The sequence below is a fragment of the Pelodiscus sinensis genome, chromosome 18 (genome assembly GCF_049634645.1).
Source record: "Pelodiscus sinensis isolate JC-2024 chromosome 18, ASM4963464v1, whole genome shotgun sequence".
Taxonomy (NCBI): Eukaryota; Metazoa; Chordata; order Testudines; family Trionychidae; genus Pelodiscus; species Pelodiscus sinensis.
Genome location: NC_134728.1, coordinates 27661915 through 27734003, shown reverse-complemented (window position 1 = coordinate 27734003; position 72089 = coordinate 27661915). Strand labels below are relative to the sequence as shown.

Genomic DNA, 72089 nt, shown 5'->3' with positions numbered 1-72089 from the left:
TTTTAGTTGCAACTCATTGTCAAAAGGCTTTTACTAAAACAGCTGATGGGCTTTTACATCCCATGGCAGTTCCGGATGCTGAAGTCCTCTGATTAGGGATAGAATGATTTTCATATCTGTAGATGAGACTTTCTCTTGAATATTTGATCCTCCTCATCAGCCCAAGCACTCCTTTGTGCCTTTGTTCATCACATAGGAAGAATTCATCCTGTCCCTTTTCTGGTTCTCCTGCCACTGCACCTGTGAGGTGATGGATGGGCAGCACAATGCCATTTGCTCCTGGGAATGCTCAGGAAACAATCATATCTGGATCCTTCTCAGTCAATTGCTGTATCAGGCATCCTAAGGAGAAATAATATCTCCATGCTTCACTGCCTGATCAGCTGCTCCCAAAGGCTTAGTCCAGCCTAGACACAATCCTCAAGACTATGTGGGCTGTTAACAGCTTCTCCATCAGCCACAAACTCTTAAAAACCTGCACTCCCTTCTAAGCCATGCTTGACATTTCTGGACATGAACTATCACAACATTCCCCAGACAGTGGAACAATTGGGAGAAATAGCTGTTCTCAAAACTGCTGCAGACTGCAGCTGCTCAATAGAATGTTGTGAGCCTAAAAGTAATTTTGACTGCCTAAAATTATTGAGATGAATAGTTTGTGTAGAACAGAGACTGCGCACTGATATCCAACAATGCCACAGCATATCACAGAAACATCAGTCACTCAGCATGAGCTGGTTCAGTACAAAATTATGCCACCTTCTCCTAGTGCTAACAGACACATCACAGGAGTTTCGGTGGCCCCATTTGTGCAGCTGAAGAAGACAAGCCCATAGGTAGATGGCAGCCATATGGGGATGTTAACCTGGGACTTAAAAGACCAAGTTAAGGTTGTCTGACTGACTTACAGCTAGCCAGTGAGGCTCACATCCTCAATAGTATTTAGGCTCCTCACTTCCTGATCTGGTTCTTAATCTCTGTGCCTCGGTTTCCCAGCTGTAAAATTGGAATGGAATTCCCTCCTTCAGAGACTGGTTGTGAGAATTATTATGTTAATGAAGGTGATGCACTCAGATACTATAGTGAAGGAGGCCATATGGACCCCAAACAGGAAAGAGCTGCTCAACTTGGCAGGAGCTGGCTGAACATGGGAAGACAATAGAACCCGGTGCACCAGCCTTTTCTAGGATGAATCCTCCCTGCCTGGTGCCAGCTACACAGTAGCACAGAGCTAATTGCTTGTACTCTATTACACCAACAGAGCGTACCTAAAGTCCTCATTCCTACAAGCCAAGTAATATTACTAGGAGCACATCAGAACATGTTCGCAGAAGTTTACCAGGAAGCAGGAGAAATAGAGGAATTGTCAGGCCACATCCTGCTACATGGAATCTCACTGTGAATTCTATGTCATTGGGGATTTTTCACCTTAGCCTTCTTTTTATGCTCTGTGGCAAAAGAGACTTAAGAATGTTGGTAATTTTAATCCTAATTACTGTGGTTGAAGATGATATTCACATTCATAGAAGGCTAGGAAAGACAAAAGCATTGAGGTTTGCAGCTAACTGTGAACAATGATTTTATTTGTCACTCTCTGAGCTCACACACCTAACTTCCAGACAAGGTATCTGGATGGAATAGTTCACACAATTCCAGTTCTGATAAGAATTGAAACTACCAGTTGGTGGTATTCAAGATAAACTGTAATATCTGCACTTTGTAGATTACAATGTGTTAACATTCACAAGTTACCACGGTCACAAAAATCGAGGATTACTAGAACAGTTCAGAGAAGCAGCAGACTTTGGAGGCTCTCCTGAATCTTACCCTAAAACTGTCCAATCCCCTTGCAAGTTTTTAAGATAATTTTTTTTTCAGATAGAAGAGCAAGTTCTCTCCCAGTTTCCAGACAATCTGGAAAGACCATGTAAACAAGTTCTCAGCATTTTGGTGCTACTGCTTTTGGATCCGTCTGGAAGGAAGAAAGGCAGTAGGAAACTGGAAGCCTCAGAATATTTCAGTTAGTTAAATAAAAATAAATAAATCAAAACCTTCCAATCCTAAAATATTTTTGTTCAAATTAATTCTGAAGGTCCATGTCAGCTTCTGGTTTATTGGAAGTGATTCACCTATTTCTAAAACATGCCATATGCTTTAATATTTGGGGCTCAAGATAAGGAAGACATAAGTCTTGCAAGGAAATGCAAGTCTTTTCTGCTGTACAGTATGCTATCCATCAACCCCAGAATGACAATTTGCCAGTGAGTGACGAGACATTCAAGAGAGTGCAGGAGCATGTGGGAATGCTTGTAAAGGACTTGCATGAACTAGGACCACTGATGGGAGAAGGGGGCAAAGGGGCAGCTCCTTGATTTGAAAGTTCCTGGAGCTTGGAGCCACTGCCCCTGCTAGCACCGCAGTGGCAGCAGCAGCAGCAGCTGGTGCCCTGGGCCTTGCCCTGCATGGTGCAGTCTGGGCAGTGCTGAGGGCTGGGTGGAGGAGACTAACCCTCTCACCCCAACCCTTCTTCCCAAGGCCCCACCCTTTCTGGTGACTCAGAGCCAATCCCCCCCATACCTTTCCCAGGACCCAGTGAAGTCTGTCGCAAGCTCTGGCAGGATCCCAGAAGATCCATTGGTAATGGAAGACTCCTGAAGCTCATTTAAATTTCCTTGTAGACTCTATTGTGAGAGGACATCATGGTATGAAATATTTAATTTCTTTTTCTTATTATGTATTAGTATAGGATCTTAAATGAGCACAGAACAGTCCACATTATTTGTAAATAAATGAAACAAAGAAATGCCTATCTCCCAATTCTCTTCCTAATTAGATACTGAAACAAAAAACAGGACTATGTAAATTTAAATGAAGTGAAGGGAGGGATTAATAACTGGCTGGGCTACCTCTGATGTCACAGTGGTCCTCTGCCTGCAGAAATCTTCGGTTTTCCAGTTACCACCAAAATCAGTCATGCACTAATGCACACACCGTGCTTTGAATAATATAAGCCTTTGGCTGGAAGAGTCCTCAGGAGGCCATCGAGTTCAGCCCCCTGCCCAAAGCAGGACCAACCCCATCTAAATCATCCCAATTTGCAAATGATTGGATAGTTTTCAAATGTTATTGCATTAGTGACAGAGAAAAGCCACTGAATTTCGTGCAGAAAGATAATTTGTATGCTTTTCACTTGGCCAATAAATGTTTATAAAACATACGTGGTTTAGGGCTGACTCCACAAATCTATTAAAAAGGAGTTTGCTCATATGAGGTAGGAATTGTGCAGTAAGTGATTTGGGATTTACAGTTTCCTAAATAAGCAAACAAAAAGTATTGTTTGGAAGTTTTGTAAAGCAATCCAGAACTGACATAATAATCAAATGTTTCTTTAGTGGCAATTATGATCCTTTTAAAAAACCCAAACTCCTTTTACCTGAATTAATTTTCTGTTTGCAAGCCAGTCTTGCTAGTTATTAGCTATTCTCCTTGCTACCACTCTCAATAAATTATTAAACAGCTGACCAGGCATTGTTTTAAAATGATTCCTTCATGATGCACACTGATATATTTACCAGGAATACTGAAAGCTTCTGAGGCCTCTAAGGACATATGAATGATTCCTAATCAGTACTTTTAGCAAAAAGCCTGTGTAATTAGCAGTCGAAATTTGATGTGAATTTCAGGTATTGGTTAAATTTCTAGATTATTTGCATAGGGTCATGTATTAAAAAATTAAGCACTTGGAAGCAGAGAGAAGTTACCAAGTAGTTGTGCATTCAAAGGGTGTGTGAAGAATCTGTCACCTATTGGGACCATATCCAAAAGCCATATCTTCATATCCAAAAGCAGCAGCCTTACCATTTAATAGAAAAAAATTATATGAGTTCTTTGTAGCAGCAGCTGATCTCTTCTCACAGGCCTCCTGCCATTACATGGTAAGACCATCACACTTTCCTCCTTTTAAACAAAGCACTCAAATTCCCTTTCAGTGCTGTTCCTTGCATATCTACCTATTCGTCCTTTTGCACCCATATAGCACCTTCCCTACTGGCCTAAAGATCTTGACATACATTAATGCCCTTATACTCATAGGCTACGTCTATACTGCACTGTTTTGAGCAATAAATATGCAAATGAGGCAAAACATAGAATATTGCAGTGCCTCATTTGCATAATTCATGAGCAGCTGCTTTTTGTGCAAGAGGCTTTTGCACAAAAAGGAGCCATCTACACAGCTCCTTTTTGCACAAAAACCCCCTCTTGTGCAAGAGCCATTCTTCCGCTTTTTTCAGCAAAAGCCTCTTGCACAAAAAGTGGCTGCTAATTAATTATGCAAATGAGGTGCGGCGATATTCCACATTGTGCCTCATTTGCATATTTATTGCACAAAACAGCACAATATAGAGGTAGCCATAGGGTACATTTACACTGTGCGGCTATTTTGGGATACCAGAAATATCCCAAAATATCTACCCTGCATCTTAACAAGTCACCCCTTATTTCAAACTATTTTTTGAAATAATGGGGACGCTATTTTGGCATCTTTGTAACCCTCATTTTACGATGGTACGTCTGCACTTGCTCCCTAGTTCGAGCTAAGGATGCAAATGTTGCTGACGGAAATTGAGGAGTAACATTAGTTTGAACCAAGGAGTTCGATTCGAACTAACACATCCTGGTTCCTGGTTCAAATCAGCTGTTGAGTGGAATAACACGTGGGTGAGCTTATGCTAATGAAGTGTGGGATATTTAAATCGCCGCTTCATTAGCAATTTTGGTTGGCTACATTTGCATCCCTAGCTCAAACTAGGGAACAAGTGTAGATGTGCCCTGACAGTTATGGGATGTCTTGAAATAGCATGTGATTTTGAAATTTGGTGCTGTGTAGATATGCCAAATTTCAAAATAGAATCAAAATAAGATAGGCAATTTGCATAGCACGAATTGTGTATCTTAGTTCGAGTTTAGGGTGCTGTGTAGACACACCCATAATGACCCTGCCAGGCAGAGAAAAGAACTTTTATCGCCTTCTCTAAGATGAGGGAACAGAGAGAGGTTATGTGACTTGGGCTTGCTAAGGAAGTCTGTGGTAGAGCTGGAAATATTCCCAAGATCTCTCAGTGCCCCATTCCATGAGATAGCAGTTAGAATGAAAGCATGACAACTGCAGTTCTTACAGTTCTCTTAATTTTCCCCAATCCACAATCCCACACAAACCACTGACCACAGTTCCCTCTTCTCAAGCCACAAAGCCCAGCAGATTCATGTCAGTTTCAAATATCCTGCCTTTGTTGAATTGTCCACAAACTACTGACCAGTTTCATGATTTTGTTCTTTTAAATTATTCAGAGAGTGATTTCTGTCAATAACAGTTCTGCAGCTTTGAGAGCAGCTTGTTGTAAGTATTTGCTATCTGAAGTTCAACTCTGTTGGTAGTTCTAATTGCATATAGGTCACACATTGTGAGTTTTCCTGAATAGGACGTACATAACTTGAATCACACTGCAGGTATGAATACTCACTGCCAAATTCAAAATTTGGTTCCTGCAAATAAAAGTTGCTTAAAAAAGGCTGTTTCTCAGACAACTGCCAGTAAACTAGAATATTTTAATTAAATTATAAGCTAGAACAGCCACACACAGCAAATATAGTCTTCGTTTCATTTAAAAATGTCAGCAAATAAAGTTGGATGAATTCTCAAGACTTCAAATAAACATTTGCAATGTGTGTATTCCTGTGAGTAGCCTCAGGCTACTTTGCACTTCAAACCACAAAGGGCTTGAGCCTGCTCTAGAACAGTTAACAGGAGTATTGCCATTGACAACGGCAATGGAGTCCTAATGGGATACCAGGATACAGAATGTGACCCCACTTTGGATGTGACCACTGATACTTTGATCCAAAAAGTGGCAGCATTACCAATGCATCTCCAGAAGTAGCCATTAGAAGTAGAAAAAAAATGATGCATCCTTTCAGGCTTCCTGCTCGTAGTGGGTAAGAATGCTACACACAAAGGCTACGTCTACACTACAAGTTTTCTTGTAAAAAAATATGCTAATGAGGGACTCATTTGCATGAGTCACGATCTCATTTGCATATTTTCTGCCGATCCGTTTTTGTGCTAGGGGATTTTTCACAAAAACAAGCAGTATGGATGTTTTCTTTTTGCGCAGGAAACCCTTTTCCTGCAAGATGGGTATACCTTCTTTTTTGGGGCATAAAGATCTTGCAGAAAAAGGGTTGGGTTTTTTTGCGCAAAAAGAAAACGTCCACACTACACTGTTAGGTCAAAATATAATACGCAATTTGAGCTATGGAAATTGCATATCTTATTTTAATCTAATTTAGAAATAAAGCACTATTCTGAAAAGTCCCTTATCTCTTGTATAACAAGGGTTACAGGGATGGTAGAATAGTGTGCCCGTTATTTCAAAATCTAAAGATGTGGAATAGCTATTTCCAGATACTTCTGGTATCCCAAAATAGCACTGCTGTCTGGACATAGCACATAGATGAATGTGCCTACTTTAAGGTTTGCAGAAAAATGTGGCGCCCACCAATACTTTAAGGCAGTGGTTCCCAAACTTTTTGGCATCACGCCCCCTTTTTGATTTTTGAGAAACCCTCATGCCCAACCACCCAAAAAAATAACAGCAAAAGTTGGGGTGGGATTGATGGTGGGGTGTGCGGCTGGGTCGCCTAAGGCCTCCTCTTCCCCCCATTTGGGAACCCATGCTTTAGGGTAATAAAAGATGGGATTAAACAAAGTGTGTGTGTGTGTGTGTGTGTGTGTGTGTGGGAGGGGGAGGATGTACCTGCAATTAAAGGAAGTTTATGCCCTGAATATCCTAGATGGTCACTTGGGAAATGACTTTCTGTAGCAAATGCATGTAACTGCCTACCCTGCGCTAGCAAAGCATGTTTTAGATTAGTGGTCTCCAACCTTTTTACACACAAGATCACTTCTTAAATGTCAGGGCAAGCCAAGATCTACCCCCATCCTTCCCCCAAGACCCCACCTCTTCCCTCTCCATTCCCCTCCTCTCCATCATTTGCTGGCCCCAACCCTTACTCACTCTCACTGGGCTGAGACAGGAGGTGCGGGCTCTGGGGTGGGAAGGAGGGATTTGGGTGTAGGAAGGGGTGAGACGTGCACGCTCTGGGAGGGAATTTAGGTGCAGGAGGAGGTGGAGAAGGGGATGCTAGAGAGTGTTGGGCTCAGGTGGAGGGATGGGGCACTGAGCAAGCCGCAGGCTTGTGGATGTGAGGGTGCAGGAGTTTGGGTTGGAGTGTATGATGGGCCCAGGACACAGATTTGCGGTATGTGGATGGTGCAGAGTGTTGTGGCAGAAGACTGGGGATGTGAAGTTGCAAGAGTTTGGGGATGTGAGGGGCTCAGGGCAGGGGACTCCGGTGTATGATGGCTCAGGATTGGAGTCTGTGGGGGGTGCCGGGAGTATTATGATGCTGCAGCCAGACAGGAGCTTGACCTCTGGCTTGTTGGCCCAACTTCATTTTTAAATAAAATATTATGTCCAACACAAAATGCTTCAGTGTTGTCTTTATTTATGGGAGGGGTGGGGAACCTGTTTTGGGTTGGGAGCCACTGACCCATGGCAAAAATCAATCAGGGACCACACAAGTGAGATGCAAAAAACCAACCCCTCCAAGCCCCAAGCCTCACTGATGTGGCCCAAACTGAGACACCTCACTCCTCTGGCACTCCAGCCCCAGGGAGGGTAGATAGGGCTGAGGTTCAAGGCCTCAGGCCAGATTAACTCTTCTGAGTTCCAGGGTTAGTGGATTTTGTGGGTCCCTCTACACTCTGAGGTGGGGCCAAAAATGAGGGATCCAGTGTGCGGGACAGGACTGCCAGGGAGTGGGATGGGGGGGGGTGCAGAATCTGGGTGGGAAATAGGGTACAGGAGCAAGCTGGGGTAGGTGTTTGGCCAGGAGGGAAGGGCAGGGTTCTGGATAGTGTTTGGCCAGGGGATAAGGTACTGGATGGTGTCTGGGCAGGGTGCTGGTGGGGGTCTGCACAGGGGGCAAGAGCAGGGTGTTGGTGTGGGTCTGGCCAGGGGGCAGGAGTAGGGTGCTGGTGGGGGGCCTGGGCAGGAGGAGGGGACAGAGACAGCTTGGCCTGTACCTGGAGGGTCTCCAGGGATGAGGACCTCTGGGTAGCAATGGACAAAGCCACTCCAGATCCTGTGCCACCATCTTAACACCCCCCACCCCTTCCCTCTCACCCCCCACACACTTCTCCAGAGCATGGGGAAGGAAGGGAGGACGAGAAAGTGCACTCGCTGTTGTGGGCGGGGGAGGTGTGCGTGCTTTCTTGTCTTCCCTTCCTTCCCCATGCTGCCTGCCTTCCTTCCTGTGGCATGGGGGGAAGGTCCCGTGGCTGTGTGTCAGAGCTGGTGTCTCAGAAAGCACGCTTTGCTCCTCCCTGTCCCCCCCCCCCCCAACAGCAGGCATGCTTCCTCAGAAGCCACTCTGGCATGGAGTCACGGGAATCTCCCCTCCATGCTGCAGGAAGGAAGGCAGACAGCACAGGAAAGGGAGGACAAGAAAGCGCGTGCTTCCTTCCCCTTGCTGCCTGCCTTCCTTCCTGCAGCATGGAGAGTGGGGTGTCCTACGGCTGCACTCCAGAGCCAGCATCTCAGGAAACATGCCCACTGTTGTGGGGAGTGGAGGAGCAGTGCACACTTCCTGAGACACCATATTTGGCACGCAGCCACGGACTCCCCCCCCCCCCCCATGCCGCAGGAAGCTGTCGCTAGCTCCATTTTTGTGGGGGGCTGTAGTGCTAGCATGGGCTCCTTGTTGGGCAGTGGCGGAGCAAGAGGGCTGGGAACACCTCCCAGTCAATTGACCGTGCCCCCACAATTAACCAGTTGATAGCAATTGACTGGTTGATGACCACAACTTTAGATCAGGGCTGGGCAAAATATGGCCCGGGGCCCAGATCTGGCTTATGAAGCCACCTGATCTGGCCCATGGACCACCCTCCTGGGACCCTCAGGCACACTGCCTGGTTTAAAGCTCAGTCTCTTTGCTTGGCAGGGTGGGGAAAGCTTTGTGAGATCTCTCTGCCCCAGCCCAATCCTCAGCTCCTAGTGGCCAGAATCAACCGGCCAATAAGAACTGACCTCAGCCAATCTCTCAGCTCCTATTGGCAGGAAACAACCAACCAATAGGAGCTGAGAGATTGGCCTGGGGGATGGGAGCCCAGCCTGCTTTGGGGGTGCTGCAGGGCTGCTGGCTTAGGTAAGTCCTGCCAGTTAGAGCCTGTCTGTCACCCCTGCCCCTTCTGCACCCCAAATCCCTCCCAAGTCACCATCCAAATCCTCTGCACTCCCTGCCCCAAGTCACAACTCCCTCCCAGACCCTGTACCTCTTCCAACACCTTTCCCCCAGGCCAGAATCCTCTCCTGCACCCAAACACCCTCCCAGACCCTGCACCCCATTCCCCTGTCCCAAGTCACCACCCATACCCTCTGCAGTCTGCACGTCCTTTTCCCCTTCTCCCAGGTCACAGATCCCTCCCAGCCTAGTGCCCCTCTCCCAGGCCAGAATCCTCTCCTGCACCTGTGCCCCCTTCCTGATCCTACACTCCTATCTCCTGACCCAGATCACAAGCACTTACTTTGCCCAAACTTCCTCTCAGTCCTCACACTATCCCTGTGCCCCAGTCCTGTACCCCATGCACCCTTGTGTGCCCAGTCTCCATCCTTACCCCATGCACCCTTGTGTGCACCCCCTCCACAGAAAAGTGTGGCTCTTGACCATTTTCCAAAATCTTGGAGTGCCCCCTCTCAAAAAAAATTATTGCCCACCCCTGCTTTAGATAAAGAGCTAGATAAATTTGTGCAGGTTCGGTCCATCAATGGCTATTAGCCAGGAGGGGTAGGAATGGTGTCCCCAGCCTCTGTTTGTCAAAAGCTGGAATGGATCTCTTGATGATCCCCTGTTCTATTCATCCCCCCTGGGCAGCTGGCACTGGCCACTGTTAGAAGACAGGATAATGCACAAAATGGATCTTTGGTCTGACCCTGTATGGCAGTTCTTCTGTTCTTATGCCTGTATCCCGGATGACTAAGGAAAAAGAAAGGGGCATGAACACATGCTGGATATGCTTCTCATCCATTTATTTCACGAGCAAACTGTCAGTAGCACACCAGAAAAGAATGCAAACGCTATATTGCTAGCTATACTGCGAAAAGCTACAGAAGGTAATTTTAGTACCCAAGGCCCACAACACTTGTTGACTTTCCACTGAGGGCCAGCTGGTCACATGGTGCTGGCTCTCATCCCTGATTCCAAACAGCTAGATTTCATTAAGATAGCTAAAAATACATAACAAGTGTTCCCCATGTAAGCCCCTGCTGTAGTTGCCACAAATCATGGAGTACTATGAATAAGTTGCTAATGGGAGAAATGTCTCTAAGACCATTTCTTTTTGAAGAGTTTGCCCCACACTCTAAAGATATTTAAGAATCTTTGGGACACAGAATTGAAAATGTTCAATAATCATTAATTGGACATTGACCTTGTTGTTGAGATGGCTTTTTGTATGAATATATTGGGTTAGTTTGACAGGAGTTAAGGAAAAACAAGGAGGGAGGAAAGAGAATCTCTCTGGAGAGGCTAGTTCTCTGTAAAGAGATGAATAGAAAGACAGGAAAAGATCTGGGAAAACAGGATGAAAAGCACAACATCAGGGTAAAATAGGTCTCTGTCATTGTTCAGGGCCCCCAACTACACACACAACAACCCACTGGAAAGCTCTGAAGAGCTTAGGGCTGTCTCCAGGACCATTTAGGCAAACAAGACATGCATGTGTACTGTTTTAAAATTCTTCTCTTTCTAACTATTTTGTTCCTACTGTTAACAAAAATGACACACTGGTTGGGAAGACTATTTTGTATGCCAGCGTGCCCTCTATTTTTTCATCCATGTGCAGAATAAATTTTGTTATATGCACTGTGGCATGTGCAGATGTGCACCACCAGGGGTGGTTTCCCTAGTGCTCATTGCACAGGGAACAGTGCTGTATACCACTGCTCACAAAAAGGAAGAACCACAAGTGCCAGAACTCAACTGGATCTGCTGGGTAAGCAAGTTTGATATTTGAGCTACAGTAACCCAGGGCTTGGTCCAAGAGTGGGAGAACTGCAGAATTCCATCTCCTAATGAAGCCCAGGGTATATTCAGAAACAGCAGGGAGAGGACAGAGGCAGGAGGATCTGTGACTGTGACAGTTGCTGGAATCTCCAGAAAATCAGCATGAGCTGCAATGCACACTCGAGCGGAACAACAGCCCATCCTTCTCACAAACGCAGGTGCCACGCATTCACCGTACGCTGTCAAACTCACCCATGGTGTAACTCCACTGACTGAAACTACACCAAGGATTAATTCAGCCCGCAAATGCTGAAGCAGAATGTTTGAATTCAGTGCTCAGTGTTTTGGTACCTGCAGTAATTGCTTTTAGTTAAAGCCAAAAATAAACCTGTTGTTACGTCTCTGCGGTAAAAATCGATAGCTCAGTAAGTGAAGTTGTAAAAGCACAACATCCAAAAGCTGTATAATCACGGCTCTCCCAGCTGGGAACATTGTAAAGTTATGGTAATAGGTGTGAGTGGCTTCCAGCTGAGGAATATTCCACACAGTTTCTACCACCTCTGTCAGCGGGAGAGATTCCTTCCCTCTAGTCCATTTACCGAGCTGCTGCCAAAAGGCAAAAACCCTAGGGCTGCGTCTAGACTGACAAGTTTTTCCGCAAAAGCAGACTTCCTACTGTCTGAAATCAGTGCTTCTTGCGGAAATACTATGCTGCTCCCGTTCAGGCAAAAGTCCCTTTTGCGCAAAAGGGCCAGTGTAGACAGCTCAGATTTGTTTTGCGCAAAAAAGCCCCGATCGCAAAAATAGCGATCAGGGCTTTTTTTTTGCGGAAAAGCGCATCTAGATTGGCATGGCCGCTTTTCCGTAAAAAGTGCTTTTGCGGAAAAGCGTCCGTGCCAATCTAGACGCTCTTTTCTGCAAATGCTTTTAACGGAAAACTTTTCCATTAAAAGCATTTGTGGAAAATCATGCCAGTCTAGACGTAGCCTAGTTGTCTAGGTTAAGACTGTAGTTTTGTAGCATCACAAATTCAAGGATCTCAACACACTTTAGGAATGTTAATGAAACAAGCTGCACAACCTCCTTGTAGGGTATGTACAATGTACATGCTTCACAGTGGGGAGAGTCAGACATTAAGTTCCTTGTCCCAGATTACATCAGCCGTCAGCCACAGAACTGAGACTAGAACTCAGGAATTCAGACTTCTTGTCTTCCCTGGTCACTAGACAAACCTCGCTGCAAACTTCAGGGCGGCAAGCCTGTCATTCACAATGAATTCAGTCATGAAAGGGATGGTTCTGTTAATTGACTATGTCTGTTCAGTTTGATTACTGGTTGGCAGATGTGAAAAGCTGATCAGAAATGTGAGCAACTTCTGAGTTCCTTGCAGTATTCAAGGGGGGCTATTCCCCCCTCCTTGCCCTGATCTCAGTTATACAGGAAATGGGAACGCCATAGTGCCAGATGTTTAACTGACCCAAAAATTATCCTGTTCCATCCTGCTCTCTGAAAGTCTATGTGGGCTTGGGGTTGGTTTGGTGGACAAGTGCTGTAAACTGCTAGTGAAGAGTAACACCAACAGCAAAAAATTGCAAAAATAGATAAATACAGTTTTCAAAACTACCTGAGGGTACATGTAGACTGCGGCGCTTTTGAAGTACCAGAAGTACCCCAAAATACCAGATACCAGAAGTACCCTGAAATAGCAAAGTCTTTAAAAGTGCTCGCTATTTCCCAAAATAGCGGGCGCGCTAGTCTGGCATCCCTGTAACTCTCGTTCTATAGGGGTTAAAGGATTTGTTGGAATAGTGCCTTACACAGCGCCTCTACACAGCTCCAAATTTAAAAATAAGATCTTTCAGTCTAGACTTGGAATATTGCAAATTGCGTAGCTTATTCCAACAGAAGGGTGCTGTCTAGAGACACCCAAAGGGTGTGTCTACACAGCAAAGTTATTTTGGAATAACAGCCATTATGATGAAATAACTATGCGAGCATCTACACAGCAATTCCAGTACTTTGAAATAATTTTGAAATAATGGATGGCTTATTCCAACTTCCATAAATAGCTATTTCGAAATAAGCCGTGTGTAGACACTCCACTGCTGCTATTTCGAAATAACCCCACACCAGGGACTCTAAATCAAGATAGCATGTCTACATTAGGGAAGCCTGCCTCAGACTAATTTTGATGCTTCCCTGCAATGTAGACATGCTATTTCAAAAAAAGCTTTCCCTCCCTTATAAGTGGCTTCATTGGCTTCTTTCACATGGCTACACCTTAAATTAATCAAGAAAGAGGAGAACTTTACATAAAAGTACCTCTTGCTTCAGTGGAGACAGAAATTAGAAATAAAAAAGCAATGGAAGAAGAGAAAAAATGTGAAAAACTAGCAAGCAATATAAGGTAGATATTAATAAGTACTGAAAATTGATAAGGGAAGCAAGAGACACCAGGGAATAACTTTTTGCTGGCAGGACTAAAGATGTTTTTAAAAAGGTACAGCTAGTCCCCGAGTTATGAATGCATCGACTTACAACCGTTCATATTTATGACCAACCTCCTAAACAGCCAGAAACTGAGTTACGAACGAAATCCGCACTTATGAACAGCACAGCGGTAATGTAAGTGAATGTAATCCGACTTACAAACAGATCGAGTTACGACCTAGTGTTTGGTATGTAACTCGTTCGTAAGTCAGGAACCAGCTGTATTAGGAAATAAATCCTAGCATGGTTCAAGCCCACTACAAGATGGAAATGGTAGAATTGTTAATAATGATGTAAAAGGGCAGCATTGTTCAATACTTATTTCTTCTTTGTATTTGGAAAGAAGCAGAATGATGTACTCTTATAATATGAGGACAATGAAGTATTTTCCAGTCCATTAATAACCAAAAGGGATGCTTGAAACAGAGTCTGCAATGGGCTCTCATGAGTGCTTCCTACCCCCCACCCTTTGACTCTGGCCCTCCTTTAGCTTTTGTCTCCCCTGCTGTGGATTGTCAGCAACTTTTCCTGGAACTTAGTCCTGCCTGGAGTGAGCTTTCCACATTGAGGCTAAGGGTGTGTCTAGACTACAGGGTTTTGTCGACAAAAGTGGACTTTTGTCGACAAAACTATACCTGCGTCTACACTACCGCTGAGTTCTGTCGACATAACGTCGACAGAACCCAGCAGTATTGTTGACCTGGTAAACCTAATTTTACGAGGCATAACGTCTTTTGTCGACAGAGTTCTGTCGACAGAAGGTGTTATTGCATCTAGGGGTGTGTCTAGATTACAGGATTTTGTCGACAAAGCAGCTTGCTTTGTCGACAGAACTGAATGTAGTCTAGACGCTCTTTGTCGACAGAAGCTTTGTCGACAGTATCTGTCGACAAAACTTCTGTCGACAAAAGCCTGTAGTCTAGACATACCCTAAGTCTAGACTTCATAGGTGCATGGAGGCCACATTTTGCAAACACAGTCCTTAACGCCACAAGTGTCAACGCTTGTATTTTATCAGCTTCACAAAAAGATGAAAAGTGATAAATTAGCGGCAGCACAATCTGTTGATGGCATAAGACTGAAACAATTGCTTGTCTACAAGCTGAGAACAAACCTTATGTACTATCACAGCTGAAGAGAGAGAGGACAAGTTGTAGATCTGAGGCAAAATTCCATTGGGGCACACTTTATCCTACCTAAATCTACTCCTGTTATGATGGCCCTTTTCCTCAATCCCATTTGGAAAGGGTAGGCATTTAGGGAGTGAAGGAACATGAATGGACATCTCTGGAATAATCCTTTTGAAAAATTAATTAGTGTTTGTAATTCATTTGAAGCTGCTCTCAGATGAAAGGTGCCATACAAGAGTAAAATATTATTGTAGGAAATACCCTGCATAGAAAATATTGTGTATATAAATGACTGATTTACATTAATTTACATATCATTTGTTCCTTGTTTATTTTTTTAAAGGCTGTGCAAACCAAGATTTAAAAATCACTTGACATAATGTATAAATTAGAGATGGCCAAACTATGTGCTGAGAATAATTTATCCCCTTAATGAAGTCATCCACCCCCCTAGTTCATGAGTTATCTGTGAATGGATGTTGAACTTTATAAATGTATCCAGTCTTCATAATTAGTTGAACACTTTGGGATAGATCCCTGAGTTACTATTAAGTGTGTGTGGTTCCAGTGGAGTCACCAGAGCTACATAATTAATAATAGTTCAGGATAAATTTCCACCTCTGGAACTGAAAACTCTTACTTTAGTGTCTTAGTCACTGGTTATTTAGGAAGTGTGATTAGTTATCAAAGTCATGTGGTACCCTTTGGGTTCACAGAGCTTAGCCAATGGCTAGAGCTGTTTTCTGAAATGGTTGAGGGGATCAGATGAGGACTGTGGAAAGGCTGGGGTCAAGAGTCAGGTGCTGCCCAGATTGAACCTCAACAGGTGGCGTGAGCTTTTGATTTTGGATCTCTCATTACTGCCCCATTACTTCTGGTGAGTCACCCCCCCAGTTTACCCAGGATTAGTTATCTATTTGTGGCAGAGGAACAAATTTACATAATGGCCATACAGGGTCAGACCAAAAGTCCATCTAGCCCAGTGTCCTGTCTGCTGAAAGTGGCCAATGCCAGATGCCCCAGAGGAAGTGAACAGAACAGGTAATCATCCAGCGATCCCACCCCTGTCACCCATTCCCCAGAGGCTAGGGACACCATTCCTGTCTGTTCTGGCTAATAGCCATTGAAGGACCTGTCCTCCATTAATTTATCTAGTTCTTTTTTGACCCCTGTTAAAGTCCTGGCCTTTACAACATCCTCTGGCAAGGAGTGCCACAGGTTGCCTGTCCTTTGCAAGAAGAAATACTTCCTTTTGTTTGTTTTAAACCTGCTACCTATTAATGTCATTTGGTGATCCCTAATTCTTATGTTAATGGAACAAGTAAATTACTTTATTCACGTTCTCCACACTGATCATGATTTTATAAACCTATATCATGTTCTACCTTAGTCACCTCTTTTCTAAGCTGAAGTGTCCCAATATTTTTAACCTCTCTTCATATGGCAGCTGTTCAAAAATGGCTGTCACTATGGAGCAGCAACAATTGTATATAATTAAGATTGATGCTACATAATGCTAATTTCCAACCCCCACACTCAGCTTCCCTTAATAAACATTGCATATCTCATCCCAGAGCATGAAATAAAGTTTGGAAAATATCGGGAAAGTAATTTTAAGACCTCCTTTGGACCACTCCCCTGCTGCACTAGAAACATAGCTCCCCATAAGTTAGTTGCTTAAAACTGCAATTAATATAGTTCAAAATAACAAATTAACAAAGACTATTTAGACTCAAATAAACTTGCAGCACAATGTAATCATCACTTTCCCTAATACCAAACATATCAATCATTCCACTTCTGTTCATAAAAACACTCACCGCTAACACAAGCACGCTGAGAAATGTGTAAAACCAACACCTACCTCAGCTTCTCAGGGAATTTGTTCCTTTCAAAATCTTGAGCAGAAATGCAGAAAATGAACAGTGTACATCAAAAAGCCTATTTACCTTGCAGGTGACGATGATACACAGGTACCAGCTTTCTCTGGGTCCCGGAAATACTCAACCCCCTGCTCTGCCCCAAGCCCAACCCCTACTCATCTGCTTCCCCCAAGACCCACCCCATCCCACCTCTTCCTGTACCTGCTTTGCAACCTCTTCCCGTGCATCTCCACTCAAGCATGCCCTATCTTTGCTCCTCATCCCAATTGCCTCCTGCTAATTGCAGTGACTGGGGGTGGGTGTTGGGAAGGAGGGGAAGTTGAATGGTGGGTCCACTGATGCAGGGGAGATGCTGCGTGGAGGGGGTGGAGGAAGTTGGCTGTCACATCTGGGTAGTCTAAGGTTTATTAATAATTCAGATTGGCAAACCGGAGACCCCCTCAGCCAACTGATGATCACTAGTAGATGGTTAGCATTGTGGTATGGAAGACTAGGTCTAGTGGCCCCCTGCTGGAAGCCTCATGGTCTTGTGTCACTCTGCCCCAGAACAGAGTAGAGAGAAGTCCTCTAGGACAGTGTTTCTCAACCTTTTTTTACAAGGTACCCCTTTCTAATATATAATATAAGTACGATTAAATTTTTGGGTGTAAAAAGTACAAAAATAATAAACAGTTGTAAAACTTACAACAAAAATTCGCTTTTCTCCAAATTTCAGTAGTGGTGACATACGCCCTGGAGTTCTCTCTAGTACCCTTAAGGGTACTCATACCACTGGTTGAGAAACACTGCTCTAGACAGCCTAGAGTGGCTGCAGAGGAGCTACTAGTGAAAGGGACAGCTGGATTAACCAATAAGGGTCCAGAAGGGGCAGATACAAGGTAAACAGAAGAGCGCCATCTTCAGCTGCTGTGTGGTGCACAAGGAGTGAAGAATGGATGACAGGCTGGCTGGAAAAGCAACAGTACTATAGGAAGCTCAGGCTACATCTACACTACAAAGAAAAGTCAGAAAAAGATACGCAAATTGCAAACCGCAAGTTGTGTATCTTTTTCCAGTTTTCTGTCAGAAGAGGCTTTTCTGAAATTTGGCATGTCTACACGGTGCCAAGTTTCAGAAAAACCTGCTCTTTCTAGCTATCCCTTCTTCCTCATAAAACGAGGTTCGCAGGGATGGTGAAAGATCGCGTCCGCTTTTCTGAATGCGTCCACTTTTCACCCATGACATTGTGTGTTCAGACACAGATTTTGTCATTTGTGTGCTGGTCATTTTACATGCCTGAATAGCATTGACAGTAGCACTCAAGACCCATAAGACTTTTTCATACATTGTTCTTCAGCAGCAGAAATAAGTTTGATATTTTTTAGAAGCAGGTTTTGGCAGTTAAAGCGAGTTGGCATTCCTAGAAAAAATGGTTTTGGTTACATACAAATTAAAAGCCAGGACCTGCCTTTCCAACTGAAGGTGTAATAGGTGATGCTCCATCGTTTGTGTGACATGTTGCCACCTTTTAGGGGTGCAATCTGATGTACTGGGTTTCCAGTGAGCTCACCTCTTCCACCAGTCTGGGCTCCCTTACTCTGTTCGGCTGCATATGTGTTCACACACATGAAATCCAGCCAGATGCTGAATGACGTCGATACTGAAATCAATGCTTCATGGGAAGGCTTTCAGCTAACAGTTGCCCAGCACTCAAGCATACACACCCTCTGGAGTGTAAACTCAAAATTCTATTGTGCTGCAAGAAATCTATACAGCATACGTCAGTGATGGACAATCTGTGCCCCATCAGGGTTCTGTGTGGCCCATGAGACATTTTGTTTGCCATTGCCAGATTCCTCTGGTTTCTGTCCATGTTGTTTTTTCCCTACCAGTCTTACTAAAGTGACAAACATAAAGCAAAGCCACGTGAAGTGAGGTGTGTGCTGCTTACACACAACATTGACTGTGAAAGCCATGCACTTTCTCTGCATCCAGTCAAAGTGCTGCTACAGTTCACGCAGCACACCCTGCAAATTCTAAGTACGCAAGCACAATTAATAATACTACCCTATCCTAAGAGACCATCTTGGTCACAACAATCTTGCGGCTCACTGAGATGAAGGAGGGCCACTCATGCAGCTCACTCACTATCTTAGGTTGCCTAATACTAGTGTAAGCTCATCATGAAATCTGATCCCTTCCTCACACCCCTCCTCCAGATTACTGAGCAAATAAAACAAATGCGCAAACTAAGCTTAATACACTAAAGAAATTGGCTACAAATTATAATTTCTCACTTTAACCAGGATTACTTGAGGACAAACTGCTCTTACTTGCAGCTTAAACTTCTAGGCATTTCCTTCAAAGGCCAGATAAAATTCCTAGTCCAGGTTCACTTCTCCCCCCTCCCTTTTATCTTTGTTTCTTAGATGATGCCAGTAGTCATTGTATCAGGGAATTCTGTCCTTAAATAGAATTTCTATGATGGGAATCCTTTGTTTGACCTCCCCACTTCTTAATGGAAAATAGAAATCCAAGATATGATCATGTCACCTGGTACTGGACCCTATGACCTTGCCATGTCAAACAAGCATCCTAGGAAACTTGTCAGGAAGGTGGGAGATTAGCATTTTCAAGGTCCTATTGTTCTCTCCAATGATACCAATGATTCCAGGCTAATTGTGTTCTGTCTGGTGGGCATTCCCCAGGTGCAAACACAGTTGTAATTGTTGCGTAGTTCACATTCCTAAAATTATATACAACAATCATATATGCTTACAGATAGCGTAATCTTATTCAGTAAATCATAACCTTTCCAATGGTACCTTACATGACCCGTCATGCATAAACCACATCTTAGTTATGCCAAAAAATATTATAAACATATTTCTATGAAGAATATGAAGTGTAACATCACAATTTGCACCCATAAAATAAGTTATGCGAGTTAAAATGGTACCTGGCTGTATGTTCATACCGTGTGCATCACTGTGATAGAACCAGGGCCTGCTCAGAGGCAGAAACAGTTAAGCCAACAATTAGGGAGGCCACTTTGATTCCAAATTTATTTCTATAGGGTTTCTCTGTGGTCATAAAAGAAATTACCAAAGTCCATGGCTACGTCTACATTGGCCCCTTTTCCGGAAGGGGCATGGTAATTTTTGAAATCGCAATAGGGAAATGTGCGGGGGATTTAAATATCCCCCGCGGCATTTAAATAAAAATGTCCGCCACTTTTTTCCGGCTTTTAGAAAAGCCGGAAAAGAGCGTCTACACTGGCCCCGATCCTCCGGAAAAAGCGCCCTTTTCCGGAGGATCTTATTCCTACTTCAAAGTAGGACTTCAAAGTAGGAATAAGATCCTTCGGAAAAGGGCGCTTTTTCCGGAGGATCGGGGCCAGTGTAGACGCTCTTTTCCGGCTTTTCTAAAAGCCGGAAAAAAGCGGCGGACATTTTTATTTAAATGCCGCGGGGGATATTTAAATCCCCCGCGCATTTCCCTATTGCGATCTCTGAAATTAACATGCCCCTTCCGGAAAAGGGGCCAGTGTAGACGTAGCCCCCATCAGTCCTGTGGCATCTTTCCTTCATGGAGATGGTCTAGCAGTACAAACAGAACCAACTACAGTATAATAACTAAGGAGCAGAATTCTCTGCTCAGCAGCTTGGCCTTTTGTGGATCTGAACCTAATCAAGCTCGACTATACATGAGTCCATCCCCATTGCCTGTGATCCTGCACTCAGTTGAAAGCTGCACCACAAATTCACCATTCTGGCTTGCCAGAGCCTCTCTCAATAGGTACCCCAAGGTGCATCATAACTTTTGGACCCCTCCAAGGGCACACTCACATCCCTATACAGCTCTATAATTTATGTCTATTTGCATATCGGGGACTAAAGTGAACAAGTGGCAGGAGAAAAATTGCAGCTGCATAAAAGGAAGATCTGCCAGGACTGAACTGAAAATCTGTCCCACTGGCCCTACTATAGTATATCAGATTGACATCTCTCCTTTCTCACATGAATCACTCACTGAGCACACATGTACAGAGGCAGTACAAATAAGAATGCAATTAATGTTTTTATTTTCCTCACAAACCCTTCAAAATAAATAATCCTCTTTTATAGTCTGTGTGCTCTCATTGCGTCTGAGTAAGCAATACAAGGGGCCCATATTTCCTTTAAACAGCCTATCATGTCCTTAAGCTTGTAAGACACTCTCCTGTACACTGCTGAATTGGAGGAGAAGGATAATTATTCTTCAATAATCCTCCTGAATTCTAACTCGTGAGAATGTCTGAGCTTTTATATAAGATGAAACAATATATGTCCTCAAATGGGGGAGCAAGGGCTACAAATCCACCCTCCTGAAAGGGCAGGATATAAGGGCCTTTCACATTTCCACCATCATATCAAATGTTACCCTGTGTTATACCCAGCATTACACAGCACGCAGCAGAATTTCCTTCCCCTTGATCCCTAAAGTGAGTGAGATAACTCAGTGTACTGCAAATAGTAAGAAAAGAGAAATATGCTTTTGAGGATTGAATGGGGGAAAACGTGCCACTGCTGGCATTGATCCAAATAGTGAGGGGAAATTGCATGTGGACTCCATATTAGATGCTGTGGGTGCCCAGCAGAGCTACTGAAGATCACAGAACAATGAATTGCATTTGTGCTGTATTTTAATTAGTTCCTTGTCCATAAAAAAGTAGCAAGATATGACACTGGTTAAAGTAACAGTCCTTAAATCAGAATTAAAATTGAAATTAAAATACAAAACTTTAAAATATACAGTACATTCTGTGGAATCATGTTACAGCTCCTAAAAACTATCCACTTAAGCATTTAAAGAACAAGAAAGAGCTAGACCTGGGTAAAATTTATGCACAACAATAGGTTAGTAGTGCTCATAATCTCTAGGATGACAGTGACTGTAGGTTTTCTAGAATCCCCATTTGAATTGTTTGCATGAAGTAATGGGAGACTGTTTTTAACTGCAGATTTCTAGTGTATTTCCTCCTCCATTAGAAGCTAATACAATTGGAAAGGGTCTGGTAGTCAGGGTTATTCTCCAAAGAAGTATTTAATAAGTTATGTGAAACAGATCCAAAACTGAAGAAGTAAGACTCCATAAAAGGTTGTATGGAGACTAGGTTTGGTTTGAGGCTGATTATATTAAAAGATTAGATTTAGAAATGCAAGACACTAATTAAAGATGTTAAAAAGTAGAAACAAGAAAAACAGTTGGCAGTCATATACACTTTAGAGTGCCTTTAATCTTAGGTTCACATATATATATATATATATATATATATATATACACACACACACACACACACACACTTTACATACCAGCAAGCAGCTGGTGTTCTCTGGAATTGCCAAAATATACGTATCATGTACATGTTGATGATATTGCATATTCATACATCAGAGAATGGTTATGTTGGTTTACTTATACAGTCACGGGTGCATCTACACAGCACTAGCATTATTCCAAAATAACAATGTGAGCATCTACACAGCAATTCCGTTATTTCAAAATAACATTGAAATAATCGACATCTAATTCCGACTTCTGTAAACCTCATTAAACGAGAAATAACTCCTCTTTCAAAATAGCTATTTCATAATAGTGGTAGTATGGACGTTCCATGAAATAGCTCCTCACCAGGGCCTTCTAAGTAATTTCTCTCCAGTGCTTCCTGAGGCTTTAAATTGAGATAATGCATCCACATTAGGGGAACCTGCCTCAGACTCATTTTGAGGCTTCCCTGCAGTGTGGATGCTCTATTTTAAAATAAGCTATTTTGGAATATATCTTCTGGAATACCTTATTCCAAAATAAGAGTGCTGTGTAGACGTACCCTCAGATGTGTATAGTGTAGTAAGACTGATATGTATAGTGATGCCTATTAAAGGATGAATAATAGATATCTAAATGAGAAAGCTACAAAGCTACAACATGGATAACGGTAAATGATTTATATAAACATTTGTATTGTATATGGAATCACACATACATAGGTACAAATATGAGCATATAGATACAAATTGTTATTATATGTAAATGTCCCTCTATACCATGACTATATCAGATTTCCAGTGGCATTTGCAATATAAAGCATTAAAGGAGTACTTACATCTTCTGCTTTAATTTTTGCCTTGCCTGACTTCAGAAAATGCAAAGTAGAAAAATCCGGGAGCATAGCACAACCCAAATTAGTCAAGGTCTGGGCAATTAGCATCCTTAATAAAAATCGCTTGAGGATAAGGTATATTTGTAGACTTTTTAAAAAAAATTATCTAATTTTGATATGCTTGATATTCAGAGCAAAGCTTTCTGGTGTCTTCAAAACATCACTGAATGTCAGCAAGAGGAGAACATCAGTGTGCTCTTGTTATAACATACATTTATTACCATCTATACACTCATAAAATGTCAGTGTTATTTCACCCTCTCATTTCTCTCCCAACAAAAATGTGCTGTGTCTACTGAACTTGGGCTGTACAATCTCTGTATGATTCAAATAAGGTGCCTTCCTGCTCTACAGCAGCAAGGTCTATATGTAACAGAGCCTTTAATGGATGTCGGATTTATTCTTCTTATAGTATAAAAAGCAAAAATTGCATTTTATCCCTAACAGATATTACCACTTACACCTGGTATATGTAAATTGCAACAGCATGGAATGGCATTACAGAGCTACACAGGGTCACCTGCATTACACAACTGTCAATACTAACAGCCCTGGGAATCTAACAATAGATGAGTGTATAATGCGTTCTCAGCTGCAGAGCATGGAAAATGTACTGAACCTATTCCAGCTATTGACTTGTCATAAAGAACTTTCTCGGGCTGATGGGGTTCCATTAAACCAAAATGATCAAACAAATTCACACTCACTCATCCACCTCTTTTCCCTCTCACTCCAACAGAAACATTTATTGGTGTGTAGTACACATGTTCTTAGACATGTGACTCATCTCAACCATTCTGATCCCCCTGAATATTATGTGGTAGTATAGTAAAGAATAGTAATAAGAAAGCAAGTGAAGTTTGAATAGATCCCAGTCAAAAGGAAGGTATTGCCAATGTTTGGCTTGGACAAATACTTTGTTATCCATGTCTTGCTACCCCCCAGCCTAAGGGAGTGTTGTAGTTTTCAGAGATGCTCACCTGAACCAGTCCTGAGCGAGAAGCATACAAGGAAAAAAAAGTATTTATTACATGAAATATTCCCAGACTTCAAAAATATATTTAAGTGGGACTTTGGTATGAACAAGCTTGCTCTCCCAATACAGGCCACCTGGGAAGAGGGCTATTTAGTCAGTAAGGATAAGCTACAATGAGTTTGGACAGGCTAATACTAATATTCAGAAATCCCATGACAAATGGCACTGATGAAGAAATTATTGCCCGCCCACCACACTAGACAGATGGCAAATTCAAGGCATGGAGAGGGTAAGGGCTAAATTCACGAAAGAGCTTAGGTGCCAGTTTAGGCACCTGAACCCCAGAATCAGGTCCCTCTAGGATCCATGAAAGCCCTGCTCAGGCGCTTCTTGATGTTGTAGGTACCTAAACTCACCTGGCACCTATATAATTTCAGTAACAGTTCTCAAGGTGTTTATGTTTCTGATACTTCATGTGTGTCCTGCAGCTCCACTCCAGGGACACTGTCCTCTAAGGCCCAGGTTAATTTATGAATTGGGGAAAGGTTAGTGTTCCTCTGCCTGACTCACCACATCCTACCGGATGAGGCACCTATCTTACATAAAAGGCTACAGGAAGGAGAGGACCCTAATAACATTTAGCCTTAGGGAACTGTCTGAGACCTCCAGCTCAAGCCCTATCCCCATCTGAGGGGTGGGATTGGGATTTGAACAGGGATCTGCTCTTCTCAATGCTTCATCAGACCCCAGACTTAGGAACCTATCTTCAAGAGGGAGATGGAACTTAGCAGGACCCCCTCAAGTTGACACCTCTCATGGCTAGCTGAGGTTCTGATTCCCATCCTCCAATACCTTTCTCTCCCCATTCATTATATAGGAAGCCTAGGCACCAGCCTCAGGCTTTGTGAATAACTGTCATTTGCTAGGCACCATACTCAAATTTCTCTGTGAATCTAGTCCTAAGTGACTTGCTCATGGCCACCAAACAAGCCCACAACCTTGCAGTCCTGAGGCAAATGCCCTATTTCCAAAGCTACTCCAGAACCCAGCCCTCCTCCCTACCTTCCCAGCGTCCCTTATCCTGCCTTCCAAATGGGTGTGAGAGCTCCATTCCTGAGGTCAGAAAGGGCATGAATAGACTAGAAATAACTACATTCAAAATAACTCCCGAAATAACAAAATCAAAATAGTGTGTCCCCAATGTAGGGGAGCCTTGAAATTTGTCCGAGGCAAGCTCCATTATTGTGGACACACTACCTCAACTTAGAGCCCCAGGAAGCGCTGGGGAGTGATTACTTCAAATTACTCTGAGGAGTAGTTATTTTGAAACAGCAACAGTAGAGTGTCCACACGAACGCTATTTCGAATTAACTAGTTCAAAAGAAGCATTATTCCCCGAATAAGCGGAAGTACAGATTTCAAAATAACAGGCTTGGTAATGTGGATGCTCCACTTATTTCAAAATCAGGGGGGTTATTTTGAAATAACTCCCTAGTGTAGATCAGGGATAACAAAACATAGATCTTGAATTTGAGTTCCCCTACATAAGTTACTAGACAACATGGCCTGTCAACGTCTGTGGTGTTACCTGAAGCTTATCTAAACTATATAATTTGGGATGGAAATCTCAGGAAAAGATCACATGATATTTTAGGCAGTTCTGTTCTGGCCAGATATATCCCCAGCTGGTGCCACACAGTGTTTCAACTCATCTAGTTCTGTTCCCAACTAGAAGGAGAAGCGTCTTAAAATCTAACACATGGGATTCTACTTTCAAGCAAGTATTCAGGCATATTCTTATTTTTAACACAGTTTCCCCATCAGTACAATGGGCATAATATTTCCCTGCCTCATTGCATTTATGAACACTACAGAACTCCATAGAAATGTCTATAATGCAGAGTACCTATAGAGGTCTGTAACATTATGACTGGTGTGGAGAAAGTGAATAAAGAAGAGTTATTTTCTCCTTCCCATAGCACAAGGAGTAGGTGAAATGAAAATTAATAGGTAGCAGGTTTTAATCAAACAAAAGGAAGTATGTCTTCACACAACATAGAATCAACCTGTGGAACTCCTTGCCAAAAGATGATGTGAAGGCCAAGACTATAACAGGATTCAAAAAAGAGCTAGATAAATGAATGGAAGATAGGTTCATCAGATGGGCAGGAACGATGCTCCTAGCCTCTGTTTGTCGGAAGCTTGGAATGGGTCACGGGGGTGGGATCACTTGATTTACTACCTGTTCTGTTTAGTCTCTCGAGGGCACCTGGCATTGGTCATTGTCAGAAGGCAGGATACTGGGCTAGATGGACCGTTGGTCCGGCCCAATATGGCTGTTATGTTCTTAGTACCTAGCAATGAAGCCACCATGACTGCCGGTACTAGTCAATGATCGAGGCCTCAGTGTGCAAGTTGGTATGCACAATGCAGCAGATAATCTCTGCCCCCTACAGCACAAAATAACAGCTGAGAGAGAAACAAATTGGAGGAACGGGGGGAGTGGCAGAGGACAAAACAAGCAAGTTATTATAAAACTAGCAGACTTACCCACAGTTGCCTGAGTTCTTCAGGGCAGGGCCTTGGGGTGCAGGAGTATGGATGTCAGGGGTCTGTTTTTCCCCATTCCTGGCAACCCACCCAGGCCACCCGGGAATGTTTCCTCCCTCTCCCCACCAGGCCAGCCCCCTAGCCAGCAGCGACATGTTCTCTCCTTCCCCACCTCCAGAACTGTGGCGAAGTGCTGTGGGGGGAGGAGATTGGGGTAATGGGGCTACTTATTGGTGAGCCAGCAGGCATGATGGTGGATTCCCAGCCCTGCTGGCCACTCCCTTGTTGCTCCCAGTGGACACTCTGCAGGATAGCTCTCCCCTGTGGGCTTGCTGTCCCAGGTGCCCACTCTCATATCATATCCCGCTGAACAATAGCCCCTCCCTTCCCATGTAATGGAAAACTGTCCTTTTCCTGGGGCTTCCGGTTGTCTTGGCACAACCAAATCCTGACCTGGCTTTCAGTTAGGAGAAGAGGAAGCTGAATGCCAAATTTGGTGGCCCTAGCTTTCACTATTTAGGAGTTCTTGAACAGTCTCCCAGACACAGACTCTCTCTCTCACCCCCCCTTTCTCTCCCTCTCTTCCCCCCCCCCCACACTCTCCCTCTCCCCCTCCCACCCCCACACACACATACATACATATATCTCAGTTAACTATTTACTCTGCCATTTACTCAGCCAATCAGCTAGTTCTCGGTTCCTCACTGATCTGAAAGTGTTGGCCTAGAAGTAATTGTGGCACCACATTTTCAACACTGAAATTTTCAAAGGTCAAACAATTGATCCCGTAACACATTGTTGATGCAAAATAACTTGCATGTGCAAAATCCCAAATCTGCAGTTGCAAATAGTATTTTCATGTGCAAGTCAGGTATCTAAATGCCACATTTTTAATGCATGATGGGCAAGATAAACTTTTATTGGATCAACTTTGGTTGTTGAAAGAAATAAACTGCCAAGCTTACACAAAGCTCTTCTTCAGAGACTTCTGAGAGTAGCTCAAAAGTTTGTCACTAGCAGAAGATGGTTCAATAATAGATATTACCTCATCCACCTTATCTCTTGAATAGTCTGGAAAGAACATAGCTTCAAAACTACACACAAATTTTTAAATGAGCATATTTAATTAATGCATATACAGATACCATGAGCTGTATCTGAATATGGACAGTAAAGCATTTGTCTGTAAAACATCATGCAGACCTATGGTTGCAGTAGGAATGGTGGCATACTCATGTGACATGCAAACACTTAGGGCTATGTCTATACTACGAGCCTCTTCTGCAAGAGGAAATGCAAATGGAGTGCTCATTTGCATAGGTCACGCTCATTTGCATTTCCTCTTCCTTTCCCTTTTGCGCAAGAGGTTTTTGTGCAAAAAAGCACTGACTGGCATTCCCATGGACACCAATAGTCCTGCTCCTCACAAGGATGGCACCAAAACACGATTTAAGATACTTTGACTCCAGCTACATAATTAAAATAGCCGGAGTTGCGCATTTTAAGCCAAATTTCCCCTTTAGTGTAGACCAGGCCTAAGTAACTATCTCAGGTGCCACCTGCATGTGGAAGTTTGGCTATTTAGGGGCTGTGTTTGTAACTTTGGCTCTAAGACTTTTGCAAAAGACTAAAGTAAATTGAGAGGATGTGCTGGGAAGGAAGAAAGCCTTTGCTGTGAAACAAACATCCTTGATAACTGCAGACATGCCAAGGGAAGATAGGAAAGGAGCGTGGAAAGGGACTGGATTTATCTGAAAAGATGATGCAGTTTGAAATGCTTCCAATTATGAAAGTTCCACTTTAAGAAGTTTGTCATTTCAATTTTTCCTACACACTTTGTTGTGCGTATATTTCAGAGAATTCTTATCTCCTCAGCCCATTGCCACAGGCTACAGGTCTGGAACGCAGCCCAGTTCCCCTCTCAGATGTAACGCAAAAGGGCGGGGAACAGTGTCTCAGCAGAACTAGTCACAGTTATATCCACTGTCATAAGGCTCTGTAGGATCTGCTGGTCCACCAAGCAAACCAGAATCAGAGGGGTACCTGCCTGATACGGCCACTTTTAACTTTCTTGTGTCACCTGCTATTTAATCTGCCTGAAGAGCACCGGCTGAGGAACAGCATAGTGTCAGCCCTGCTGGCTGCCAGAGAGGCACATCTATACTGATGACAAATCCCAGTGTCCATTTTCTTCTTCCTTTGAAATAATCTCATTCTGGCTGGCTGACAAAAATAAGCAGGAACTGATGGCAGAAGAGCACATCTCTTTGCAGGATGCTGGTGGTGACTCATCTGCAGAACAGACTATGTCATGTTAGCTGTCTGGCCTAGCCATCTAGCTTTCAAATAGCTAGTCTCCATGAAGCAACAGATTCAGTTCCCCAATGGTATCAATTCAGCACTTCTTCCTTGGAAAACAGATTAGCAGAGCTCATATTATTTCATGTGCTTGAGTGTTCCTAGTGAGCTTAAAAGAGCTCTCATCCATTCAGTGCTTGTTCTGAAGATCCCCTGATACTTGATCTAGGGAACTAATCTGGAAATCAGAAGCCCTGACCAGACTATCAATAATTCTATCGTGTGACCTTCAACAAGTCACTTCTATCTCTCTATGCCTTAGTTTGCCTACCTGGAATATGGATCCTTATCCTTCTCGGTAGAACTCTTTGAGGGCCAAATATTAGTGTTATTTTATAAAAGATCATAGAATCATAGAATCCTAGGTCTGGAATCCTAGGTCGAGTCCAACGCCCTCCCCAAAGCAGGACCAATCCCAACTAAATCAAACCAGCCAGGGCTTTGTCAAGTTGGGTCTTAAAAACCTCTAGGGATGGAGTTTCCACCACCTCCCTAGCTTACCCATTCCAGTGCTTCACCACCCTCTTAGGGAAATAATTTTTCCTAATATCCATCCTAGACATCCCCCACTGTAACTTGAGACAATTGCTCCTTTTTCTACCATCCATCATGCTAAGAACAGCCTCTCTTTATCCTCTTTGGAACCTCCCTTCAAGAAATTGAAGGTTACTATCAAATCCCCCTCACTCTTTTTTGCGGACTAAATAAGCCCAAATCCCTCATCCACTCCTCGTAGGTCACGTGCACCAGCTCCCTAATCATTTTGGTTGCCCTCTGCTGGACCCTCCCCAGTGCCTCCATTTCCTTTCTATAGTGGGGGCCCAGAACTGGACACAATACTCCAGATGTGATCTAACCAGTGCTGAATAAAGGGGAACAATAACTTCTCTCGATCTGCTGGCAATGCTCCTCCTAATGCACCCTAATATGCCATTAGTCTTCTTGGCTACAAGGGCACACTGTTGACTCATATCCAGCTTCTCATCCACTGTAATCCCCAGGACCTTGTCTGCAGAACTGCTACTTAGCCAGTCGGACCCCAGTCTGTAACTATGCTTGGGATTCTTCCATCCCAAGTGTAGGACTCTGCACTTGTCCTTGTTGAACCTCATCATGTTTCTTTTGGCCCAATCCTCTAATTTGTCTAGGTGACTCTGGACCCTATCCCTGCCCTCCAATGTATCTGCCTCTGCCCCTAGCGTAGTGTCATCTGCAAACTTGCTGAAGGTGCAATCCATCCCCTCATCCAGGTCATTAATAAAGATGTAGAACAAAACCAGCCCTAGAATCGATCCTTGGGGCACTCTGCTTGAAATTGACCACCAGCCAGGCATCAAGCCCATGGTCACTACCCATTGGGCCTGACAATCTAACTAGCTTTCTATCCACCTTACAGTCCATTTATCCAATCCATATTTCCTTCCTTTGCTGGCAAGAATATTGTGGGAGACGGTATCAAAAGCTTTGCTAAAAGTCAAGATATATCACATCCACTGACTTCTCCATGTGCACACAAATCCATAAGGATTTATCTCAGTATCCTTGGCCAGTATTTCCTTTCCCTTTGCCTTTGTGGAGATGGCTGCATACTGGTGGGTGTGGCGGGCCCCGCCCACCTGTGTCCCCAACACCCTTGTAATACAGTTTATAACTGGCCCTTTAAGCCGGGCTGAGGCCCTCCAGCCTGAGTCCACACCGCAGTTTATAACTGATCCTTTAAGCAAGGCCGAGTCCACAAAGCAGTTTATCATTGTAGCGGGGATGCACCCCAGGTAGGGGGACCCAGGCCCACCCTACTTCACCGGGTCCCAGCCCAGGGCCCTGTGAGCGACCAGGTAGCAGGTCACTCCCTTGGCAGGGCCATCCAGCTGAAACGCACCGAGGTTCTCGAGCCGGAAGAGGCGGCTCCCACTCCTGCCCTGGGCCACTTCCTACCTGGATCCCCGGGCTTCCTTCCCCTGGACTTGCCCAGCTGGCTGCGATCTCCAGACCGGCTGTGATCTCCAGACCGGCGTCCCGTCGGCAGGCAGTCTCCGGGTTGCACCACCTCACCCCCGCATCCCTTCCGGCCTCTCCTGGAGTCCCTGGCCACAGCTGAGGGGGAGCTCCCTTCTCCAGTCCTCCTCCTTCGGCTGTCTCCCCAGACTGAGTCCTGGCCCGGGCTTTTATAGCCCTGCTGCAGCCCGGGCATGCTCGGTAGGGCTGTGGGGGAGGGGCCTCTGCAGCCAGGTAACCCTGGCTGGGCCCTGTAGGTTCAGTGCGGGGCTGCCTCGCCCCGTCACAGTGGGTTACCCAGTAATAGATGCATGCATGTCAGTGGTGCCATTTGTGATTGAAAATATGATCCAGACATTGCTAAAAGACATTGCTAAAGGCAAAATGGTTAGGGGAGGAGGCAGAGAAAACCAAGAGTCCTAGCACACCTTACATTTGTCTTACTCCTCCTCGTTCATCCCTATCTTCCTGGGGACAGAGGAATAGAAGAAGGCAACCAGATAAGTGCTCTTCATATGAAGTCTTCATTAGCAGCGTTACACAAAGCCATAGTTTTGAATGGTTTGGCTAACCAATTAGTACACACACCGAGCTCTGGTAGCCCCAGAATTTCATGCCTGCATGATTTTTCATTGTGTTTGTCACCGCGTGCTCCCCTCCCCATCTGTCTGGTGCCTCCTCCTGGTCTCTCTGAGAATTAGCTCTCGAGGCCAACCCAAACATGGTTTTCACATCCTCTGATGTCTCCATGTTCTCAGAGCCAGTTAAGATAAATCCATAAGGATCGCTCTGGTTCTGCAGTGCCTTCCTCATCCCAAGAACTACAGTGATCTCTTTATGACTCATCACTCCAGCCAGGTCACCTAGGGCACGTCTGTACTGTGGCTCTATTTCGGGATACCAGAAGTATCCCGAAATAGCTATTCTGTGTCTTTTCAGCATGTCCATTATTTTGAAATAATGGGCTCGCTATTCCGGCATCCCTGGAACCCTCATTCCACAAGGGTTAAGGGGCGTTTTGGAACGGCACTTTATTTCAGACTTTGGTGCTATGTAGGCAGTGCCAAATTTTGAAATAAGCTATTGTGAAATAAGATACGCAATTTGGTTAGCTCAGATTGCATAGCTTACCGAGGTATGCACTACTGTATAGACCTGCCCTCAGTGACTAGCAGGGGAACCCAGGCCTACCCTGTTCTGCACCTTTCAGTCGAGGGGCCCGTCACTCAGCAGCTCTGCTAGTCCTCACTGCTCCTTCAGGCCCCAGTCCCTCCTCCATCTTCACAGGGAGCAACTGCCCTTCCCTAAGCAGCAGCCCAGGAAGGTCCTGCACAGGTGAACCTGTCTCTAATCAATCTTCTGCTCCCAGGCTCCTGCTCCAGAGCCAGGCTCTGGTATTAACTGGCCCACCTAGTCACATTTACCCTGCTCAGGCCTGTGCACAGTAGTGGCCCATCAGTGTTGAATTCTTAGCAATCAAGTGCACTCCTGGTGTAACATGGTGGAAACTAGGGATGAATTTAGTTCTACCTTTCTGTGGTGTTATTTTTGGGAGCCAAAGACAACAACTGGGGAAGGGTCCATTCTCATATAGAAGAAGAAATTTCCCCTTCCAATCCATAAACAGCTAAGCATTTTACTAAGAAGCAATAGCACCCAAGTTGTCCTTAACTTGTGAGCTCTTCCTTTTTGTATGTGTGGACAGTACAGCAGAACTGATGTTATGCACCCTAACTTAAAACTTTAGCAATAATTGCCTTTAAAGATGCACTGTCAAGCAGAGTGCCCTATATTTTCTCACACAACTTTTTAGTGCAAGACATCTGTAGCATAGTGTTATGGCCTAATAGGTCCCTTTGGGATGAATGCAATTCTAACCCCATCTCCAAATTCCTGTCTTCTGGACCCATGGCCCTTGCCTTCCATAGCTAGCGTTTTGCTACTGCTGGCCTTTTCCCCTTTCCTCCACAAGAGCAGTGGCCTTCACTAATAGGAAGCTGTTGTTCATTGTTAGCATTGGGTTTTGCTGCTGAGAGTTGGGTTTGTTCACTTGTAATCTGTCTAGCCAGACCTTCATGTGCACCACTCTCTTGGTGGTCTAACACAGTCTATTATGTGAGCTATTGGTCCTTATCTGTCTTCACTCCGTATTAAGTGCAGGTGACAATATAATTCTTGGAATGATTTTAACTTTATTACATTAAAAGTCAGTAAATAATTTTGAAACGCCTGTTTGGATTTTCTAAATGTAATATCCACTACAATATGCTTATTCTCAATGGGCAGTTCAGCAAACTAGCTGCCAGCTGGCGCTTGTGCTTCCTACCAAATATAGACACGTGTTCACAAGTAGGGGAACATTTTTAATGGGAATACCACCCCTAAATACTTACAACAGAGGGAAAGCTTCGTAAAAACGACAAGGGTTATATATGTGTAAAGGAAGAATTGGACTTATTGTGACAATCGGGGAAATATGTCTGTGTACAGATCAAATTCTTATTGATACTGGGGACTCCATATATGTGCCAGCCTGTGAATTCCATTTTGAAGATGGGGCTTGCTTGTCTTCTCTACATGCTCATCTCCCTATTGACCTACAACCCGCAGGAAGTGAAGGGAGAAATTCTTGTACCAGGCAGAGTACTCGGTTTGATCACCCCACATTCTCCATGTGCCAGACTGCAGAGGGAGGTGCTTCAGGACCTTTGCCTTGCAGTAAGGTGGTGGGGTAGGAGCTTCCATCCAGAAGGAACAGAGTCTCAGAGCTTCTGCAGGCATTTGTCTGAAGTCCCAAGCCACTGCAGGGGTGCCCCAGCTCTCGAACTTCTGAAAGAGTTTGGCCATCCTTGTTTTGAAGGCAAGGATCTCTCCTCACCTGTTTTAGACAGACAGAAGAAGAGATGAGTCAGATTCCACATTCCGTAGGAGAAGTCATGTTTGGAAGGGTAGAAAAGTAGCAAAGAGGGGCACATGTTTGTAGCAGCGGGGTCATGTCTAACTGCAGATCCAGCTGAGGAAGAAGAAAACTGATTGCAGACCACAGAGAGAGAGAGAGACACTCCAAGACTGAGTGGGGGATCTTGGCTTCTTTACAGGACTTCAGCCTAAGCCTAGAAAATAGTGAAGAGCCATGAAGAAACTGAGGCAGGGAAATGCATGCTACTGTTTTATCATTTTTTCTATATCAGTATATTCCTTGTAATAACTACAGTAAAGAACAATTGCTTTGGGGGCCCCTTTCAAAGCCCATTTGTCCGTTTGTTTGCATTGTCACGCGTCCCTGAAGAGGTGAACTGTAAACCAGGGTACTCATGAGGTTGGCGTTCTCGGAAAAGTCACGCTTAAGCCATGGGGAAGTCTGGGGCAGTGCTCAGTATTGGTGAGGGCGTCACTGGACTAGAAGAACCCCTCATTTCTGTGAAGTGGTAACAGAGAGCTTGTTCCCAAGAAATATGCCAGAAAGAAGCATAAGGATGTACGGGCCCAAATACAGCAGCCTAGTGACATATCCACAAGAGGGAGCTTACTAGGCCTGCCAGAGACATGACAAACAAGCCCAACTTTTGACATGGAGTTTAGACTGTAACCGGGACTCACTGGATTCCCAGTACAGGCAGTCCCCGGGTTACGTACAAGATAGGGACTGTAGGTTTGTTCCTAAGTTGAATCTGTATGTAAGTCGGAACTGGCGTCCAGATTCAGCTGCTGCTGAAACTGATCCGTTTCAACAGCGGCTGAATCTGGACGCCAGTTCTGACTTACATAGAGATTCAACTTAAGAACCCCAGGCGTCCCCAAGTCAGCTGCTGCTGAAACTGATCAGCAGCTGATTCCAGAGCAACTCTGCCTCGGGCTTCCTGTAGTCAGCCGCTGGTCAGTTTCAGCAGTGGCTAACTTGGGGACGCCTGGGGCAGAGCAGCTCGGGTGCTGCTGGGTTGGTCCAGTAGCGCGGCCGCTCCTCGGCGCTACTGGACCAACCCAGCAGCACCCCAGCTGCTCTGCCCCTGGCGTCCTGATTCAGCCACTGCTGAAACTGATCAGCAGCGGCTGAATCAGGACTCCTGGGACAGAACAGCTGGGGTGCTGCCTGGTTGGTCCAGTAGCGCCAAGGAGCAGTGCTGCGGGACCAACCGGCAGCGCCCCACCTGCTCTACCACAGGCCCCGGGCTTAGCTCCACGTATCCCTCGTCTGCTGGGGGGGGGCACTAGCTGTGTCCCCCCCCCTGCCCCTAGCAGACCAGGGAGATGCGTAGCAAAGTGGCGGAGGACCCGCACCGGACCGTGGCACTTCCAGATCAGCTCCGCGGTCCGGCCCGGGTCCTCCACGGCTTTGCTCAGCGTCTCCCTGGTCTGCAGACCAGGGAAACGCTGAGCAAAGTGGCAGAGGACCCGGGTCCGGACCCCCGGCTGCTTCCAGATCAGCTGGAAGTGCCGCGGGTCTGGCTGGGTCCTCTGCGGCTTTGCTCAGCGTCTCCCTGGTCTGCTGGGTCCCCCAGCAGACCAGGGAGACGGGGAGCAGCTTTTCTCGCCCCGGAGGAGGCGGGCGGCGGGACCAGGCGTCCCGCCGCTCCAGTCCTCCGGGGCGAGAAAATCCCCGTTCGTAACTGCGGATCCGACATAAGTCGGATCCGCATAACTCGGGGACTGCCTGTATTAAATAGAATTCATAAGCGGTGTGCTGAAGAGGCCCCACATTATCACAAGCCTGAAGTGTTGGAGATATCACATATGCTAATGCCTGCTTCAGTTGGGGAGGATACCTCCGGATGCACTGTGACCAGCTGCATGTTAGGCTACCTGTTAATGCACAGTGACAATAACTACAGACTATGTGTGAGTGGGAACAAGTGGCATGGCTAACACTTTTTAAAAGCCAAGCCCTATGCTACCTATAGAACAGAGATTAGCCCATGGTGAAGATCTACATTTTGGAGAAATTGAAATTTAGGCTTGAGCAAAATCATTAAGCTTCAGCTGAGACAGTGAGGCAAAATGTCTCTCTATCTTTACATTTCCCTGCTCCTGGTTCTGCCTGGGGTAATTTCAATCTCATAGTGTGGGCACTCTCAGGCTATGTCTACACTGCTGGGTTTTTTTGGCAAAAGAAATGCAAATCGCAGCTCTCATTTGCATATCTTCTGCCGAGCCTTTTTTCAGAAGAGGTTTTGCCGCTAAAAAGCCCTGTATAGACAGGGCCATTTGTCGGAAAACCCCCTTTTTCGCAAGATCCAGCATCCCTCCAAAAATGAGATATACAGGATCTTGCAAAAAAGGGTTTTTTCTGACAAATGGCCCCGTCTACACAGGGCTTTTTAGTGACAAAACCTCTTCTGAAAAAAGGCTCGGCAGAAGATATGCAAATGAGAGCTGCAATTTCCATATCTTCTGCCGAAAAAATCCAGCAGTGTAGACATAGCCTCAGAGCTGCTCTTTGGCAGAGTAAAGCCTCATGCTGCCTAAAGGACTCAGGACAAGAGGAGAGGTGAAAATAGATGGTCAAAACAGAAGGAGGAGAAAGTACTCACAACAGGGTTAATACATTGCGGCTATGTCTAGGCTGCAGGCTTCTTTCAGGAGAAGCTTTTCCAGAAGAGATCTTCTGAGAGCGTCCACACTGGCCAAGCACATTGAAAAAGCGATCTCGCATTTCAGCTGTGATTACTATGGAGGGAGTGGCCAGCAGGGCACCTGTATTTTTTTCTTCTTCTTTCAAAAGAACTCCCTCCTTCCCCATCCACACACACCTTTTTGTGAAAGAGCTCTTTCGGAAAAAGGCTTCTTCATAGAAAGAGGGTTACCAATATCAGAAAAACCCCTCTGTTTTCAATTTTTTTTTGAAAGACTGATTGCAGTGTAAGTGTATTTTTTCGGAAAAACAGTCGTTTTTCCAAAAAAACTCTGTAGTATAGATATAGCCTGGGGCACCAGGGCATAAGCAAGAAGGATAAAGCTGACTCCATTGGCTGACTCCAGGCCTGGCCACCTGATCCATATTGCAATTTGGACTGCAGCTTGTGAAACCTGAGTTAAACCCAGAAGTGATGGCAGCTCTGGAGCTGGACTGTGCGTCTAGCAATGCTCATTCTAAAAGAGGTCTGCCAGATTGGATTTGGTTTGGGCATCTTTCAAGCACACACAAGTCATCTATTGAAAGAGGACGTGCTATTCTTCCTTGCTACCTTCAGTGTGGCTTACAGTCAATTTGATATTGCTTTGAAAGCATCTAGCATTTAAATCTGTCTGGTTCTCCATTATGAGCTGTTACTGTATCTTTCCATGATGAATCAGAAAGCTTGGAGGTTGTGGGAACGGGTGGCACATTGACAGGAGTTTCTTAATTTCTAGCTCCTCCACAGGATCCTCCCACTTCCTGCATCAGGCTGAACATCCTCCAGACAGCCTGGTCAATATGCAGGAGGCCTTGGGCTTCTATGTATTTGTACAACATCCAGCGGCAGAGGGTCCCAAACCTCAACTGAGGTTGCTGCCACAATGTAAGGGTATGTCTACACTAGCTCATTAATTTGAGGTAGGTAGGCAAATCAAGGAACCGGGGTTACAAATGAAGCCCGGGATTTAAATATCCCGGGCTTCATTTGCATGTTCCCGTCTCGCTGCCATTTTTAAATCCCCCTTAGTCCAAATGAACCGCTCACGGCTACACGTGGCAGCTTAAAGTTAATCCGGACTTAATGAGCTAGTGTAGACATACCCTTGGTTATTACAGAGGAGAGCAGGGAGTCAAGGAGAAGAAACTTAAACTGCCTGGGGACTTTTAGGAAGATAGATCAGATTTACTATTAGAATTTAGCCAGGACTCAAGAGTCCTTGCTCTTCTTGAAAACACACAGTGAAATACCCTTTTGCTGAGGCTCCGCTTTCCTTCCATTACTGCAGGCCTCCTGTCCCTCCGAGGAGCGTCATCAATTCAGAAAGACACCTGCTGCTGGTCAGCCTCGGAGCAGGTTTCCTGAGAGTCTCCTCACTATTAAAAAGAGGAAAGAATCCATCTTCACCCCAGGGTACCAGATGCAGGCACTAACTTAAAAGGTATCAATCCCATACTATGTTCCCACTTGCCCCTAGCACACACCTTGAGTCATTGCCCTGCTCTTGCCTTTGCTTTACCCTATGGCACAATTTTATCAGCTTCCTGTTAAAAATTACAAATTCCCAGTATCCAACCATTCTCCTGCCCTCGGCATAATGGCATATGTGCTCTTTGGAGCTTCCTCAAGTGAGCTATTCTGAGACCTGCTCACAAAATATATGGCTTTACAGCCTGTCTGAGCCTCTGCAGCAAGCACGAACACTAGATTTTCAAATCTAATCTCGTTTTTGATTAAATTTTTTTTCTCTCCCATTTGTAATCTGACTTGGTGATGTGATTGGTGCAGCTCAGTATAAATATATGCTTTAGAATTAAACTGGCTCAGCAATCTTGACAATGATTTCTCAGAAATTAAGCTGGGACAATTTGTTTGGCTGAAGCAGACTCATTTGAAACATATTGGATGGAAAGGCTATAAAAGAATAGCCCTGGAACAGAGCACACTAATAAATATTATCAGTGGTCATTAGCTCATTCATGTCTGGTTTCAAGGGTACCAGGAAGATCTCAGTGACCATATGCTGCCCTCTGGCAGCATGCAGAAACTGTACGTTATACAAAAAGGTTGCGAAACACTGTGCTACACCAAGTGCAAACCAGACATAGCGATCCAGTCAAATAACACATGGGGCTCGTCTACACTGGCCCCTTTTCCGAAAGGGGCATGCTAATTTCACAGGTTGTAATAGGGAAATCTGCGGGGGATTTAAATAAAAATGTCCGCCGCTTTTTTCCGGCTTTTAGAAAAGCCGGAAAAGAGCGTCTACACTGGCCCCGATCCTCCGGAAAAAAGCCCTTTTCCGGAGGATCTCTTATTTGAAGTAGGAATAAGAGATCCTCCGGAAAAGGGCTTTTTTCTGGAGGATCGGGACCAGTGTAGACGCTCTTTTCCGGCTTTTCTAAAAGCCGGAAAAAAGTGGCGGACGTTTTTATTTAAATGCCGTGGGGGATATTTAAATCCCCCGTGGATTTCCCTATTACGACCTGTGAAATTAGCATGCCCCTTTCGGAAAAGGGGCCAGAGTAGACATAGCCATGGTGTCTCTTCAGCATACAACAAGACTTGCTGGAGTCACTTTCATGAAGCATTCGGTGCTCACATCAGTGCCTATAGGAACAGGGCTGGGATAACAAGAATAAGCCCACCAAGCAATGGCCCAGATGGTCAGCTGTCAAAGAGGCACACGCTGCTCAACACAGCAAAAAAGTGCCAGAATTGTCCTACTGCACTCTTTATTGTAGGCCCACTGCAAAATGAATTTGTTCCCTGGGATAATTTATCACATCCTGAAGGCATCATTAAATCAGATCAGCTTCAATAGTCGCAAATGGCCACCATGAGAGCCAATGATAGCCTGGGCACTGTCTGGCCACAGCCACACCTCCTTCCCTAGCTTGAGGGAGGGAGACTTTGCACAGTCTATGTCAAAGGACCCTCTCCACTGTTGCCTTCCACCTGTGGCTGGCTTCCCTGGCTCTGGGGCTGCATTTACCTTGACAGCATGGTATGCAGTAGCCTTAATACAAGTGAAAATTGGAGCCAGTATCTTTAAGGGAATGCATATTTCTAAGGGTTGCAATTTAGAGTCCCTCTGAAAGAACATCTAATTGGGACCCCTTGTGTTCATAACTCTCTAATGGAAGGACAGTAAAACTCCAGTTGTCTGGCATCCAGTGGTCCGGCACTCCTGATAGTCTGGCACCACCTGGAACCCAGAAGTGCTCCAGGCAGCTGGACAATTGGAGCTGCTCTGCCCCGTGCTTCCCCAAGTCAGCCGCTCGTCAGTTTCAGCAAAAGCTGACTTGGGGACGTCTGGGGCTGGGGTGCTGTCTGGTTGGTCCCACCGCGCCGCCCCCCCATTCTTCCCCAACCCACCCTAGACCCCTCATAATCCCCCCTTCCGATAGTCCAGCATAGTTGATAATCCGGCACCCCCCGGGTCATAAAGGTGCCAGATTATCGGAAGTTTACTGTATTACGGGGATGCTTAAATTCTATAACAAACTAAACACTTAGGATATGTCTACACAATAGAGCTAAAGTTGGAATAAGCTACGCAACTTCACCTCTGTCAATTGCATAGCTGAAGTTGGAATAGCTTATTTCAGCTTTTGGCGCTGTCTACACAGCAGGCAGTCGAAGGGAGAACGCTCTTCCTTTGACTTCCCTTACTCCTCATGAAATGAGGGTAACAGGAGTAGGAGTAAGAAGTCCTCCAGCTTGACATTATGTCTAAATAAAGGCTGGTAGTGTAAACATGCTCTTTCTTATTTTGGGATTACATGAGTTATTCTGAAATAATGCTGCTGTGACCTTACTATGTTATTTTTGCTTTCCATAACCCTGCATGTCCTAAACAAAGGAATGTTGTGTTACTTTTTTGCCTTGTTTCTGATGTAGATTGAGCCAGGTAACATATCAGAGGACAATGAAAAGGAGATCTACATAGAAGGTAAGCAAAACCATCAAGCTAGATGAACAACTAGGAAGACTGCTTAAAAATCACAATGGGAGATGCATCCTGCCCCCAAGGAGGCCTTCCAACACTTGAAACAAAAACAAATGACATTGGGACATGCAAGAAATGCAGAAAGCCATTTTGGGGTCTATCACCTATAGGACAAAAAGTAAGCCGCACCCTATAAGCGCAGGAAAAGTGGATCCTCTTGATCTAAAAGCAGAGTAGTTGTAACTGCCTATAGAAGAGAAACTTGACAAGAAAAGCAGTGTAACCCACTGAAGTTCAGTTTTAGTCACTAAAAAGCATTTCTTGTTTTACTTGTAGCCATATCGATTCCCTCTCATCTTAAATATTATCACTTATGCATTGGTTCTGTGGAAATAAACTTACTCTTGATTTATCACAAACTATCCCATTGGCGTAGTCGGCAGGATTTACACACCATTGCTATATGACAAAGAATTGCACTCCAAGCATTGATTCACTAGATTTTAAAGGGCTTTTCAAGTGAGAAAGCTGAGAACAGTCAAAGAAAGGTCACTGTTTTATTATGTTCTATTTGTTTATTTTGGACGAGGAGATTGAACAGAAGGAATTTTAAAATGAACAGTAGCAAAGCAACTGCAAAATTAGAACTGGCCAGATTAGAGGGTGATCAGAAAGCTAAAGAACAGGAAGATGCAAAAGCAGCACAGGAACACCAAAAACAAGATAAAGTGTGGGAATGCCAAGCATGAGGAATAGGCCAGAGAGCCAAAGTGACACAGCACAGAAGCACCCAGTGTAATAGGAGAGATGGTGATACAGCCCCTTACTGGGGTAGGTGGACTTCCATTTGCTCATTCAGCTCTACCTTTATATTCTCTTAAACACTCTGTCCTCCCTCTAATTCTCTTTCTTTCTGTCCCACCAGTCTTCAATATCATAGGCTATGTCTAGACTGCAAAGAAAAGTCTGAAAACGATATGCAAATTGTGAATCGCAATTTGCATATCGTTTTCCGCTTTTTCCCCATAAGAGGCTTTTCCAAAATTGGCGTGTCTACACAGGGCCAAATTTCGTACAAACCTCCTCTTTCAGAATAGCCCTTCCTCATACAATGCAGAATACAGGGATGCTGAAAGACGCATTCCTTGAATGTGGCATAGCTTTTCTGGGATACCGAAAAGCTCTAGCTCTGCAGCGTAGACATAGCCTTACTCTTCTCAATCACACCACACACAAACACATGGACTTCTGACCTGCCACACACCACTCACCTGTCTACTAAAGCACCATAAACAAGCTGCTCCAGGACTTCACTAAGCTTCCAACACTCATACAGATTCACCCATGCTAAATTAGAGAGGAAGATCCAGGTTAGGACTCCACTAAAGTGGCATCACACAACCTTCATTTGTTGGTTTAGATTTTTTTTCTCCTATTCATCAGGATCACTTGTGTCTGATATTTGTAGAACCTAAATGAATCCACTCTCCTCTAATTACCTGTGACCCAGGTTCCATAAAAAGGACAATATGTTATTATCACTGAAGCCTTGAGCATCTGGCTACCTGCTTCCGACACAGACTGGAGCATGGTAAAACAACATGAAAATTCCTAGGTGAGCATGGAGGAGTAAAAAAAAAAAAAAAAATCGCTGCCCATCCAGAGAAGCAAGCTACCAAATAGAGCTGAGTGATTTATTCAATATTTCAGTGGCTGAAACAAAAACCCTCAACATTTTAATTTAGGGTCAAACATGATGTTTTGGTCAACCCTAAGTTAATTTTTGGTTTAGGTTCCATCTACATTCAAGCTGAGAGAATACTTTCTAAATTGGATAGCTGTATGTGCACCTGCCTTGCTAGGTAGCTACAGTGTGCAAAATGGCAGGATGGGCTAGCTACCCAGCTGAGTACCCGACTCTCAGGCGGGATTGTTCTTGGGGCAGCAAAACTTCTATTTTTGTGCACTAACTTGAATAAATCTAAGCCTTTGACAACTATCTGAGCTGTAAATTATACCTACAGCTTGAATGCACACATAACTGTCTGTTTAATTTCCAGGTGTTTTTGTAAGGGTTTTTTTTGAGGGGGGGGGTAACTAAATAAGTTTCAAAATCAAACATGATTTCAAAATAAACAGTCAAAACATTGTTATGAAAATATTAAAACTAAGCTTGTAAGCCTTTAAAAAAATCATATTTTTCAATCAGTGAGGAATAGGGGAGTGCTGGCCAACATTCGGTGACTCAAGGGTTAAACTCAGATAACTAGGGGGTGTTTGCAGGGAGCCAGGACAGCCAATGGAAAAAAGGTGTGGAAATTTAAATGGAAAGATATACCTGACTGCTGTTTTTCTTTGTGTGAGTTTTAAGCTAGAAGCTGAGGAAACAAGATGAATTGAACCAGGCAGAACTACCATGCCTACAAGGAATATGGGCATAGAAATGGACTAAGCCTTGAAGCACAGATCATGAGTAGATAGGGAAAATGTATATTTAGTTGTGATCGGGTTATTTTCTTTGGTTTTTTTTGCTTGGTTAAATGTCTTATGTGCCCCCCACTTCAGTGTATGTAAGTTGTACTCAGAAGGTATGTCTAGACTACATCCCTCTGTTGCCAGAGGGATGTAAATTAGATATACTGACATTGCAAATGATGTGGGGATTTAAATCTCTTCGTTTGAATAAAAATGTCCACCACATTTTGCCGAGTCAGCAGTTTGTCAGCAAAAATTGGCTGTCAAGATGGGGATCAGGCGACAAAGAAAGCCTTTGTCGGCCGATCCCTAATGCCTTGTAAAATGGGGTTTACAGGATTGGCTGACAAAGGCTTTCTTGACAGCTTTTTGCCGACAAACTGCTGACTTGGCAAAATACAGCGACCATTTTTATTCAAATGAAGCATGGGACATTTAAATCCTCACTTCATTTGCAATGTCGGCAATGTCTGGGTCTAGACATACCCAGAGATAGCATTTTTCTCTGTTGTAATCTGTTCTTTTCTCAGTTGCTCTAACACCTAGCAACCAAGTATGCTTTATCAAGTATATCTTTTGGTGTTTGTTAATAAAATCCCTATTTTTAAGGTGATGATTTGATTCTTGTGTCCTGGAAGATAACAGGAGGTCTCTGTATGAATGCCTAAGACTGAAAGGTCAGCTATCAGAGATTGCAGTTTGCTTTCTCTTTTTTTCTTCAAGCTCTCTCATGGTAAAAGAGCTTGGGGGTACCCTTCTGGAAGAAGTCCAAGAGCTTCTTCTTGGGTATAAGAATAAGGGTTATTTTTACACTCGATGGTGACGACCTATCTCCCAAGGCCAGGGAATCTGTAACCTTGGAGAATTTAAGCAGATGTTTATAGAGGGAAGGTATTTAAGGTCTCTTGTGGGTCCCCACCTTCTACTCGGAGTGCCAAAGTGGGATACAGCCTTGATATAGCCTAAGCTATTTCCTGAATTTGACCAGCATTTTTCACTGATTTTGGTTGAGTGGAAACATTTGAGTGAATAGGCTATTTAAATTATTCCAGAGCTTCTAACAAATTAAGCCCTTGAAATCACATCTCTTTTGCAAAACCCACAAAAAAAAATCAATTGTCAATTCGAAAACGTATCAGCCATGCTGCTTATCATCCCTCTTTCTTCAGTTTCCCAGGGCATCACATCTTCTAGGTCTGCTTTGACCATACAATGTTCACCACAAGAATTATCTGTCTAGTATATGTTGCCAAGGAGAATGTCATTACTGCTCAAGTAAATAATCATGAGCCATTGCACCATTTGGAATTCTAAGACATAGGAACACATCCACCAAAATATTAGGGAAAGGCAAGAAAGCCTCCAGAAAATGTCTAACAAGCCATAAGAGCATTTTCCTTATGCCCATCATCAGAAATTAATCCTCAAGTGTAGGTAACTATGCCATCTTAACTAGGAGGAAACCTTGCAAAAACTACAATGCACAAATCAGACAGAATTCTCATTGCGAAGTCAGACAATGCTTCAGAGAAAGACACAGCTCTGCAGCAGAGTTAATGAGGTCAGATTCCCCAAACAGCCCACCACTCTGAGCAGTGAAAATTGGAAAAGCCTTTGCTGCTGCCAGGACAGATCTGCTAAGCAAGGGCTAACTTTCCTGTCAGCTAGGGCCCTGCTGCTCTTCCTTTTGTTCCTTGCCTAGTAGGCGTAAGGGTCCTGAATCAGGGCACGACTAGGGCACTTTTGGAACAACAGCAGCCACAAAGCTAGCCAGGAACTGCAGAGAAGCTGAATGCAGAGAGGAAACCCAAGGAGCTGCATATGGAAAAGGCCATGACTGATGGATGGTACAGCTGGCTGCAGCTCTGGGTGTCACGTCTGGTGTAGCAACAGTAACCGGGCAGAGAACCGGTGCAGAGGGATCTCAATGAGACACACTATGCACTTTCTTGCAGGAACACTTAGTTTGTGGCAAGTAGGGAGCTGGGGAGTGGGATGGGATCGGATGCCAGAGGAAGGCTATGGCTAGGAGGTGCTTACCTTAGGTGGCTCCTAGTCAGTAACCCAACGGGGACCCTGAGGCAGGTTCCTCGCCTGCTGCAGCCTGAGGCTGGTCAAAATGACAAAGCTCCCTCTAGGTGCCACTCTGGGGGGTGCTGGGGAGACTGTGTGTGCTGCCCCCATCTTCAGGCCAATCATTGAAGCTCCCTTTGGATGGTTTCCAGCTAATGGGAGATGCAACAATTGGCCTGGGGGTGGGGGTAGCATGTAAAGTCTCCCCCCCTCCCCCTGCCAGGGGTGCATGGCACCTAGAAGAAGCCACCAGCCATTTCGAGCAGCCTCAGGATGCAGCAGGCAGAGAGCCTGCCTCGGGGTCCTGGCAGAGCAGGCCACAGACTGGATTCAATGGCCATATCTTGCCCACCCCTGCTTAGACACTGCCATTATACAGGACTGAGTGCCTCCATTTGTTCTACTCCGGGCAGTCCAATTCTAATTCCTCTACTATCATCTCAGCTTTGGTGGCCTGGTGATCTAGACATTTAGCAGCCTCTTCTAGTGTAGGGAAATTGCAACTGCTTCCTCAATAATTAATTGGAGGCACTGCTGGATACAAGACAGATGGATTAATTTAGACTTAGTGAAATTCCTTTGACATCAGTGAGGTGATAGGTCATTACACCAAGGGTGAATTTGGTGTATAGTTCTATTTTCATTTTCAGTTCTTTTTAATGCTACTTAAAGACTTTTTCTTGCTGTCTTTTAAAATGGAGTAAATTTAGGTCAAACAAGATTCCTAGTATCTTGTTATAGTAAATCTCTCTTCCACCCTGGACAGAGGTAGTCAGAAAGAAACTTACCTTTAATTGAAAATGGCAATGAAATGTATAACCGTTTCCAATGGCCTGATCCAGTGTAAAACCTGACTAAGATACTAATATTTCTTTACAGTGTTGTTTATATAAAAATCTGCTATACAAACAATAGGTTAGGTTGATCATTTATATTTTTCCTGGCTATTTCACACCCTTAGAAATACTAATGTGTTCTTTCTCTATTTAACATATGTACTCCCAACTCAGTATTTTTCCCTGTTTATATAATAGCTTAGGGCATGTCTACACCGTAGGGGAAAAGTTGAATTAAGAAACAACTTCAGATACATCAACTGTGTAGCTGAAGTTGAAATAGCTTAATTTAGATTTTGTCTACACAGCAGGAAGTTTTCCTTCCACTTCCCTTGCTCCTCATGAAATGAGGGTTACAGAAGTCGGGGTAAGAAGTCTGCCATCCTGAAATTATTTTGAAACAACAGATTGTTGTGTAGATGTGCACTTTGTTATTTCGAAATAATGCTTCAGTGTAGACATCCCGCTAGAGATCACAGCAGGTTCCCTTGCATTCTGAGCAGTGAAGGGGGCAGCATACTAACAAACTGGTGTGGAGAACTAGAGTTGTACTTAACAGTTTAAATTGCACGAAAAGACTTGGACTCTTGGTACACTTGAATTTCAATGCCATCTACCCTCCAAAAAAGTTCTGAAGTGTCCACATTGTTTATTTTATGCTCTCAGGCCTACATTTTCAAAAATCAAGCTTCATTGTATGGGAACAATTGACATAGGAAATTTTTGCACTCACAGAATTTGTAGGTGTCTAAAATACACACCTAACTGCATATTCTGGAAGGTTACAAATGGTTTGGGTGGAAATGGATTACTGGGCAATTGAATGCCAGGAAAGCAACCAATAATGCATGAGAAATACCATTTGGCACAGGGCTCCTTACTTACATGATGCTATTACTGTATATGAAGTCTGTCTGGCTGAGATGTGACAGTGCTGTTAGTGACAGCCAGGACAAGAGCAGTTCTTTCAAACCCCGTTGGAGCTTATTCAGATTGTGTGTTCCTTGAGGCAGGGGACATGTCTGTGCTCCATTCTACATTATTTATTTGATTATTAATCAAACTGACTTAAGCTGCACACAAGATTTATAACATTAATAACCTGAGCCTGGGACCAGTTAGCTCCACCTCCCTAGTGTACAAGTGAAGACTTGCCCTGAATCACAGCTAGCTTGCTACAGAATCACCTCACAAGCCAGACCATCCCACTGCACACATGCTTCCCACTCTTCACTTCCCCACCCTGCCCGGTACCAAGTGGTGGGATCTCTTACCACCAGTAGAAGGTGGGGAGCCCGGGTGGGCCAGTCTCTCTTGGTTCTGTGGCCTGCTGGGGACATCAGCTCGAGAATCCTCCATGCTGCTTTGAGCACGGGCATGTACTTGGAGTGGTTCACCCCTGTTCCTGTCACTTGCCCCTTCTGAGGTGTGAGGGAGACCTGACATGTCTATCTCGAGTGCGCCAGGCTACAGCTCCTCTTTCGGCTCTTCCAGAACTCCTTGTTGAAGTTCTGGCTGCACTTCTCTCATCCATTAATTTATGCACACCCCATCCATAGCCCCACAAAGGTGCAGGACCTCCTTGTCAGCCTCCTCCTGGCTATAGCCAAGATGGCAATTTATAAGACCAGGGAGCAGAGGTTGGCTGAGGGAGGGTCCTGCGACTGTGGGGCTTATTTCCACTCCTGTATCCCTTCAAGTATCCAGGCAGAGTTCTACTGGGCGGTGTTTGCTGGCTGTCTCTTGACATTTGAGGAGCAGTGGGCATTGTCTGGGGTTCTCTGCTTGGCGTCCCCATGTGGCTCCCTCATTTTGACCCTATGACCTTGTAATAAGCCCGGAACAATAACACGATCTCCTGCTGACCTGGGAGAGGAAGCGCCCTTTAAAACCCCTTGGTGGGCTGGTGCAGGAGCACCTAGCCCCGCCCACAGGAAGTCAGAGGGCAGGTCTAGGACTATAAGAGCTACACGCTCAGTCAGAGCTGGGCAGCTGACCCGAGCAGATGCCTGGCCTCAGCTCCCACAGCAAAGGTCTCAGCCATGTTGCTCCCAGCTGGAGGACTGGATTGGGCCACCAAGACTCCTGCCAACCCCTGAGCCCTGGCCCAGGCTACTGAGACACTGGCTGCCACCTGAACCCACACTGAACCCTCCGGGACCCTTGCTAAGCACAGATGACCCTCCCCCACCTCCCATCCCTCCCTTTTGGTGGCAGGTTCCCCCCTGCAGGGCCAAAACCTCTATGCTTGTCAGCTCTCCAGGAGTGAGGAGACCTGACACTTACAAGGCTGGAACCTGGCAGGAGCTTTGAATATTGGTATTCCCCATTTGCCTGATGTCCTGATCCTGGGCTGGGCCATAGGGGGCTGTTGCTTGGCAAATGGCTCGGCCAAGGTGTGCCTCACAGACTTGTGGGCACTTTAGGGAGACAGTGCCCCCCCTCCTACCTCCGCTGACTGAGGACCCTTTACAGAGTGCCAGAGTGGGGGAACATCCCTGACATACCGTCTTTGCCCATGAGAGCTCACCATTTACACAATACTGCTGAATAATAATCATTTCCTTAATAAAAAGAGTGGAGGCTGCATTATTTAACAGTAACACTGAGAGAGTGAACATTAATCTTAACATTGAAAAAGTATTGTTTGTACTGGATGGAGAAAATTTTATGTCTGAGGCAGTTCTCTCTATTGTCTCTGGATCAGTCACTTCTGTAAGTGTCACAAGTCTTTAGAATCATAGAATCAAAGGGTATGTCTACACTTGCCCCCTAGTTCGAACTAGGGAGGCAAATGAAGCATACCAAAGTTGCTAATGAAGCGTGGGATTTAAATACCTGTGCTTGATTAGCATATTCGCGGCCGGTCGCCATTTTAAAATGCTGGTAGCCCAAATTAACTCGCCGTGTATAGATGCGGTAGTCTGATCCAAAACCCTTCCCTCAAATTAACTGTTAATTTGAGGGAAGGATTTTGGATCAGACTACCATGTCTACACACGGTGAGTTAATTTGGGCTACCGGCATTTTAAAATGGTGACCGGCCGCGAATATGCTAATCAAGCACAGATATTTAAATCCCACGCTTCATTAGCAACTTCGGTATGCTTCATTTGCCTCCCTAGTTTGAACTAGGGGGCAAGTGTAGACATACCCATAGAGCTGGAAGAGACTTCAGGAGGACATCAAGTCCAGTTCCCTGCCAAGGCAGGACCAATCCCAACTAAATCAACCCAGCCAGGGCTGTGTCAAGCCAAGACTTAAAAACCTCTAGGGATGGAGATTCCACCACCTCCCTAGGGAATCCATTCCAGTGCTTCACCACCCTCCTAGGGAAATAGTTTTTCCTAATATCCATCCTAGACATCCCCCACTGTAACTTGAGACCATTGCTCCTTGTTCTACCATCCTAAGAACAGCCTCTCTTTATCCTCTTCGGAACCTCCCTTCAGGAAGTTGAAGGCTGCTATCAAATCCCCCCTTAATCGTCTCTTCTGCAGACTAAACAAATCCAAAATGGATTCACCAAGGGCAAGTCATGCCTGCCCATTCTGAATAACTTCTATGAGGAGGTAACTGGTTCTGTGGACATGGGGAAGGTGGTAGACATGATATACCTTGAGTTTAGCAAAGTTTTTGATACAGTCTCCCACAACATTCTAGCCAGCAAGTTAAGGAAGTATGGATTGGATAAATGGACTGTAAGGTGGACAGAAAACCATCTAGATTGTCTGGCCCAACAGGTAGTGATCAATGTCTCGTTGGCAGTTAGTTTCAAACGGTGTGCCCCAAGGATCAGTTCTAAGGCCAGTTTTCTTCAACTTCTTTATTAATGACCTGGATGAGGGGATGGATTGCACCTTCAGCAAGTTTGCAGATGACACTAAGCTGAGCTAGGGGGAGAGGCAGATACATTGGAGAGCAGGGATAGGATCCAGAATGACCAAGACAAATTGGAGGATTGGGCAAAAAGAAATCTGATGAGGTTCAACAAGGACAAGTGCAGAGACTTGCACTTGGGAGGGAAGAATCCCAAGCATTGTTACATGCTGGGGACTGACTTGCTAAGTAGCAGTTCTGCAGACAAGGACCTGGGGATTACAGTGGATGAGAGGCTGGATATGAGTCAACAGTGTGCCCTTGTAGACAAGAAGGCAAACAGAATATTAGGTTGCATTAAGAGGAGCATTTTCAGCAGATCTAGAGAGGTGATTATTCCCCTTTATTCAGCTCTATTAAGGCCACATCTGGAGTATTGTGTTCAGTTCTGGACACCCCCCCGCTACAGAAAGATGTGGACGCATTGGAGTGGGTCTGGCAGAGGGAGACCAAAATGATTAGGGGGCTAGAGAACATGACCTATGAGGAGAGGCTGAGGGATTTGGCCTTATTGAGGCTGCAGAAGAGAAGGATGGGGAGGGGGAGTTTGGTAGCAGCCTTCAACTTCCTGAAGGGAGGTTCCAAAGAGGATGGAGAGAGGCTGTTCTCAGTGGTAACGAATGACAGAGTGAGGGGCAATGGTCTCAAGTTGCAGAGGGGGAGGTCTAGGTTGGATATTAGGAAAACCTACTTCACTAGGAGGGTGGTGAAGTACTGAAATGGGTTCTCTAGGGAGGTGGTAGAATCTTCATCCCTACAGGTTTTTATGTCCTGACTTGACAAAGCCCTGGCTGGGTTGATTTAGTTTGGGCTGGTCCTGATTTGGCTAATCAGATTAGTCAGGCACGACTTGCCCTTCATGAATCCATGTTGACTATTCCTGATCACTTTCCCCTCATCTAAGTGCTTCAAAATAGATTCCTTACAGATTTTTCAAGCAAAAAAAACCAAACCACAAAATAGTCTCTCTACTTTTTACTGGGAAACACTGTGTTAGAGCAAACAAGCAATGCAGAGCCAGTCATTTGCATGTCAGTGCAGAAGAGGGACAGTTTCTCATTGCTGCTGGGTGACTGTAGTTGCCTAATAGGAACAACAAAAGTTGCTAATGAAATGAAGCTGTATTTGATCATGTTTATATGCAACTAGCAGGCAGTGTAAAGTCAAGGTTTTGACCACTAAAGACTTCTGGGAACAGTCTTTAAATACAGCTATGGTAAGCCTGGGATTGTTGTCCAGTTCCAAGGCAGTGTGAGTGTCTTAGAGACTGGTGCATGCTCTGCAATGGAATAGATTCACCGTTCATCAAGAATCATCACTATTGTGCCAACACGCAAACATATTTCAACTCACTTTGTATATAATGGACTATTGTACATTTGGATGCCCTTATTGCAGATGGCAACCTCTGCTGTCCTTACAAATCAACCCCTACCTGGTGTCAAGGAGGCAAGCCCCCACCATGCCTCAGTGCCCCCTGACTGCCCTCATCTAGCCCCTCTCAGGACAAGTTACAGTCTGTATGGGTTGCTCATCATTGGCAACAGGTTGTCTCCACTGCTCTTCTTACCTAGTCAGTCTCCTGATCCACCTGCAAACCAGGGTTTTGTCACCAGCCCGTAGCCAGTGGGAGTCTTGGCTGGCCCTCTTCCAGCCTTTGCTGGCTATCCCCAGCTTGTCTCCCTCCTAGGAGCTCCTGTTTCCTCTGCAGCCAGCCCTCCACTGGCTCCCCCTTTAAGCAACCTGTGCTTCTCTATTTATAGCTGTCAGCTGGGCCCTTCCTCGCCCTAATGGCTTCAGCTGGCCCCTCCAGGCAAACTGTGCTTCACTAAATAGCTGCCAGCTGGGCTCTCACTAGCCCGAACAGCTTCAGCTGGCCCCTCCAGGCAAACTGTGCTTCACTAAATAGCTGCCAGCTGGGCTCTCACTAGCCCGAACAGCTTCAGCTGGCCACTCTGTTACCAGCCCTAGCTCAGGGCCTGAGTCCTGGTCTTAAAGGGCCAGTGCAGGGCAGGCGCCCTGTCACACCTGGTCTAATGCACAGCTCCTTTAAAAAGCATTGAAGTAAAGAAGGTGTTACTTTTTTCAGCTGAGTAGTTTCAGATCCTTGTTTATTCTAGACTAACTGAAGTGTAGGAGCATAAGCTTTCGTGGGCAAAGACCCACTTCGTCAGATGCATGTAGTGGAAATTTCCAGAGGCAGGAATAAATATGCAGGCCAGGATCAGGCTGGAGATGACCAGGTGGATCCAATCAAGGAGGATGAGGCCCACTTCTAGCAGCTGATCTGGAGGTGTGAATTCCAAGAGAATAGAAGCTGCTTTTGTAGTTAGCAAGCCATTCACAGTCTTTGTTTAATCCAGAGTTGATTGTGTCAAACTTAAAGATGAACTGTAGCTCAGCAGTTTCTCTTTGAAGTCTGGTCCTGAAGTTTTTTTGCTGCAGGATGGCTACTTTTAGATCTGCAATTGTGTGTCCAGGCAGATTGAAGTGTTCCCCTACAGGTTTTTGTATGTTGCCATTCCTAATATCAGATTTGTGTCCATTGATTCTTTTACGTAGGGACTGTCCTGTTTGGCCGATGTATATAGCAGTGGGGCATTGTTGGCACATGATGGCATATATTACGTTGGTGGATGTGCAGGAGAATGTACCAGTGACAGTATGGCTGATCTGGTTAGGTCCTGTGATGGTGTTGCTGGTGTATATATGTGGGCAGAGTTGGCACCGAGGTTTGTTGCAAGGATTGGTTCCTGAGTTCGAGTTCGAGTTATTATGGTGCGGTGTGTAGTTGCTGGTGAGAATATGCTTCAGGTTGGCGGGTTGTCTGTGGGCAAGGACCGGCCTACCTCCCAAGGCCTGTGAGAGCGAGGGATCATTGTCCAGGATGGGCTGAAGATCACTAATGATGCGTTGGAGAGGTTTTAGCTGGGGACTATAGGTGATGGCCAGTGGTGTTCTGTTGGTTTCTTTCTTGGGCTTGTCCCGTAGCAGGAGGCTTCTGGGTACACGTCTGGCTCTGTCAATCTGTCTCCTCACTTCCTCGTGTGGGTATCGCAGTTTACAGAATGCTTGTTGAAGGTCTTGTAGGTGTAGGTCTCTGTCTGAGGGGTTGGAGCATATGCGGTTGTACCTCAGTGCTTGGCTGTAAACAATGGATCGTGTGGTGTGTCCGGGATGGAAACTGGAGGCATGCAGGTAAGTATAGCGGTCGGTAGGTTTTCTGTATAGGGTGGTATTGATATGACCGTCACTTATTTGTATCGTGGTGTCCAGGAAATGGACCTCCCGTGTAGATTGGTCCATGCTGAGGTTGATGGTGGGGTGGAAGCTGTTGAAATCATGGTGAAATTCTTCCAGAGTCTCCTTCCCATGGGTCCAGATGATGAAGATGTCATCGATGTAGCGTAGGTAGAGAAGGGGTGTAAGTGGACGAGAGCTGAGGAAGCGTTGTTCCAGGTCAGCCATAAAAATGTTGGCGTATTGTGGGGCCATGCGGGTGCCCATAGCAGTGCCACTGGTCTGGAGGTATATGTTGTCACCAAATCTGAAATAGTTGTGTGTGAGGATAAATTCACAGAGTTCAGCCACCAGTTGTGCTGTGGCATCATCAGGAATACTGTTCCTGACAGCTTGTACTCCATCTGCATGTGGGATGTTTGTGTAGAGAGCCTCTACATCCATGGTGGCTAGGATGGTGTTTTCTGGAAGATCACCTATGTATTGTAGTTTTCTCAGGAAATCCGTAGTGTCACGAAGGTAACTGGGAGTGCTGGTGGCGTAGGGTCTGAGCAGAGAGTCCACATAGCCAGACAGTCCTTCAGTAAGAGTGCCAATGCCCGAGATGATGGGGCGTCCGGGATTTCCAGGTTTGTGGATCTTGGGTAATAGATAGAACAACCCTGGTCGGGGCTCTAAAGGTGTGTCGATTTGTTCCTGTGTTTGTTTGGGGAGTGTTCTGAGCAGATGGTGCAGTTTCTTAGTATATTCCTTAGTGGGATCTGAGGAAAGTGGCCTGTAGAATTTGGTATTGGAGAGTTGTCTGGCAGCCTCCTTTAGGTAGTCAGGCCTGTTCATGATGACAACAGCACCTCCTTTGTCAGCCTCTTTGATTATAATGTCAGAGTTGTTCCGGAGGCTGTGGATGGCATTGCGTTCTGCACGACTGAGGTTACCAGGCAAGCGATGCTGTTTTTCCACAATTTCTGCCTGTGCACGTCGGCGGAAGCATTCTATGTAGAGGTCCAGACTGCCATTTCGGCCCTCAGGAGGAGTCCATGTGGAGTTCTTCTTCTTGTGCTGTTGGTGGGAAGGTATCTGTGTGTCAGTGCACTGTTCAGTGTCGTGTTGGAAGTATTCCTTGAGACGGAGACGGCGAAAGTAGGCTTCCAGATCAACGCAGAACTGTATCATGTTAGTGGGGGTGGCGGGGCAAAAAGAGAGTCCCCGAGATAGAACAGATTCTTCTGCCGAGCTGAGTGTGTAGTTGGAGAGATTGACGATATTGCTGGGTGAGTTAGGGGTACCATTGTTGTGGCCCCATGTGGCAGGTAGGATTTTAGACAGCTTACAGTCCTTTTTCCTCTGTAGAGAAGTGAAGTGTGTAATGTAGATCTCCTGTCTTGTTTTAGTAAAGTCCATTTGTGCAGAAGGTTGGTGTTTTATGAGAGACTCCAGATTGGAGAGCTCTTTTTTGATGTTTTCCTGTTTGCTGTACAGGATGCTGATCAGGTGGTTCCTCAGTTTTTTGGATAGTATATGGCATAATCTCTCACTGTAGTCTGTGCAGTATGTAGATAGCAATGGATTTTTCACCTTCAGTCCATTTGGTATAATGTCCATCCGTTTGCATTTGGAGAGAAAGATGATGTCTGTTTGTACTTGTGCAAGTTTCTTCATGAGGTTGATAGATTTCCACTCCATACGGCTAAATGCAGTGCCTTGCATGGTGTCAAGTATCAGAGGGGTAGCCGTGTTAGTCTGAATCTGCAAAAGCGACGAGGAGTCCTGTGGCACCTTATAGACTAACTGAAGTGTAGGAGCATAAGCTTTCGTGGGCAAAGACCCACTTCGTCAGATGCATGTAGTGGAAATTTCCAGAGGCAGGAATAAATATGCAGGCCAGGATCAGGCTGGAGATGACCAGGTGGATCCAATCAAGGAGGATGAGGCCCACTTCTAGCAGCTGATCTGGAGGTGTGAATTCCAAGAGAATAGAAGCTGCTTTTGTAGTTAGCAAGCCATTCACAGTCTTTGTTTAATCCAGAGTTGATTGTGTCAAACTTAAAGATGAACTGTAGCTCAGCAGTTTCTCTTTGAAGTCTGGTCCTGAAGTTTTTTTGCTGCAGGATGGCTACTTTTAGATCTGCAATTGTGTGTCCAGGCAGATTGAAGTGTTCCCCTACAGGTTTTTGTATGTTGCCATTCCTAATATCAGATTTGTGTCCATTGATTCTTTTACGTAGGGACTGTCCTGTTTGGCCGATGTATATAGCAGTGGGGCATTGTTGGCACATGATGGCATATATTACGTTGGTGGATGTGCAGGAGAATGTACCAGTGACAGTATGGCTGATCTGGTTAGGTCCTGTGATGGTGTTGCTGGTGTATATATGTGGGCAGAGTTGGCACCGAGGTTTGTTGCAAGGATTGGTTCCTGAGTTCGAGTTCGAGTTATTATGGTGCGGTGTGTAGTTGCTGGTGAGAATATGCTTCAGGTTGGCGGGTTGTCTGTGGGCAAGGACCGGCCTACCTCCCAAGGCCTGTGAGAGCGAGGGATCATTGTCCAGGATGGGCTGAAGATCACTAATGATGCGTTGGAGAGGTTTTAGCTGGGGACTATAGGTGATGGCCAGTGGTGTTCTGTTGGTTTCTTTCTTGGGCTTGTCCCGTAGCAGGAGGCTTCTGGGTACACGTCTGGCTCTGTCAATCTGTCTCCTCACTTCCTCGTGTGGGTATCGCAGTTTACAGAATGCTTGTTGAAGGTCTTGTAGGTGTAGGTCTCTGTCTGAGGGGTTGGAGCATATGCGGTTGTACCTCAGTGCTTGGCTGTAAACAATGGATCGTGTGGTGTGTCCGGGATGGAAACTGGAGGCATGCAGGTAAGTATAGCGGTCGGTAGGTTTTCTGTATAGGGTGGTATTGATATGACCGTCACTTATTTGTATCGTGGTGTCCAGGAAATGGACCTCCCGTGTAGATTGGTCCATGCTGAGGTTGATGGTGGGGTGGAAGCTGTTGAAATCATGGTGAAATTCTTCCAGAGTCTCCTTCCCATGGGTCCAGATGATGAAGATGTCATCGATCCTGTCTTGTTTTAGTAAAGTCCATTTGTGCAGAAGGTTGGTGTTTTATGAGAGACTCCAGATTGGAGAGCTCTTTTTTGATGTTTTCCTGTTTGCTGAACACTTCAATCTGCCTGGACACACAATTGCAGATCTAAAAGTAGCCATCCTGCAGCAAAAAAACTTCAGGACCAGACTTCAAAGAGAAACTGCTGAGCTACAGTTCATCTTTAAGTTTGACACAATCAACTCTGGATTAAACAAAGACTGTGAATGGCTTGCTAACTACAAAAGCAGCTTCTATTCTCTTGGAATTCACACCTCCAGATCAGCTGCTAGAAGTGGGCCTCATCCTCCTTGATTGGATCCACCTGGTCATCTCCAGCCTGATCCTGGCCTGCATATTTATTCCTGCCTCTGGAAATTTCCACTACATGCATCTGACGAAGTGGGTCTTTGCCCACGAAAGCTTATGCTCCTACACTTCAGTTAGTCTATAAGGTGCCACAGGACTCCTCGTCGCTTTTGCAGATTCAGACTAACACGGCTACCCCTCTGATACTTGTTTATTCTAGAAGCTCCAGTCCAAGGCCATGAAAACTATTACATGTTGTTGTATCAAAGAAACTGATCTTAAAAGCAAATCTTCACTTATTTCACACACTGGAGAACAGAAGACTAGATATACCGAATCGGCTGCCATAGTCCAGATACAGGTAACTAGAGACGAGTAATTTTGTTCTTTAACATAAATTACATCCCAGCATGTGTTGTGACCCTGAAATTTACAGGTTAATCCGGGGCAGGCGGGTCACAGCTAGGGTGAGATCTGAAAGGAACTCCCAGGTGCTATAGCAGGTGTGTGCAATGAGTGGCCCAAATGCTAAACACGGTTCACCAGTATTAGCCCCTGGTGGGCCTTCAGTGCTTTATTTATCTGTGTGTTTGCAGGAACAGCCACTTGCAGCTCCTGTTGGCTACAGATCGCTATTCCTGCTTCATCCCATCACCAGCTGCCTCTGTTCTTAGTCAATGGGAGCTGTGGGAAGTGCTGGCCCAGTCTGTGCTGCTTCCTGAAGCTTCTATTGGCCAGGAATGGCGATCCTCAGCCAATAGGAGGTGCGAGAGTCCGTTCCTGCACACTTGCAGGTGAATAAAGTGCTGGCAGCCTGCCATGGGCTAAGCCCATCCTGTCCTTAGGCTGCTTATTGCCCACCCCTTCCTATGGGAATTACCCTAGCGTTGGACATTTCACCCTGAAGCGATAGCCTAGCATTACATGAAGAGGCAATGTGCTATTGGCAGCCTCTCAACTGAGATCAACTCACTGGCCATGAGAGATTCCAAGAGCAGTGGGGTTAACCAGAATCAGCTGACATATTTTTCACAGTCCTGCAGTTCCCCACTGTAGTTAAATCTGACCTCCAGAAACAACCATTTTGCAGTTGCCCTGGACTTACTCCTTTTGTAAGTCAGTCAGGGCTTTGCCTCACCATTTATGCAACAGGAGAAGCTCAGTGTCTGACTGTTTCTACAATTGTGTTTCTCTCTCAAACGAGGGGTATGGAGTCAGTAATCCAGCCACTGAGCTGCCCAGTACCTGTCCTGTCTGGTATAAAAGACACTCAGTATAAATAATGATTTGTGGTGCTCCACCAAGTTATACCCTTCCATACCCCGCTCCTTCACCCAGGATGCTTTCCTTATCAAAATTCCTAAGTATTAGTGACTTTGGGTGTTCACACCAAATGTTTGTCAAACTTCTTTCATTAATGGAGTTAGTAATGGCAGATGGGGCTAGACGGGCAGCCCTGGAGAAGTACTTTGAGTCCCAGCATAGGAGTAGGAACAGTTTCCATTGCACCTGCCTTTCCATTGCAACCTCCTGTTTCAAGCCTGACTGACCTAGAAAGGCTATTGAAGCAAGAGCTCAGGTTCCATTATGTTTTTAATAGAAACACATTTTATGTCTGTTTCTTTCAAGCACAGGACCAAAGGGTACAACATGGGATTCTCAGGGTGAGCCTTCTGAAGGGCTGTGGTCTGGTGTGCCAGAACAAAAAGGAAGGAACGTTTGTTCTCATCCACTGAGTAACAGTAGCTGAGTCAAAGTAGGGTTCCTTGAGGACAGTTTGCTACAAAGATCCTTTTTTTTTCTGTCTAGTGCCTCACTACTACAGACTGACTTTGTATGTTTAATATTAACAGCCAGGAAGTGGAAGTCCATTCTCCATTGTTCTCCACCAATGACTGACTGGGTTCCTACCTTTCTGAAATTGCTGCCTCACTTTCCCCTTCTTTTGGTACTGGTCTAAAGTGTCTTCCAGTGGCTTGGTGATTGGGATTTAGCCCTGCGGTAAGAGTTCTTCCCTTTCAAAGTCAGCAAAATGCAAGCACAGATCCAAGCCTTTGACCAAAAAACAAAGCCAGACATTGAGGTTTGAAGCTAAAGAGCCTTTCCTCTTTCAGGATTTCAGTGATCTCTTTGCCCGCTGAATGCACAGGTGTGCACACTCCCTCTCAGCAGCATGTCTCTGCTCTACCCAAGCTTAGTTTGAGCAGCCCTGTTCAACTAGAGAAACCATCTGGTCTCCCTAAGCTAGAAAGTTTTCTCAATGGGCCCAGCAGGGTCAGTGGTTGGTTCTTGGCCACCTGCTAGAATATGGGTCCTTCCAAGTCTTCTCCTACTTGATACAAGGACTGAAGGGGGGATCCCTTACTGCAAGCCCCATCTTGAAGCCACTAAACAGAACCTGGTACCCACAGTATATGTCCAGCCTACACCAATGGCAGGCCCAACAAGAGGGGGGTCAAAGGGAGCAGTTGCCTCTTTTGTCCAGCAATTCAAAGAGATGGCTTCAGGTGGAAGGGGTGTTCCCTTGGCAATTTAAAGGGCTTGCGGCTCCAGGCACCCTATGGCAGTCACTGGCCATAAGAGATAACACAGGGTTGTTTTATTAGTGAAGCTGATGTGTTATCTCTTGAGATACTAGAAGTGGCTGTTGAAGGGTGGAGAGGTTGCCCTATGTTTGGGGGTTGGGTTGCAGCAGCCTTGCAAAGGTGATAACCCTGTTTATGAGTCACCAACGGTTCAGCTTGGACACGTCATTTAACCTCATTTTGCCCATCTGCAGAACAAGAGTAATCTCTCTCTGAGCTGTTATGAAGCTTAATACTCTCATATTTGTAATAAGCTTTTAGCTCACTGCCCTGGTATTAAGATACACTGCCGTGTTGTTATTATTATTCACCCAAGTTCCCCAGAACCCTACATTAGGAGTGGCACTGTAAGTTACACACATCATTTCAGGCGCATGGGTGAAGGCACAGATTGGGGGCAGGAGGCGTGTGTGAAGTGTCCTCCGGCCCTGCAAGGGGCTCAGCACATAAAATCAGCTGTGAGCTGCTGCTCAGCTGGCGGTAGACTCTTGCAGGGTAGGGGCAGGGAGTAAGAAATCTTACGTGCTCCCTCTCCCCGGGCCCTGATTTACCGGGGGGCGGCGGGGGGAGACCACAATGTCTCCTCCCCACACCAGGGGCATGGGTACCTAGAGGGAACCACCAGTGTTCAGATCAGTTGACAGTTCTCTAGGGGAGGGGGCAAAGATTATGCGCACTCTCATCCCCAGGCCAATCAGGGACTGGGGGCGTGGAAGTGTTCTAGCCCTGTCTCTTCCAAGGTGGCCCAGAGCCATTTCAAAAATTTCTGAACTGGCCCCCCCAGTAAAAAATTATTGCCCATCCCTGTTCCAGAAGCTGCACGCTGGAACTTTTCTCCTCCACCACACTAGCAGGTTTGGGGACATGGACATGCCCATGCGACATATCCCCTCCTACCTTGGCTCATGAAGCCATTCATCGGCCACCTCAACCTCTCTCAGGAATGCTACAATGCCAGGCTAGGCATGGCCCACATGGTTGTGAAGGGTGCCTTCAGCCGTTTGAAGGCGCAGTTCAGATGCCGCCTCACCCAGCTGGACCTCATCCCACATGAGGTGACTCCTCCTCCACCTCGTCTGTCCCCTGCAAGGACAACAATGAGCATCTCAACCGCCGAGTCCATAACTGGGCGGGGGGGGGGGAGAGAGTGAAGGGACTGCCCTGTTGCATCCTACCCCAGGATGCAGTCCAGGTCTTCATAGTAGGTGCAGGTGTGGGGTTCTGTCCCGAAGTGGGAGCAGCCCTCCCTGGCCCTGGCATATGGCTGGCGGAACTGTTTCACCTTCATCCGCACCTGCTCCTGGGTGGGGCATGTCTTTTGTTGGTTAGACTCTCGGCACGTAGCCATAGATGTCCACGTTCCTGCATCTGGTGCAGAGGTCCTTGAGGTTGGCTGCCTTGCCCCAGAACTCAGTGAGGTGCAGGATCTCCGCACCAGACCAGGAGGGCGTGTGCCTCTTTCGGCCCCAGCAGGTCCCTGGGAGCTCTCTGACTGCTCTCTGGGAGCAGTGGAGGACTGGGTGGGAACAACGGAGTCGCTCATTTGCCAAGTTCTGAGGCAGTGGCAGCCGCAGGGTGGTTCAGGGCTGTCAGGGGCTGTCCTGGATGCTTGGGAGAAGCCGGCCTTTGTTTGATTTTACTGCCAGGCTAAGTAAGCAAGATCCCTTTCCCCTTTGCATAGACTGATGCTATTTAAATCTTCCTCTACCTGTAGCAACTCACCTGGTGTTTGCTCATCACTCTTGTGTTGCCACTGCTATGGGATTTTTCAGTACTGATCTGTCTTCATCTACTATACCTTGGAGAGAGAGATTGTCTCTGTGTCTGTTTAAGAACGTCTAAACAGTAAGAGCTAGGACCATCAAATTCAGTATACAGCTTCCTCTTATCATAGCTTAAAGCATCATAAGGGTTTGATTGTGCCAGGAAAATGGTCTTTGCCTGGAGTGAGATTTTCTGCATGGTTTTATGAGAAGCAGAGACAATCACCAAGCAGATGAAAGGGGCTTGTTGGGGGTACCCCAATGCTTCCGTGCTCTTCCCACTCCCTAGGCATCCTTTAGGGAGGGCAGGGGAAGGTGAAGCTCCTCCCCCCATCCATATGGGAACATTTCTGGCAGTTTCCCTTCATCAGAGAATGAGGGGAAGTGCAGTTTGCTGCATTCCTCACTCTGATCAGCACAAGGGGTGGAGAAAACTGGACCTGCTCCAGCCAGGGGACATGCACCCCTCCTGCAGTGGTGCCAGCTGGAGCTGCAGTGGCCATGAAGAGGTGCTTCTCAACTGGCTCCAAGCTGCTGCGGCGAGATGGCTGGGGCTGTCCTCTCTCCCTAGGGCACCTTGCGCTCTGAATCCCTCATTGCCACCCCCACCACAGAACAATGATTTAAATGAAGCCTGGGCATATTCATTCTGTTCTTCAAAAAACAAAAATTAAGGTCCTGAGCAATGCCGGATAAATCTTCTAGTTTATTACTATCTCTCTGAGCTTGCTGAAGCTGATTTCTGACACATTTCACTGTTCTTTCCAAAGTACTTCTAACAATGCCAGCTGGAGCCTGATAGAAGCCGATCCCATATTCTACTGGTATAGATACTTCAGTGGGCTTCATTAGCATAGTATCCAAGTGCCTTGACATAGCCTGAGCCTTTGAGAAGCAAAAGATGAGACCGTGCATTCGCATCCCTCTGGCAAGCTAAAGCAGCAAAAGCAAGTTAATAGTATGGTGGCAAATTCAAATGCTCTCATAATTCCCTGGAGGGAGTAATCAATTTCAGAGATCCCTAAATAGACTGATATCTAAACAAGGTCCATTCTACAAGCCATCCAGATTCTGGGGGTAAAAATTGATTCAAATGCTCTTTGTAACACCTTATTTAAAGCCAACTTCTGACATGCATAGTGAATAAAACCATTTGAAATTCCTCAGGGACACTCAAATGATGCAGACTACTTTTGGTATCTCCACAGTCTTAAAATGTGAAGTTATAAAGGGTAATACCCACAAAGATAGAAATAGGAGAACAGCCACCAGCTTCCAGCTGTTAGGTCTCACCATAGGGAAGCCTGAAAAGTCTTATTATTGCCATTAGGAAATAGATTTCAACTGTGCTAGAGATTTATTCAACCGTCTCACCTATTCCTAAGAGTCCAGATCTCTTTAAAAGTAGCCACTACCAGAAAATGAGGTAATGAAAAAGTAAAATCTCTTCCTTTCCCCACACTCCCAGTACCTATTTTTCTCGTGTATTTCTAGAACTATAAAAACTCACAAGAAGACACTTAACTGTAAAAACTGATTATGTTCCCCTTAAATTGTGCATCCATATCATTTTTGGCAAAATTACATTTTCTGTCCAAAGGGCACTTCTCTTTCTACAACGATTCAAATCAATTCACTGCTGAGGGAGTCAAAAAGGGGAGCCAAAGCAAGAATGTTGTGCATGGCTCAGAAGTAGATTTGATGGGAAACTAATTCCAGCTCTTATTTTCTTTTACCTCTGTTTGTAATATAGAACAGTCTCTCTTGCTTCTTGCAAATATAAGATTTGCAAGTACCTCATGTTGCATTATGCTGTGCATAGTACAACATTTGCTTTCCTATGTGGATATATTAATTATACCATACAGTGATTGCTTGGTTTGCTCTCACTCTGATGTTAGTACTTTAGGCTACATCTACATGGCAGGGTTTTTGTGCAAGAAGTCTTTTGTGGAAGAGTTCTTGCGCAAAGCGCGTCTATACCTCAAAGTGCATTGTTTTTGTGATGCGTTTTTGTGCAAGAGAGTGTCCACACTGCATGGACGCTCTTTCACAAGAACGTTCTGATGGCCATTCATAGAATGGCCTCATAGCACCTATGCTTTTTTGGATAGGCTCTTTTTGGACAAGAAACCCCTGCGGAGTGTCCACACATGCCTTTTTGTGCAACAGCTGTAGCACAAAAAGGAGCTATGCCTCGTAGAAGGAGGTTTACCTATACCACAAAAAGCCCTCTGTCCTGCCGTTTTACTGTTGATTTACTTGCACAAACACACGCTCATCGTGGGATGAGGTTTACCGAGGCGGTCGACAAATGCCTTTGATGTCGACCACAGAGTGTCCAGACTAGCGTGCTGAGCCGACAAACAGCTGATCAGCTCAACGTGGCAGCCATTTTAATTTAAATGAAGTGTCGATTATTTAAATCGCCGCTTCATTTGGGTATGTCTAGTAAACTAATCTACATGGCTCTGGTGACAGAGCCATGTAGTCTAGACATACCCTTAGATTTGATCATTCTGAAAATAGAAAACATTTATCTTGATCAAAACATAGATAGATGGACTCGATCCACTCCAGGGCTGTGTCCAGACTCCATGCCTCCGTCGACGGAGGCATGTAGATTAGCCAGCTCGGAAGAGGGAAATGAAGCCGCGATTAAAATAATCGCGGCTTCATTTAAATTTAAATGGCTGCCCCGATCTGCCGATCAGCTGTTTGTCGGCAGATCGGGAGAGTCTGGACGCGATGCCCCGACAAAGAAGCCTTTCTTCATCGACACAGGTAAACCTGGTTTCACGAGGCTTACCTGTGTCGATGAAGAAAGGCTTCTTTGTCGGGGCATCGCGTCCAGACTCTCCCGATCTGCCGACAAACAGCTGATCGGCAGATCGGGGCAGCCATTTAAATTTAAATGAAGCCGCGATTATTTTAATCGCGGCTTCATTTCCCTCTTCCGAGCTGGCTAATCTACATGCCTCCGTCGCCCAGAGTTGGATGTGATTCGCACCTCTACAGTACATCACATGGTAAAACCTAATACTGATGAATAGAGTGCCCCAAGAAACATCCCTCTTCATGAGGGAGTGCTCGTCAGACAGACAGCATTTGGGTAATCTGGGGCTGATGCTCCAAAGGGACAGTTCTGTAGCAAGGTAAAAAGTATGTCAGCAGATCAAAGCCCAAGTAGCAGTTTTCCATGATGCTTTCACTGAACCCATCCACATTAAGTACTTGTAGCCAGTATCCCTAGTCAGTGTTTCCTCTAATCTTTTCAATCCAGGTGCAGATTTTTCCTTACATCTGCAGAATAAACGTTTTTGTGCGCCAAGGCACATGTGAATGTGCACCACCTATAGAAACAAAAAACCTAGGTATGGGTGCTCTGCTAATCAGCAGGGCAGCATTTCAGTCTCCCCAGAGCAGCTGCACAAGTGTGCAGCTTACAGAGAACACTGGTCCTACTCCCTTCAGCATAGAAACAGACGCTTGGGAGGGACAGTGCTTACATGGGCAGCTTGGGTGCAATCTTGTGGGGAAAGGGCACCAGTCATTCCTTGTAGAGGACCCTGGGGAGAAGAAGGTGCACACGTTTGTATACTTAGTGCAGAACCCTGAGCGGGTGGATCTTGAGCCTGCCTGTCCCCCATTCTGGGAGTAGGGCTCCCCCTGTTCTACTCTTCTTTTCCACAGAGCTTCCACATAGCTGTAGACTCTTCCCCTTACCAAAGCTCCTATAAGTTGGCCCGAGAGGCCCCCTCTAGATTATCAGTAAGGTTGGGGGAGGCGCCTCCAAGCCCTCTGAGATTTAAAACAATCTATCTACATCGGGCAGCTGCTGACCTTCCTTATGTCCTTTTAATAGCGATGTTAGTGCAACCTAGCTCTGTTGGGGCACAGTGTTCCTTTTCGGATTGAAGGTTTTCAGATGCCAGATCAATGGGGAGTTCTGTTGCTGGGTGCCAGGTGTGGTATTAGCTCTGTTGAAGAGAGCCTGTCTTACCCCCTCACCTTCTAACAGTCACTTTCCCCTCTCCATCAGCCTCAAGACTCCTGAGAGGTTAATTTTGGGCTAGTAATAAAAACAATTATTCCTCTAATATCCTGCATTTCTAACTGGGCTCTGTATCCCCACGTACTTCGCAAACATCTCATATTCATGCTGGGTTCCTTCACCAACTAGTGATCTTCAGCCCCCTCACCATGGCACCATCAGTCACAGCAACACTGTACAAGGCCAGAAGGGACCATAACGATCATTTCATCTGCTTGCTGCATACCAGCGCATCGGGTTCCCCATGTGACAGTTATCACGCCCCAGGAGTTCGTGGAGAGGGAACATGGTTAGTCATGAGACAAGTTAGGCCAATTTCAGGGTTTATGCCTCTGCGCTGGCAGCAAAAACACCCCCAGTGTTTGAGCTCTTCATTAAATGACACGAGTCATTGCACAGTTGAGCAGCACTCAGGACAAGAGGCAATGCAGCACCTACCACTTTCGTGGGCTGCATTCTTTTATTGCTACTTTTAATCTCTCCAGCTTCCATATTTTACCAGGTACCGAGGCTGATGCTGAGCTTGGAATTTATCTCCACTTTCAGTAAGCTGGGGTGTGTGGAGGAAGGAGAGTTGGTACCAGACAATTGGGCTGCAACTTGATTTGCCCCACATAGGGTGCCAAGTGTCTGGTATTGACCCGGATAGTCTGGTATTTTTGCCTCCTGTCCGTTAAAAAGATTCAGAAAATATGTCCTAAAATGTCCGGTATTTTCTGTTTTTTTCCTGGCCAGGAGGTGAAAATCCCGGGTGCTTATCTGGTTCTGCAGGGGAGCTATCTGGTCCGGAGCAGGGAGACAAAATGGCGGATGGCCGCCAGCGGTTTCTTAGGGCCCAAAAGCCTCAAAAGCATTTCTTAAAGGGGCCATGATGGTTTTTTTTTTTTTTTTTTTTTTGGCTTAACAACTCTCAGGGTCCTTTTTGTCTCCCGCTTCCCCCCCCCCCCCCCAACAGAATTTTTTCCCTGGGGGGTGTGTTCAGTATTTTTGGTTAAACCATCTGGCAACCCTAGCCTCCCCTCCCCCCGCCCTCCCCATTGCTACACAGACTATGCTGTGGCCTTTTCACATGCCCTATGTTTCTCCACTCATCACTTTGTTCCCTACATGACACTAATGCACCAGGCAAAGTAGAATGCATTACTGCTTGATGTTGAGAGGTTAGGTCAAAGCTGCAAGACAAGCAGCCTCAGAAAGGTGGGGGAGAAATAACCGCCCTTCTCTTGGCCAGGATACTCAATAAACATGACTGGGAATTGATAGGAGGAGACATGAAAATAGGTGCAATGCAAATTGTCATTTTCTAAAATGACTTTTCAGCAGGAGATGACTCTGAATACAGAGTGACACTGTGCAGATGATTCTTGCCCTGTTAAATAACAGTTTTCTTTATATTTATTGCTCTTGAGTTGAGCATGACAGTTTTATTGCTTGCAAACTGGCACATTATGAAAAGGAAGTAATAAGTCTATGGAATCATGGCTGCTATGTGCTTATTAAGAGAGGAAACAGATTTTTGGTTTTGCCACATGTATGAAAAGAAAAGACAGTTCTCAATCAGTGCTTTATAGCAGGCTTCCCTCCCCTCTCAATACCCTGGATTTGTTTTGATTGTACAATTAATCAATAGCAGCTGATTAAATTTGAATCAACTGCATTATATATCTTCCAAAAGATAGCTCAAATGATGGGCAAGGGAGGTAGCAGCCTGTTTATTTGTAGAAACTGTAAAATATTCTGCCTATGCCCAACACATTGAAAAAGTACTTTAGCATCAGCTTTTTTTATATAATTCTTTGAGAGCAGATATACAGCTAAGGCACTTGAACTCTATTATGATGTCAAGCTTCTGCTATTTTCCATTATCCTTGGTACAAAAGCAAACAAAATCCCTTATATGGCTTCTTGAAAGAATGTATTCCTCTGAAGTAATTGTGTGCAGTTCTTTTATGTACCCCTACCCCAATCCTATACAAATTAGAAGAAGAATTGCCAAGGTTTGTACAGTATTTATTTGGACCATGCCATTCCTTTCTTCACAAATAAATGCAATTATGGTCACAGCAGCAATACAGAGGACCTGTGTTACCTTCTTATTTACTTTGTTACAAAACCCCCAAGAACAGATAGTGTTATCTCCTTTTATTGGCTGTGATTTGGATTTAATAGTTTGGTTTCCTCTTACTTCCTGTTGATCAGTCAAGAGCAGAAGTGATTTTTTTTCCTGATATATACATGCCCTCGGTTTTTTTCTTTATCATCTCCAGCTGTGAACTTCTCACAGCCAGTATTTCTTAGTGGACCAATGAGTGCAAACAATATCCCTGTGATGGAAGTAGTCAGTAAGTCTACAAATCCAAAGAAATGGAATCCCCTGAAGCGAATAGTTATCCATAGGGCCCTACCAAATTCGTGACAATGAAAAATGCATCACGGACTATGAAATCAGGTCTTTGGGGTGCTTTTATCCTATATTATACAAATTTCATAGGGCCAGATCAACATTTCTCAACTTGGGAGTCTTGACCCCAAAACAAGTTACAGGGGAATCCCAGTATTGCCACTCTTACGTCTGCACTGATATCAGAGCTGGGTGTCCAGGGAGCAGTGACTGTTGGTCAGACACCCAGCTCTGCAGGTAGACATGAAGTCAGGTGACAATACCATACCCTGCCTTCCTTTCTTCTGTGCTGTTCTTGGTGGCAGCAATGCTGTTAGAGCTGGGCTCCTATCTAGCAGCCACAACTCTCCATTTCCCCAGCTATGAAGGCAGCTGTGCCACCAACAGCAGCACCAAACTAAGGGTAGCAACACTGCACCCCCATACACAATAGCTTTGCAATCCCCCATCCTTCCCCATAGCTCCTTTTTGAGTCAGGGCCTCTATAATTAAACACCATGAAATTTCAGATTTAAACAGCTGAAATCATGACATTTATTACTTTTAAAATTCTATTACCATGAAATTGACCTACATGAACTGTGAATTTTGTATGGCCTGACGTATCCATCATTTTATCCGATTCTGAGTGCCACTGCTAGTTTGTGGATAAAAAGCCATTTCTAGTTCCAATGTGCCCTTTCCAACAACATAGAACTTTGAGTCAGTCCTCTGATGGTGCATCTATCCAGCGCTGTAACTCAAAATAAGATACGCAATTTGAGCTATGCAAATTGCATATCTTATTTCGATGCTATTTGGAAATAGCTTATTTTGCCATTTGGTGCAGTCTACACAGCGCCAAATTTTGAAATAAAGTGCTATTCTGAAACATCCCTTATTCCTCAGAATGAGGTTTACAGGGGCATTGGAATAGCAAGCCCGAAATAATGGGCTTGTTGTGAAGATGCAGGATACCTATTTCAGGACATTCCAGTATCCCAAAATAGCATTGCAGTGCAGATGTAGCCTGAAAGGCCTATAGAGCTAGGATGGAATTACCTGCACTAAACAGAAGATACCAAGAGTACAGGAGTACTCTTGCTAAGTAATACCAGCAAGACTATTTCATCATCTGTGATACTAAGAATCAACAAATTTCATTGATGAAAAATTCTGTCCCAGCATTTAAAGCTAGATGTTAGCCTATAAGGATACATCTACACAGCAGAGCTAAAGTCCAATTAAGCTACTCAACTTCAGCCACATCAATTGTGTAAGAACATAAGAACAGCCGTACTGGGTCAGACCAAAGGTCCATCTAGTCCAGTATCCTGTCTACCAACAGTGGCCAGCACCAGGTGCCCCAGAGAGGGTGGACCAAAGACAATGATCAAGCGATTTGTCTCCTGCCATCCCTCTCCAGCCTCTGACAAACAGAGGCCAAGGACACCATTTTATCCCCTGGCTAATAGCCTTTTATGGACCTAACCTCCATGAAATTATCTAGCTTCTCTTTAAACTCTATTATAGTCCTAGCCTTCACAGCCTCCTCTGGCAAGGAGTTCCATACATTGACTACATGCTGTGTGAAGAAGAACTTTCTTTTATTAGTTTTAAACCTGCTACCCATTAATTTCATTTGGTGTCCTCTAGTTCTTCTATTTAGGGAACTAATAAATAACTTTTCTTTATGCACCCTCTCCACACCACTCATGATTTCATATTCCTCTATCATATCCCCCCTCAGTCTCCTCTTTTCTAAACTGAAAAGTCCCAGTCGCTTTAACCTCTCCTCATATGGGACCAGTTCCAAACCCCTAATCATTTTAGTTGCCCTTTTCTGAATCCTTTCCAAAGCCAAAATATCTTTTTTGAGGTGAGGAGACCACATCTGTACACAGTATTCAAGATGTGGGCGTACCATAGTTTTATACAGGGGCAGTAGGATATTCTGTGTCTTATTTTCTATCCCTTTCTTAATAATTCTTAGCATCCTATTTGCCTTTTTGACCACCGCTGCACACTGTGTGGAAGTTTTCAGAGAACTGTCCACGATAACTCCAAAATCTTTCCTGATTTGTCGTAGCCAAATTAGCCCCCCATCATACTGATAGAAATGTAGCCGTGTTAGTCTGGGGTAGCTGAAGCAAAATGCAGGACAATGTAGCACTTTAAAGACTAACAAGATGGTTTATTAGATGATGAGCGTTCGTGGGCCAGACCCACTTCCTCAGATCAAATAGTGGCCCACGAAAGCTCATCATCTAATAAACCATCTTGTTAGTCTTTAAAGTGCTACATTGTCCTGCATTTTCCCCCATCATACTGTACGTATAGCTGGGGTTATTTTTCCCCGATGTGCATTACTTTACACTTATCCACATTAAATTTCATTTGCCATTTTGTTGCCCAATTTCTCAGTTTGATGAGATCTTTTAGGAGTCCCTCACAGTCTACTTCTGTCTTGACTACCCTTTGTCCTACTCTTTGTTTCCTGTCTTTTAACCAGTTCTCAATCCAAGAAAGGACCTTCCCTCTTATCCCATGGCCATGTAATTTACACAAGAGCCTTTGGTGAGGGACCTTGTCAAAGGCTTTCTGAAAATCCAAGTATACTATATCTACTGGATCCCCCTTGTCCGCATGTTTGTTAACCCCTTCAAAGAACTCTAATAGATTAGTAAGACAGGATTTCTCTTTACAGAAACCATGTTGACTTTTGTCCAACAAATTATGTTCTTCTACATGCCTCACAATTTTATTCTTTACTATTGTTTCGACTAATTTGCCCGGTACTGAAGTTAGACTTACCGGTCTGTAATTGCCAGGATCGCCTCTAGAAACCTTTTTAAATATTGGTGTCACGTTGGCTACCTTCCAGTCATCAGGTACGGAAGCCGATTTAAAGGCTTGGTTACAAGCCACAGATGATAGCTCAGCAATTTCCCATTTTAGTTCTTTTAGAACCCTTGGATGAATGCTATCCGGTCCCGGAGATTTGTTAACATTAAGTTTTTCTATTTGTTCCAAAACCTCCTCTAATGACACTTCAATCCGGGACAGTTCCTCAGATTCATCACCCACAAAGGATGGTGCAGATTCAGGAATCTCCCCAAAGTCCTCAGCCGTGAAGACTGGAGCAAAGAAATCATTTAGTTTCTCCGCAATGGCTTTATCGTCCTTGATTGCTCCTTTTATAGCTCAATCATCTAGGGGACCCACAGGTTTTTTAGCCGGCTGCCTGCTTCTAATGTACTTAAAAAACATTGTTATTTCTTTGAGTTTTTGGCTAGCTATTCCTCAACATCTTTTTTTGCTTTTCTTATTACATTTTTACACTTGATTTGACAGTGTTTATGTTCCTTTCTATTTATCTCACTAGGATTGGACTTCCACTTCTTAAAAGATGCCTTTTTGTCCCTCACTGCTTCTTTTACATGGTGGTTAAACCACGGTGACTCTTTTTTTAGGTCTCTTGCTATGTTTTTTAATTTGGGGTATACATTTAAGTTGGGCCTCTATTATGGTGTCTTTAAAAAGTTTCCATGCAGCTTTCAGGGATTTGGCTCTAGTCACTGTGCCTTTTAATTTCTGTTTAACTAACCTCCTCATTTTTGTGTAATTCCCCTTTTTGAAATTAAATGCCAGGGTGCTGGACTGCTGAGGTGTTCTTCCCACCACAGGAATGTTGAATGTTATTATATTATGGTCACTATTCCCAAGCGGTCCTGTAAAGGTTATTTCCTGGACCCGATCCTGCACTCCACTCAGGACTAAATTGAGACTTGCCTCTCCCCTTGTGGGTTCCTGCACCAGCTGCTCCAAGAAGCAGTCATTTAAGCCATTGAGAAATTTTATCTCCCCTTCTCTTCCTGAGGTGACATGTATCCAGTCAATATAGGGGTAATTAAAATCCCCCATTATTATAGAGTTCTTTATTTTGGTAGCCTCTCTAATCTCCCTCAGCATTTCAATGTCAGTATCGCTGTCCTGGTCAGGTGGTCGGTAATATATCCCTACTGCTAATTTCTTATTATTGGAGCATGGAATTACTATCCATAGCAATTCTATTGAACATGTTGATTCACTTAATATTTTTATTTCATTTGATTCTACATTATCTTTCACATACAGTGCCACTCCACCACCCACCTGGCCTGCTCTATCTTTTCTATATATTTTATATCCCGGAAGGATTGTGTCCCACAGATTTTCCTCATTCCACCAGGTTTCAGTGATGCCTATTATGTCAATCTCCTCATTTAATACAAGGTACTCTAGTTCACCCATCTTATTAGTCAGACTCCTAGCATTTGTGTACAAGCACTTTAGAAATTTGCCACTGGTTATTTGTCTGCCCTTCCCTGATGCATTGGATTCCTCTGTATGCGGTTGTTTGTCTGCTCTGGCCCATGGTTTGTCCTCTCCCCTCCTCTCTTTCTGACTACAGCTTAGAGAATCTCTCTCAATGGATTCTCCTCTAAGAGAAGTCTCCTTCCGATTTACGTGCATCTCCGCACCAATCGGCTTTCCCCCATCTCTTAGTTTAAAAACTGCTCTACGGCCTTTTTAAATGTTTAGTGCCAGCAGTCTGGTTCCACCCTGGTTTAGGTGGAGCCCATCCTTCCTGTATAGGCTCCCCCTCTCCCAAAAGTGTTCCCAGTTCCTAATAAATCCAAACCCCTCTTCCCTAATAAATCCAAACCCCTCTTCCCTAATAAATCCAAACCCCTCTTCCCTACACCATCGTCTCATCCACGCATTGAGACTCTGAAGCTCTGCCTGCCTACCTTGCCCTGCGCGTGGAACTGGAAGCATGTCCGAGAATGCCACCATAGAGGTCCTGGATTTCAGTCTCTTTCCTAGCAGCCTAAATTTGGCCTCCAGGACATCTCTCCTACCCTTCCCTACGTCATTGATACCAACGTGTACCATGACCACCGGCTCCTCCCCAGCACTACACATAAGTCTATCTAGATGCCTCGAGAGATCCACAACCTTCGCACCAGGCAGGCAAGTGACCATACGGTTCTCCCATCAGCACAAACTCAAGTATCTATGTTTCTAACGATCGAATCACCCACTACTAACACCTGCCTCTTCCTAACTGGCATCCCCTCCCCCTCAGAGGTATCCTCAGTGCGAGAGAAT

The 72089-nt window shown here is 45.0% G+C and overlaps 1 long non-coding RNA gene across 1 annotated transcript; it reads right to left on the bottom strand.

Moving 5' to 3' along the window:
• Positions 1 to 32914: 32914 nt before the first annotated feature.
• On the bottom strand, positions 32915 to 51211 carry LOC142818796 (uncharacterized). Its single transcript, XR_012896448.1, has 3 exons — positions 51085 to 51211; positions 37550 to 37675; positions 32915 to 33565 (listed from the first exon to the last, which is right to left on the bottom strand). It is a non-coding gene; the product is annotated as an uncharacterized LOC142818796 (long non-coding RNA).
• Between the last annotated feature and the right edge of the window lie 20878 nt (positions 51212 to 72089).